The sequence below is a fragment of the Diabrotica virgifera genome, chromosome 10 (genome assembly GCF_917563875.1).
Source record: "Diabrotica virgifera virgifera chromosome 10, PGI_DIABVI_V3a".
Taxonomy (NCBI): Eukaryota; Metazoa; Arthropoda; class Insecta; order Coleoptera; family Chrysomelidae; genus Diabrotica; species Diabrotica virgifera.
The window spans coordinates 47248776-47320864 of record NC_065452.1 but is presented as its reverse complement, the minus strand read 5'-3'; the positions used below and the strand labels follow the sequence as shown (position 1 = coordinate 47320864).

Genomic DNA, 72089 nt, shown 5'->3' with positions numbered 1-72089 from the left:
TAAAATCAAGGAGCCACTAATTATTAATTTTTGACGAAAATGAAGTTGAAAATGTGTTTTAGTATTGTATCGTCGCCCCCGCTAAAGAAATTATTTCGATTCGATTTTTTTGCACAAACTTACTCAAAAAGAGGTTCTTATAACATATCCACAGGGTGCCGGGCGGTGCCGTGGTCGAAAAATTGTTTAAACTATTTTTTTAAAACAAATTCACAAAAATATTTTTTTATTCCGAATATTTTTTTTAGATAATTTGAGTCATTCTGAGCAAAAAAGGTCTCTTGTCATTTTTCTCTAAAATTTACTGTTGTCGAGTTATATGCGATTAAAAATTTTAAAAATTCGAAAATTTATTAAGTCGATTAAAAATTATTATTATGAAATTCAAAAAGTGACCAAATCAAGTTTTTAACCCCTTATTCAAGGTCCTGAAGAGATTTTTGTCAGTATTTTATTACAAAGCTGTTATTTTTAATTATTAACGATTAGCGCTATAGTCCAGGATGTATCGTGGCCTCCGTTAGTGAAATTATTCCGATTCGATTTTTTTGCACAAACTTACTCAAAAAGTGGTCCTTATAACATATCCACAGGGTGCCGGGCGGTGCCGGGCGGTGCCGTGGTCGTAAAATTAATTAAACAATTTTTTTAAACAAATTCACAAAAATAATTATTTCACTTCGAGCAAACTTTGTCTAGATAGTTTGGGACATTTTGAGCAAAAAAAGTCTCTTGTGATTTTTCTCTAAAACTGATTGTTGTCGAGTTATACGCGATTGAAAATTTGAAATATGCGAAAATGGCCATATAACTCGACAACAATCAATTTTAGAGAAAAATCACAAGAGACCTTTTTTGCTCAGAATAACCCAAATTATCTAAAAAATCGTTTGCAATGAAAAAATTATTTTTGTGAATTTGTTTAAAAAGAATTGTTTAAAGAATTTTTAAAAAAATTGTGGTCCAAAAAATTTTTGGACCACGGCACCGCCCAGCACCCTGTGGATGTATTATAAGGACCTATTTTTGAGTAAGCTTGTGCAAAAAAATCGAATCGAAATAATTTTGCTAGCGGGGGCGACGATACAGTTGGACTATAGCGCTAATTGTTAATAATTAAAAATAGCAGCTTTGTAATAAAATAATGACAAAAATCTCATCAGGACCTTGAAGAAGGGGTTTAAAACTTGATTTGGTCACTTTTTGAATGTCATAATAATAATTTTTAATCGAGTTTTTAAGCCTTGAAAATGGCCATTTTCGCATTTTTCAATTTTTAATCGCGTATAACTCGACAACAATCAATTCTAGAGAAAAATGACAGGACGCCTTTTTGGCTCAGAATGATCCAAATTATCTAAAAAAATATTGTTAGAAGTAAAAAAATTATTTTTGTGAATTTGTTTAAAAAAATTGTTTAAACAATTTTTCGACCACGGCACCGCCCAGCACCCTGTGGATATGTTATAAGGGACTCTTTTTGAGTAAGTTTGTGCAAAAAAATCGAATCGAAATAATTTTGCTAGCGGGAGCGACGATAAGCCCGAAATATTTATATTATATCAAAGATAATAAGAATATTATAATGTTACAGTTCGAGTTGATAGTTGATTCTCAGTTAGAGTTGACTTTTCCTAGTTCGAGTCAACTCCAACTGAAACGAGCAGGAAAAGTTGATTTGAAAAATTTAAATCAACTTTTACTAGTTGAAGTTGACTCTTCCTAACTCTTGTTAGTAAAAGTAGATTATACAATTTATACGAGTATAATCTCACGTGCATTTTTGATGAGTGTGCGTCTCTTTGTTTTGACCGTTTCAACTACTTATTAGTCCAGACTGTAACGTCGCCCCCGTTAGGTAAATTATTCTGATTCGATTTTTTTGCACAAACTTACTCAAACAAGTACATCCTTATAACAAATACACAGTGTCAGGTCGAAAAATTGTTTAACCAATTTTTGTTAACCAAATTCACAAAAATAGTTCTTATCTACTCTACCTCATATTATTATGTATAAGTTTTTATTGTGTGAAAATTGTAAATACAGATAGCAGTACATGAAGGGTTTAAAGTGTGCCTGAAGTAATAATGTATTTTAAATGGGATTTACTTTTTCGCTCTGTTTTTTAGCACACTTTCATATAATCAAATATCCTTAACTTTCGCCTTGTCATGGTAATGATATGCGAGCAATAAATTACAAAAAAAGTTTTGACAGTTTTGTGGTTTGACAGAAGATTGAATTTTTAAATGTCAAAGTTCTAAAAAACTGTAAAATAGGAATGTATTCCAGTGACGAAGAGTTGCAGTTTTTTTATTTGTTTTTTGGTAGATAAAATATTGTATGAAACTGTGCGTGAAGTACTTTTTGCGCACTTAGGCGATGTATAGCACTCGGCCCGCTCGTGCTCTAAACATCGCGTGCGTGCGCAAAAAGCATACTTAACGAACTGTTTTATAAATAACTAAGTATTTCACTCCGGACAAATTTTTTTAGATTTTTTTGGTCATGCGGAGCAAAAAAGGTCTCTTGTGATTTTTCTCTAAAATTGGTAGTTTTCGAGTTATACGCGATCTAAAATTTGAAAAATGCGAAATGACCATTTTTAAGGCTTAATAACTAGATTAAAAACTATTATTATGAAAGTCAGAAAGTCACCTAATCTAAGTTTAAAGGCCCCCTCTACAAGATCCTGAAGAATTTTTTTTCATTATTTGATTACTATTTTATTACTTTTTTTAAGCTGTTATTTTTAATTATCAACAATGAGCGCTAAAAGCGTATTGAGGCGGCCGTCAATGTGAGTGCGAGTAAGATCCTCCATTCCGACCGTCCAATGGTGCATCTCAGTCGCACTCACATTGACAGAGCCGCGCGCAGCCGCCTCAATACGCTCCTAGCGCTCATTGTTAATAATTAAAAATAACAGCTTAGTAATACAATAATTTTTAACTGAGTTATTATTAAGCCTTGAAAATAGTCATTTTCGTATTTTTCAAATTTTAAATCGCGTATAACTCAAGAACAATAAATTTTACAGAAAAATCACAAAAGACCTCTTTTACTCCGAGTGACCCAAATTAATGATGTAAAAAAAATGTCCGAAATGAATTTTTTTTGTGAAATTGTTTAAAGAAAATTGTTTAAACAACTTTTCGATTATGGTACCACCTGACACCCTGTGGATTCGTTATAAGGACCTATTTTTGAGTAAGTTTTTTTTTTGAGTAAAACCAGAACTGTAACATATACATACTTCCACAAATAAATATTTAAAAAAATCTTCTAAACCTTCTAGGTATTGCATTTTTTTGCCATAGGTACATACAACCGTTGCTTGATTGATAAATACCTATATGTATATCATAAAGTTATCATAAAGTTATTATTCAACGGTACAACATTATGATTCACTAAGAATTTATTGTAGCATTTTGAATGTTTGGCCTCTGCATTGTTTGTTTTTTTAGTAGATTACTTTACAAAGTATGTAATAAAATCATGAGTGACGCATTATTGTTCATTTTTACTATTACTTGTTATTTTTAGTTTTAATTTGTTACGTATGAATAGAGTATAGATCGAGTACAGATACCTATACAGGGTGTTTGGTAAAGAATGGGCCATGGGCCATAGCTTAACCTCAGGTTCCTGAGGTTAAAATATGCCGATTTAAGCTAACTTACCTTAGTATAAAGTTTATAATAACCGAGATACAGGGTGTCAAAGTTAAACTTTTTTTTTATTTATTATTGAATATTTCCTGACAGGTATGAGATAACAACATGAAATTTGGTATGTGTGGGTTTTTTGGGTCGAGAAAACTAAATTCTCTACCAAAAATTATGTATTGCCCAGAGGACGCCACATACGCCTTTCAGCACTCATTTATTACGTTCAATTTTTTTTTTATCCTTTACTCTGTATAATTTTGACATTAAAATTTGTATTCTCCTATTAGTTTTACTTAAAAAAGGTATACTTCTTTCATCTCCCTAAACTCAACCGTTTTCGAGATAAACGCATTTTAAATCTGCGAAACACCGTCATTTTTAGCATAATATCATTGTAGTTACACCCGAAAAATAACTTAAAACCATAAAATTATCCAAAAATGTATCGCAAATTTGTTCAAATGGAATTTGTGATGCAATGACATAAATTTGAGAACTGGCACAATTATTATGGTTTTAAGTTATTTTTAGGGTGTAACTACAATGATATTATGCTAAAAATGATGGTATATCGCAGATTTAAAATGCGTTTATCTCCAAAAAGGGTTGAGTTTGGGGAGATGAAAGAAGTATACCTTTTTTAAGTAAAACTAATAGGAGAATAAGATTTTAATGTCAAAATTATACAGAGTGAGGAATAAAAAAAATTGAACGTAATAAATCAGTGCTGAAAGGCGTATGTGGCGCCCTCTGGCCAATACATAATTTTTGGTAGGGAATTTAGTTTTCTCGACCCTAAAAACCCCCACATACCAAATTTCATGTTGTTATCTCATACCTGTCAGGAAATATTTAATAATAAATAAAAAAAAAGTTTAACGTATCTCGATTATTATAAACTTTGTACTAAGGTAAGTTAGCTTAAATCGGCCTATTTTAACCTCAGGAACCTGAGGTTAAGCTATGGCCCATTCTTTACCAAACACCCCGTATAGAAATACATTATTATAAGAAACAGTACCACTCTAACAAAAAACTTTATTTTTTTGTGATAAATTTTAAACATTTCATGAAATTTTTTGTTTTTTCTCGGTTGATTTCTGTCGATATTTTTTATCAGCCTCTTGACGTCTATACTGTAAATCAGATTTTTTGTTTTCTTGTACATATAAAGGATATCCAGGGCCTATTTTACCACTAGGCCCTTGAGGCCCCTGCCTCGGGCCCGCATTCTAATGGGGCCCGAAAAGATCATCAAAAGAAAATTTTTATGGCAAAAACAAAAGAGAAATTTTTTATTGCAAAAACAAAATAAATTTTCAAAATTAGGTATTTCATTTTACGAATAGGAAATAATATACATGAAATGAACAATAAGAGTTGTATTCACAAACCATAAACCGTTCCGTTCTACGAACGCCGTTCTTATCATAAAACTGCAAGGGTTTACTTTGTCGGCAATATCGGCATCAATAAAATAAGCAAATTTGTTAAACACCAGTCCGAAGGATTAACACGACTAACAAGAGGTTAGATTAATAATAGGTTTTGTCACGTTTTGTCATAATATTGATTCAAAATGTACTTTTAAATTTTGAATAGTTAGATTTTGATGCCGTTTTCTGCAATTGCTTGCTGGTGTTATTTTTCAGTCCTGTGATTTTTAAGTTTGTTCAATTAATCTATCCATTAATCATTTAGATTTTCATTTAGATTTAGATAATCATTTAAACTTTTTTCCTTTACTCAGTAATCGTTTGGTTAGTATCATGAGTTACAAACATTTAAGTGGAAGTGAAAAACGAAAAAAACAAAAATTAAGGGAACAAGAACGGCATGCACAAAAAGATGCGATATTATCATATTTTACATCCCACAACAGTGCGCAAAAAGGAAGTTCGTCATTCCATCTTGTTGCTGATCAACTTATGGTGACTAATGAAAGTGATAGTAAAAATAAATTATGTGATGAAGGGCGAGTTGCAATCAAAGAAAATGATAACTCCACTGTTGATTTTCAAGCGACTTCACCTGGCACAAGTACATCTCCATCATCTGCTATAGAAAAGAACAATGTAAGTATCTCTTTTCCTAGCGATATAGGCGATTGGCCAAGACATTTGAATCTCGAATTTTAAGAATATTTTATAAATAATCAACCGAATCAAAATATTGATAAAATTGGTGAGTGTGTTACACAATTAGATAATAATAAAACTAGACATTTGCAAAGTGCGATTTTTTATAAAACGAAAGCTAATGGGGAAAAAATTCTTCGCGAGTTGTTAGTATACAGTCCTAAGTGTAGCCGTGTTTATTGTTACGTTTGTAAACTGTTTTCTACGAAAATTGTTCTTCTAACTTCCGATGGGTATAACGACTGGAAAAATATCAGTAGGACAGTTATTCAACATGAGCGATCTGCTGAGCATATTTCCTCAATTGGTACGTTAGTCAAGAGAAGTAGTATAACAGGACAAATTATAACATTAATGGAAAGAAATTATTTAGAAGAAAAGGAACATTGGAGAAATGTTCTTCAGCGAATAGTAGCAACCATTAAATTTTTGTCCAAGAACGGTCTATCCTTTTATGGTTCAACAACTAAATTATTTACAAAAGGAAATGGAAATTTTTTAAGTTGCTTGGAGTATTTAAGCGAATTTGACCCATTTTTAGCTAGTCACTTACAAAAATATAATGATGTTGGCAGTGGAAACGTCAACTACCTCTCATCATCTATATGTAACGAATTTATTGCTCTGCTGGGGAAACAAGTTCAAAATGTAATAATAGAAGAAGTAAAAGTGGCAAAATACTTTTCTCTTATTATAGACTCTACACCCGATATTTCACATATAGATCAATTAACTTTAATAATCAGATATGTGCAACCGACTGGAAAACCAGTAGAGAAATTATTATGTTTTCTACCAATTTTTTCCCATACAGGAGAAAATTTGTCAAGTGTGGTCTTAGAACAATTAAAAAAACTTGATATTAATATTAACTGGTGTCGGGGACAAAGCTACGACAATGCTTCTAGCATGTCAGGAAAATATAATGGCGTACAGGCGAAGATTAAAGAAAAATCGAAAAGCGCCCATTATGTACCTTGCGCCAGTCATTCTTTAAATTTAGTAGGTAATAGTGCAGCAGAAACTTGTTTAGAAGCTGCGAAGTATTTTGATGACGTACAGTGTATTTATAATTTTTTTTCTGCATCTACCTATAGATGGTACGTTCTTCAAACGTGCTTAACAAATTCTCAGAAATCATTATCCGTTAAAAAAATTAGTGACACTAGATGGTCTGCGAGAAGTGATGCTATTAAAGCTATATCGCGTAACTTTGATGAAATTAAAATCGCGTTGAACCAATTAAGCGAAGATCCAAACCAAAAAAGGATGACGTCAGTTGAAGCGAATGATTTATTGGGGAAAATGAACACGTTAGAGTTTATTCTTATGACAACTATTTGGAACAAAATTTTGGACCGAATAAATGCAACCAGTAAATCATTACAGGAAATTACTAATAACGTTACCGTAGTGTGTGAACTTTATAATAGTTTAATTAAATATATAGAAAATTTAAGAGAAAAATTTTCAGAAATTGAAAATGAAGCTAAAAAAGTATCGCCGATAAACGCTTCATATAAAGATGAGCTTTCCCGAGGACGAAAAAGAAAACAATTTTTTGATGAAAATTCAAGTGTTTCCGAAACGATTTTTTTAAAAGGACATGAAAATTTTAAAATAAATAGTTTTTTACCTATATGTGATACTTTAATCGCGCAACTATCTATACGTAAAGACGCTTATAATTCTGTAAACGATATTTTTAACATATTGTTCACAGACAATAGTGAAACAGTAGACTTAAAAACTATTACTGAATATTATGAAAACGATATTGATGTTGATGATCTAGTGGAAGAAGTGGCACATTTTAAAGAACTTTGCAGCTCGTCTAATATATTAAAAAATCCGCAAAGTATGATGACCTTTTTGATAGAAAATAACATCATATCGACGTTTACAAATGTAGAAACGTTGCTTAAAATTTATTTAACTATACCCATTAGCAACGCTTCAGGTGAAAGATCTTTCTCGGTACTGAAAAGAGTAAAGACGTATTTAAGAAATTCCCTAAATCAACAGAATCTGTCGTCTTTGGCTATTTTAAATATAGAAAATGATATATTACAAACAATCGACACAAATGTAATAATTGATAAATTTAGTGAAATGAAAATAAGAAGAAAAAAATTTTAATTTACTTTTTTGTTTAAAAATTTATTTTGTTTTTCATAATAAGTATTTATACATAGTACTTATTTTTTGTTCTTTTCTGTAGAGACAGTATTTGCTTGATATTTGAGTTGTAGGTAATTTCTGTATATATTTTAGTTCTTCTTGTTCTTTTTATATAGACAGGACTTTTTTTTTCAATGTGCCTCCAGTAAGTTGTCATTCCATTGTTTTCGTGGTCTTCCTACTGATCTTCTTCCTATTGGGGAACCGTCTCTCGCTGTCCTTACTACTCTATTTGTTGTCATTCAGTTTATGTGGTCATTCCATTCTACTCTTCTGTTTCTTATCCAGTTACTAACGTTCTCCAGCTTGCACCTCCGTCGTATATATGTACTTCTAGCTCTGTCTCATAATGTCTTACCATAGATTTTTCGAAGGGTTTTCATCTCCGCTGTTTAGAGCTTTATGTGTCAGGTCATATTTCTGCCGCATATGTCGTTATGGTCTGATGACTGTTTTGTAAATTCTGCCTTTCATTTCTTTTCCGATATTTTTATTTCTCTATATTGTTACTCAGGTAACCCGCGGCTCCGTTGGACTCAAAAGACTCAAAGAATCCCCTGTCTTATCCCATTGCCAGCTTCAATTGGGTCAGTTAGTTCATCTTCTACATTTACTTCTACTTCTACTTTGTTGTTCTTTCGTTTTAACACTGCCTGGGGTAATTGCGGGGTGGATAGAGTAGCTCTGCGGTTACCACAGCCGGTCCCAAGCCCGGATAAAATGTGGAGGGTTGATTGGCAAGGTTAGCAACCTACCAATCGTAAAAACGAATACTGCTCCAAGAAAAAAATGTGAAGCCTATAGTTTAGTTATGTAAGTTTATTAAATTTCTTTTATTGTTATCTATAATGTATCAATAATGTACTATGTATATATGTAGTACATTATTGGTACCTTATATTATATACCTATTAATTTTTTACTGTTTAAATATAAATTTTATTTATTGTTAAAAAAAATTTAATTTTTTGTGCAACTATATTTCTAATAATTAATACATTTAAAAAAAGTTAAAAAAAATTAAAAAAGGTTATTATTATTATTATTATTTTTATCCAGATTTAGCCATACGGCTCACACTCTCTCTAAGGGGAAAATTTACTCATCCCAGATACCTACGGTATCAAAAGGATTGAGCTCTGGTGGGACTCTTTCCGCGTTATCGAGCCCTAGGTGACTTGGTATGCAGGTGTATCTCCCAAAAAATTTCGTACACATCTGGCCGTTGCGAGTAGTTTATTATTATTATTATTATTTTTAATTAATTATTATTATTATTAATTAATTAATTATTATTATTAATTAATTAATTACTATTATTAATTAATTTATTAAATATTATTATTAATTAATTAATTATATTTAATTAATTATTTTTATTATTACTATTGAATTTTTTTAGGGGCCCGAAAATTGTGTAGTGCCTCGGGCCTGATTTGAAGTAAAATAGGCTCTGAGGATATCTTATGTCGTATTTGAAAAATCACCTGAGAATTTTTCTTCTAGTAATTCTTCTTACTTTTTTACTGTTAGGTACGAGTGATTTCATTTCAAACCACTCAATTTTGGATCCAACATTTTTGGATCTCCGATTTGTCTGAAACTTAGTGTAGGTATAGATTCTGCGGGATGTAAAAATACGGTCGAGCTGAAGCATTTAAGCCCGAACAGTCTTCTTTTTTTTTTTTCTCAAAATAACATTTGTAGCGATTTTACAGTGATTTTGTAATTATTTAAACGAATTTGTGTATTATATCATAAAGTATCAATAAAAGAAATATTTTTTTAATAGAAGGGGACTCAAAAATGTCATTATAACAAGTTGTTTTGATTTAAAAACAAGGTTTTATCAAATTTTAGTATAGAAAACGTTAAAATACATTTTTTTACTATTTTCTCCATTCCCAAAATACATCATTTTCGATTTGGCCGAAAATGTGTTCACATATAGCCACAACATAGGACTTTAACTGGTCAAAAGGATTTTTATAGTTTTATAATACAAAAACAATGTTACTTGCAATAATATCAGAGTCAAAAACATAGGCGTAGACTCAGTAGACTGTAAGTATACTTAACTTGAAAAATGTCTGATATTATTGCATTTAACTTTTTTGTATTGTAAAACTATAAAAATCCTTTTTACCACTTAAAGTCCTGTGTTTGGCTATATGTGGGCAAATTTTCAGGCAACTCAAAGATGACATATTTTGGTAATGGAAGAAAATGTAAAAAACGGTATTTTAAAATTTCTATACTAAAATTTGATCAAAAACTTGTTTTGAATCAAAATACCTTGTTGTAATGCCTTATAATGACATTTTTGAGTCCCTTCTATTAAATAAATATTTTTATCATTGATACTTTATGATATAACACACAGGTTTGTTTAAATAAATACCAAATCACTGTAAACTCGCTAAAAATGATATTTTGAGAGAGAGAAAAAGAAGAAGAGAGTTTGGGTTTAAATGCTTCAGCTTGAGCTTATTTTTACGTTCCGCAGAAAGTATAAACCAAGTTTCAGACAAATCGGAGTTCTAAAAGTTTTTGTCTGAGTGATTTGACATGGAATGTACGGTACACAAAACACACAAAAGGAACTAGAATCGTGGAATAAAGGAATAAAGAATATGGAAACAGTATAAGTGGAAGAACATATTATACAGAGAGGATCTAAATTATGGAATAAATTCATTTTCTCTAAAATGGACGACTTTGGAGAAAAATCATGAAACAGGTCGATTTTTATTTTTAAATTACAATTGTTTGGCATATATTTCATACTAGTGACGTCATCATCTGAGCGTGATGACGAAATCAATGATTTTTTTTTAAATGGGAATAGGGGTCATGTGGCACCTCATTTAAAAGGGTGTTCAATTCTCTATTCAGTAATATAAATGATAATATCATTATTTATACAGGGTGGCCAAAAAAATAATTTTTGAATTAAATTAATTGACGCACAAAGAAGAATGTATGTAATTTATTTAACTCAAAATACGTTGTGCGGCTGTCAGTAAAAAGAAAAAATGTTTATTTCACAAATAAACATTTATTTTCGCTTAAATTAAATCACAAACAGCCTCCTACCTACTTCTTGGCAGTTTGAACATTTAATTTAAGCGAAAAGCAATGTTTATTTGCCAAATCAACATTTTTTTCTATTTTCTGACGGCGATAGAATTTATTTTGAGTTAAATAAATTGCATACATTCTTCTTTTTTCGTCAATTAATTTAATTCAAAAATTATTATTTTGACCACCCTGTATAAATAATGATATCGATACATTTTTGGCAAAGTCACGTAAGTGACATTTTTGGCGAAAATCATGTTTTTCCATTAAACTAACGCTATTATTGTTCAGAAGGCACTGCCAAAGTGTAGTAAGCCTATACATATATGTATTATGTTTAAAGTAATTCTAAGCTTACTACACTTTGGCAGTACCTTCTAAACAATAATAGTGTTAGTTTAATGGAAAACATGATTTTCGCCAAAAATATCACTTACGTTACTTTGCCAAAAATGTATCGATATTAGTTAAAATAAAAATGTATACCATTTTTATTCAGTTGAAATGCGAAGGCAAAACAATCTTACTTTTCAGTTAGAATACGGAGCGCAGTCCAGTCCTCTGAATCGCGATTTTCGGCTCTTATTGGAGCCTCATCGGAAAGAACGTAGGCACTGTTCTCCATACCCTAATTGACTAGCGTCGAGAGTTTTTCCCACCCATTGCAACCGAAGTGAAGGTATTAGGTGACTAGCGTCATCTGACAATTGAAAGATGAAGTTAGTTTTCAATCCTAATAGCAAAATTAATAATATTGAAAATATTAAAAATATTACTAAAAGATTTTTAAATTGAAGACTTATTGGTACATTTCCCTGGTTACACCTCCAAGGCTTCTACAATTTGCAAGCCAAATGGATGCTGCAGTGAAGACAAAGGGAATGAATTCTACACTATGCAATTCACATCCCCCGTCTGCAGCTCGGTAAAGTTCCAACGGAAAATGCACCTGGTTACTCTACGGAGTAATACGACTATAAAATAAAAATTTATACCATTTTTATTCAGTTGCAATGCGAAGGCAAAACAATCTTACTTTTCAATTAGAATACGGAGCGCAGTCCAGTCCTCTGAATCGCGATTTTCGGCTCTTATTGGAGCCTCATCGGAAAGAACGTAGGCATTACTCCGTAGAGTAACCAGGTGCATTTTCCGTTGGAACTTTACCGAGCTGCAGACGGGGGATGTGAATTGCATAGTGTAGAATTCCTTCCCTTTGTCTTCACTGCAGCATCCATTTGGCTTGCAAATTGTAAAAGCCTTGGATGTGTCACCAGGGAAATGTACCAATGAGTTTTCAATTTAAAAATCTTTTAGTAATATTTTTAATATTTTCAATATTATTAATTTTGCTATTAGGATTGGAAACTAACTTCATCTTTCAATTGCCAGATGACGCTAGTCACCTAATACCTTCACTTCGGTTGCAATAGGTGGGAAAAACTCTCGACGCTAGTCAATTAGGGTATGGAGAACAGTGCCTACGTTCTTTCCGATGGGGCTCCAATAAGAGCCGAAAATCGCGATTCAGAGGACTGGACTGCGCTCCGTATTCTAATTGAAAAGTAAGAGTGTTTTGCCTTCGCATTGCAACTGAATAAAAATGGTATACATTTTTCAACGAAAACTTTTCGTTTATAAATTTGCAAAAGTCTGTGTGTTATTGCGTCGCCGCTCCTGCAATACTTAGAGCAGATGTATCGATGGATTCTTATGTAGTTTTGTCTTCTGAATCCAAATCTGAAAACGGCATTTCGATATCTCAAACCGTCTTCGAGATAATCGACCTCAAAATCTAAAATGTGACGTCACAATCCGGTTATCTCCTATCAGGCACTAAACGTCAGCTGAAATCTTTGATTAGGAAGTAGGCTACTTTTTTTTAATCTGAATTTGTTAAGCAAAGCAAATGTTATTATTTATATTTGAGTTTGACACTTCGTTAATGTCAAACTAAATTTTAAATTATTTAGCTATTAATAAAATATAAATGACATTTTATAGTGAATTTAATTATTATAATAATATGTGTAATAAATGTATAAAAATACAATTTGAGTATATTATTATTTTGAAAGCAATAATACATATTATACTATATTAATAATGAATCAGTACAAACGATTATATTTAAATTTGGTAAATTCTCCACTTGGCCAGCGACCAGCGCACACAACTCAAAACACAAGTACGCAAATACGGTTGCGTGAAGCGTGGCGCAAAGCCGTGTAATTTACGAGACTCGCTAGGTCTGTAGAGCCAAGTAAAGTTCATCAGTAAAAAGTATCTTTATCATGTATGTATTATTTATTTTACAATATTGGAAAATTGTTATTTAAAATGTAGTTTGGAATAAAAAAGTATGTTCTGATATATGAAATTACATCCTTCTAATAAAAAAAATATTTGACGAATTTTCTCAAATTATGGATACCATCATTTTCATTTATAAAGTCGACTTTACATTACATGATTTATCATGTGATTTGTCATATGATTTGGTCATGGAGTGAAATTTACATGTTTACACTGTGGTATTTGTCATATGATCTTGTCGTAAGCATTGTTATACGGCTCGTTTTGTCATAAGTATTGTCGTGTGGCTCGTCATGGGAAAAATCATATGACAAATCATATGATAAATCATGTAGTGTAAAGTCGACTTAACTCTTGTATTTTTAATTTGACGAAGAAAAGTTATTCTTCATAAAAATCTCTTCTTGGTCTAAGATTTATGATGCAACCATTATGAATTAAATTTTATTAATTTTATACGAGGTATGTAAAAAAATATGAATTTCGAGTAAAGTATCTTTATAGTTCACAACATTTAAATTAGAATGATGTACTTGCACATTAAAACATAATTTTTAATTCTAAACAGTTTTTCGTAATAGCAATTTTCTATATTATGAATTTAAATAGGTATATAAACAAAGTTTTCGTTATGATAATGCTCGAAATTTCAGCTTGTTTTATTTTATAGTCGTATTACTCCGTAGAGTAACCAGGTGCATTTTCCGTTGGAACTTTACCGAGCTGCAGACGGGGGATGTGAATTGCATTGTGTAGAATTCCTTCCCTTTGTCTTCACTGTAGCATCCATTTGGCTTGCAAATTGTAGAAGCCTTGGAGGTGTCACCAGGGAAATGTACCAATAAGTTTTCAATTTAAAAATCTTTTAGTAATATTTTTAATATTTTCAATATTATTAATTTTGCTATTAGGATTGAAAACTAACTTCATCTTTTAATGATATCAGTGTTTATATTACTGTATAGAGAATTGAACACACTTTCAAAGAGGTGCCACACGGCCCCTATTCCCATTTAAAAAATCATTGATTATGTCACCACGCTCAGATGGATGACGTCACTAGTATGAAATATATGCCAAAAAATTTTAATTTGTAAATAAAAATCGACATGTTTCGGGATTTTTCTCTAAAGTCGTTCATTTTAGAGAAAATGAATTTATTCCATAATTTAGATCCTCTCTGTATAAGACTAAATAAAGAACAATTGAAATTTCAAATATCTTGTATTATCAAAATTATTATAGCACATAAAGTGGTACATTTTTAAATATATTAAGTACTTACCTCGCTCATTGGGTTACCTCTACCTCTGCGCTCCATTTTAGAAAAAATACCAGTACCAGTACTACAGGTACTTGGATAAGTACTTATAATTTGAATTACCTAAAAATGAATACAATATTTACTTTATGTAGTTTAAGAATGTTCACCAGAGGCCTACGTTCAGCAGCGGACTTTTGAGGTTGGATGATTTAAGAGGAATTTAAGAATGTAGATAAAGCAGAAGGTAAACACAAACAATTCTTTTGGGATAGCGAAGAAGAGGAAGAAATAAAGCGTAAAAGACAACTATACCGACAATATTTAAGTTCCAAATTATAACAACACAAAATAGAATATAAAGAAAAACAAGAAGATGTACGAAGAAAAATTTCTAAGCAGAACCAGTGTTGGAAAAGAAAATGGCATACTTATCTAGGAGAAACCAGATGCACAGAAAGCTGGAAATTGAGAAACAATTTGAGAAAATAAAAGAATAAAGACGGTACCTAATACATAACATAAAGCATGAAGACTGGAAAGAGTACCTATTTCAAAGAACTTTTAGTAGATAGTAGAGTTAGGCGAAGGAATAAAACACTGAAATCGGCCTTACCTCCGAAAAAAAAGGACAAGACGGATCTTAATAATTCTTTTTGCATTCGATTCGTGAATGCGCCAGGAAACTTTGTGACCCCGAGCCATAATATAATATTGAAAAACTGCATACAAAAAATGCATTCTTAAAGTGCATCTCAAACAGACAATAAAAAAATTCAGAACTCGTCAATTATCGGCGGAAATGAGTACAATTGTGTTACTCGGGGGTTTTTGGGGTGGCTGAAAACGATTATAACGTCAAAGGTGATCTCCGGAGTACCTGGTACCAGGGCACCTACTGTTTACCTCCTCTTGTGGAGTTTTCGGCAAATTCATTAAAAATTAGTCAAAAATCATTACTCGGGGGGTTTTTGGGGCGGCTAACGACGAATATGATATCGGAAGTCATTGCCGGAGTACCTAGTGCCCAGGGTACCTACTATTTACCTCGTCTTGTGGAGTTTTCGGCAAACAGTTTATTAAAAAATTAGTCAAAAATAATTACTCGGGTGTTTTTGGGGTCGCTAACGACGAATATGGCATCGGAAGTGATATACGGAGTACCTGGTACGGTACCCAAGGTACCTACTGTTTACCTCGTTTTATGGAGTTTTCGACAAATTCATTAAAAAATTAGTCAAAAATCATTAAATCACGAGATAAACAGTAGGTACCCTGGGCACCAGGTACTCTGGAGATCAGTTCCGATGTCATATTTGTCGTTAGAGGCCCAAAAAAACCCTGAGTAATGAATTTTGACTAATTTCTTAATGACTTTGCCGAAAACTCCAGTAAACGAGGTAAACAGTAGGTACCCTGGGTACCAGGTACTCCGCAGATCACTTCCGATGTCATATTCGTCGTCAGCGACCCAAAAACCACCGAGTAACAGTTTTTGGCTACTTTTTTAAATGAATTTGCCGAAAACTCCATAAGAACTAAGTACCTACCCTGGGCACCAGGTATTCCGGAGATCGCTTCCGATGTCATATTGGTCGTTAGCGACCCCAAAAACCTCCAGGGAAATTATTTTTGACTAATTATTTAATAATTTTTTGCCGAAAACTCCACAAGACGAGGTAAACAGTAGGTACCCTGGGCATCAGGTCCTCCGGAGATCACTTTTGACGTCATATTCGTTTTTAGCAACCCCAAAAACCCCCGACTAACAAAATTGAACTCATTTCCGCCGATAATTGACGAGTTCTGAATTATTTTTATTGTCTGTTTGAGATGCACTTTAACAATGCATTTTTTGTATACAGTTTTTCAATATTATATCATGGCTCGGGGTCACAAAGTTTCCTGGCGCATTCACGAATCGAATGGAAAAAGATTTATTACGATCCGTCTTGTTTTTTTTTTTCGGAGGTTCAGTGCTTTATCGCTTCGACTAAGTCTAATTTCAAGAATATGGAAACCAAAAGCAATATGGCCGGATACGCCGGTATAATTAGAATTTTTTATAAGATTTTATATAATATACTTAATGTTATATGAATTTAAACATACGCTAAATTCTAAAACTGATTTGGAATACCTACCTACTAAATCTAAATGAAAGTAAAATACATAGATATTAATAAAGGGAATTCGAAAAAAATAGAAAAATATAAAACTTATTGATAACTGTTGGTAAAGATATCAAAATAAGAACATTTTCGTAATAAAACTCATGTCTGTGTTAAATTAAGTCGATATAAAAAACTAAATATTAACCCAAACATTCATTTAGTCGTTTAAAACAGCCACGAAGAGAGATCAAATCATTTTTCACTTAAAAAATAAATCTTATATTGAAATTACAATAATTACTCTGCCTAATAATACAACTACTTTACTTACCAGATTAGTTCTCAAAAATCAAAATGTGAAAAGTAATCTTTGACTACTAAATTCAGATATTAATTGTAAAATACCTATTTCAAACACACGTTTTACAAATACCTATAAATGAATTTTCTACTACATACTACACTACTTTCTGCTTTCTGTATTTCTAAAATTCAAATCTGACAGTTCTCGATAATTTAATTTCTTTACAGGCTGACCAACTGTGAAATTTCGTAGAAACCGACTATCATTTCGCTTACGTAGCGTCATGTCTCTGTGGTGTGGCGTATAGAGCGTTTTCTTGCTATGCAGGCGACCCGGGTTCAAATCCTACTAAGGTACAAGTTTTTTTTATTTTAATTAATCACTTATAATAAGTTAGCGAATAATAATTATTATTGTATACACCAAATAATAACAAAAAAACTAAAATAAAATAAATAAATAAAAAATTATCTTTTCACAGTAAATAATTAATATTTAAAAAATACGTGAATTATTGTTTTCTCACAATTTTGAAAAATTGTGAAAACGTGAAAATATCTCATTGGAGTACTATTTTTTCTTCTTTAAAAAATTTCAGACCATTACCCGTACGCGCGCCAATGGTTAATATAAAATTCTTAATTGTATGTAAAACATGCGCAATAGCTACGTCTGAAAATCCACCAAATTTAATTTGCATACCTCAACCGGTTTTAGAGCAATAAATAAATCGTCAGTTTGTAAGAAAAATTTCAACACCACGTATCTCGGAAACGAAGCATTTGTGGACATATATACATTTATTTGTGGACATGATATCCGATATTATGTTTATCGAACAAACTGTCATTATGTTTCATGTATTAAAGTTTGTCATACTTATTTACTAACACCCTTTATACAGGGTGTTTGGTAAAGAATGGGCCATAGCTTAACCTAAACTTTTATTTTATTTGTTGTTGAATATTTCCTGACAGGCATGGGATAATAAGTGAAAGAGACTTAGAACAAAAACTGGAACAGTGGAGACAAACTCTGGAGGAAAAAGGTTTAAAATTTAGTAGGACAAAAACAGAGTATTTGGAATGTTCATTTAAAGATGGAGCTACTACAAATAAAATGGTATCTTTGCATGGTAAACTGATTGTAAAAAGCAATAGTTTTAAGTATCTAGGATCGGTATTACAGAGTAATGGAGAAATAGATGGAGATGCATGCAGTAGAATTAGGGCTGGATGGATGAAGTGGAAAGAAGCGAGTGGTGTGTTGTGTGACAGAAAAATTCCAATGAAGCTGAAGGGAAAATTTTATAAAACAGCCATAAGACCGGCTATGATGTACGGAACTGAATGTTGGGCAGTGAAAAAGAAAGAGGAACAACGAATGCATGTGGCGGAAATGAGAATGCTTAGATGGATGAGTGGAGTGACAAAGAAGGATAAAATTAGAAATGAGTATATTAGGGGAAGTCTAGGTGTGGCACCAATTGATGCCAAAATGAGAGAGCATAGGTTAAGATGGTTTGGTCATGTTCAACGTCGAGACGTTAATCACCCAATACAAAGAATAGCTGAAGTGCAGATTCCTGGAAAGAGTAGGAGAGGAAGACCAAAGAAGACCTGGGGGGAGACGATAAGGCAGGACATGTTGGTAAAGGGGATTAACATTGATATGACCCAAGATAGAATTGTGTGGTGAAATGCAATTAGGGAAGCCGACCCCGCATAGGGATAAGGCAAAGAGAATGATGAGGCATGGGATAACAATACGAAATTTGGTAAGCAGGGACTTTTTGGGATGGCAAATCTAAATTCGTCATCAAAAATGATGTATTACCCAGAGGGCGCCACATACGTCTTTCAGCGCTCATTTAATACATTCAATTTTTTATCCCCCACTCTACATACTTTTTGAATCAAAACTTTTATTCTCTTAATATTTTTACTTAAAAAAGGTATACTACATTCATATCGCTAAACTCAACTGTTTTCGAGATAAACGCATTTTAAATCTGCGATATACAACATAATTTTTTGCATAATTTCATTGTATGTACAGTAGAGCGTCGATAATCCGAACGTTCGCTAATCCGAACGCAAAAATTATAAAATTAAAAAATATGATCTCGGACCAAATTTTTTGGATTTAATATGACAATATGGGCAAAATATGACCGCGGATTTTTGTTTTGTTTATGCAGAAATACATACAGTATATTTGTTTATTATGCAGGTGTTTTATTCCTTGCAACTAAAACGTATGTGCATATGTACAGCCGGTTCCTAAAAAAACTGATACGACTCTTAGTAAGATTTGATCATGTTGAGCAGTGTATTTGATTGATCTGACATTATATTGATTATGACAGACAAATAATAAAATAAACAAACAACAAACAACTGATCCATGAAAAAACTAATAAGTATTTTAGAAAAATTTAAACGCAGGATGAAAGATTACATTATTACCGAGGGCGGAAAGCCCCTTAGAATAAACAAGCAGTTTCTATTGAATGAAATATTTGAAATTAAATATCACACTTTTTTTTATTTTCAGCCCTGTAACTTATTAAAATAAATATTATAGAAGTTTTCAGGGACTTTCAGCCATCGGTAATAATGTAGTCTTTCATTCTGAGTTTAAATTTTTCAAAAATATTTATTAGTTTTCTCAAAATTCGAAAAAAAATGAATACAATTAAAATACATTGAGAATTTTGACATGCGTCACAATTTTGCATTACCAATGTAAAATTCTAAACTGTTGAATTCCAGCTTCCCTAATTATTTGACATCAAAAGACATTAGAAACTATTTGTAAATGATTGAAATCTGTATTGAAAACAACTGTTAAAATTGGTCTACGTAATTAAACATATTCCAAAATTTTGTAAAAATGTAATACATTTCAGTTTTCAGCCCAAACTTAGGCCACACACAATGCAATAATGTTCACATTTTTGAACTGTCAATATTTTTATTTTATCATCTATTGTTTAAAAACAATACAGTTGATAAGATACCCTCAGATGCGGAGAAAGTATTAATAATAAAGATTAATAATAAAGTCTAATAACCGTGGAACAGAATAAGCTATCTGACAAATTTTAAGATTTGGCAGTGACATTGACAGTATGTAAATATTAAGTATTTATCCTTCAAAATACACTGCTCAATTTTCTACAAAATACGCGTCAAGAGTCGTATCAGTTTTTTTTGGAACCAGGTGTACATATGTACTATGTTTATGAGCTTTGTATGTATTTTGAACATATGTTCGATAATTCGAACAATTTGATAATCCGAACTACCCCTGTACCAATTAGTTCGGATTATCGACGCTCTACTGTAGTTACATCCAAAAAATAAATTTGAAACTATAATAATTGTGCCAGTTCTCATATTTATGTCACTGCATCGCATATTCCATTTGAAGAAATTTGCGATACATTTTTAGAAATTTTTATGGTTTTAAGTTATTTTTCGGGTGTAACTACAATGATATTAGTCAAAAAATTATGTTGCCTCGCAGATTTAAAATGCGGTTATCTCGAAAACGGTTGAGTTTAGCGAGATGAATGTAGTATACCTTTTTACGTAAATATATTAAAAAAATAAAAGTTTTGATCCAAAAAGTACGTAGAGTGGGCAATAAAAAAAATTAAACCTATTAAATGAGTGCTGAAAGCGTATGGGGCGCCCTCTGGGTAATACATCATTTTTGGTGGCGAATTTAGATTTCTTGTCCCAAAAAACCCCCGCTTACCAAATTTCGTGTTATTATCCCATGCATGTTAGGAAATATTCAAGAATAAATCAAATAACAGTTTAACTTTGACACCCTGTAGTTCGGTTATTATCAACTTTCATACTCAGTTAAGTTAGCTTAAATCGACCTATTTTAACCTCAGGAATCTAAGGTTAAGCTATGGCCCATTCTTTACTAAACACCCTGTATACTCATGTTTTTATAATGAAACTAAATATAGGATCCGAATTTTATAATATATAATATTATTATTATTATTTTATAATATTATTATTGATTGGGTTCGGTGTGGTTTCAACCCTTTGAGGTTGATTTGTTAATTTTTTTCAAAACATATAATGCGACACATGTTTTTTGATAAAACTAAGTATAGATTCCGAATTTTATATTATTGGTTGGGCTCGGGGTGGTTTCAACCCTTTGGGGTTGATTTTTTCTGTTTTTTTTTTTAATGTTTTTATACTAAAACTAAATCGTGTAGATTCCTAAGTTTTAATTATTGGGGTGGTTTGGCGGTATTGACTAGGTTTGGGTTCATTTCAACCCTATAAATATTTATTTATTCAATTTTTGTTTTTAATAAAATGTGATACATATTTTTATGGTAAAACTAAGTGTAGGCTCCAAATTTTCTATGATTGTCTCGATTTGCGAGTTTTTCAAAAAATACAGTTTTCAACCCCCTACTAGGTTGAAACCACCCCGAAGGCAGACAATCAGCAAATTTGGAATCGCTATTTAGTTTTAGTAAGTATACTAAAAAACTTAGTAAAGGAAAAAGTGAAAAGAAGTAGAGGAAGACCGAGAGAGACATGGAACGAAGTGATGGCGAGTATTCTTGACAAAAAATGAATATCCTGGAACAAAGCTAAGGCTATGGCACAGGGCAGGAAGCAATGGAAGAATCAATATCAATAAAAGAATTAATATTAAAATTAAACTCACCAGGCTTCCGGATTGAACCGCATCGTTGGTTTCCAGGCCGAGTTTTCGACGTCTTGTCTGACGTCATCTTCAGGGCTTCCGGTGTCTCAGTTGCCTGAGGCTCCAGACACTACACTTACTACTCACTACTCACTACTCACTACTTCACTACTCACTACTTCACTACTCACTGCAGTATGGCAGTCTACACGTCAGTCTTATCTCAGCTTCTCTTAGTTCTGGCAAATCCAGAATGTCTTGTGGTGAAGGCCTGTCAGCAGGTTCCGGTAACCTCATCCATTCGATTGTGTTGGTCAATGCGTCACACATTTCTAGAACTAAAAAGGAACTAAACAAATTTAATATCTGATGATTGTACTCTAGCTTTTAGATCATTCAGAACTTTTTATAAAAAATAACTTTTTTTCATAAAATTAACAAAAAAAGTTTCCCCTAGTGTCTATTTAGTTCTGCACCATATGGAAAACTTTTTTATTTTTTGTTTTTTGGAAAAAGTTATTCCTTATAAAATAGTATGTGATTGATTTAAAACCTAGAATGCAATCATCAGATATTAAATTTTTTATGCCTATATGCGGTTTGTCAAATAATAATTTTATGTTCATATTTTTTGGACACACCTCGTATATGGCTTAAAAAATTGAATATTTGATGATTGTGCTTTATGTTTTAGATCATGCAGAAATTTTTATAAAAAATAACTTTTTTTCATAAAACTAAAAATAAAAAAGTTTCCCATATGGTGCAGACTTAATTAGACACAATTATTATTTAGGTGTATAAAATTAGTCCAGAGAAATAAGGATTTTTCTCAGTGACACTCAAAGATCAAGGTAGCTGACTACTTTTTTAGTTATTGTCGACCTATATAAAGAAAACCTACCTGTTACCTGCTTAGAGTTCGCGTCCGTTTTTTAATTATTAACAATTTAATGCAAAAAACGCGATTTTTTCGATATATTGCACCTCATTCAAAAGCTAAATAGTTCACATAAAATTACAAAATCTGATTTTCTAGAACATTCAAAAAGCTTCAAAATGCCGATTTTTGAATGTTAAAATGTCTATTTGTTGCTTCGCAAATTGGAAAATAAGTGAAAATTTTGAAAACTCTGCATTTTCAAGTTTTTTACACGTTCTAAAAATTAAATTTTGTAATTTTGTGTCAACTATTTAGCTTTTTAATGAGTGCAAAAAATCGAAAAAAATTGCGTTTTTTGCACTAAATTGTTAATAATTAATAAACGGACCAAAACTTTAGGTAGGATACAGGTAGGTTTTCATCCTATAGGTCAGGGGTCACCAATTAGCGGACCACGGTCCGCATCCGGACCGTAACTGTAGGCTAGTTTTGTGCGGACCGCGATTAAATTTAGAATATAGTGTTTTGCAATTTTGAAAATGTTTGGCCACGAAATTGTGTACTATGTTTGGCTCAACTTATTTGTGCGAAGCAGCTTTTTCAATAATGAACTTTATTAAAAATCTCAGCTAACAGATGAATATCTCAACTCCCTACTGAGAATCAGTTGCACTAAACTCATTCCAAACTTCAGACAGGTTGTACATTTCTTTAAACAAATTAAAAATTACCTTTTTGCTCCAAAAATTGCATTTTAGGTTTTTGGGTAATTATAAACTAAAAAGGTCTGTTGTTATTTTTCTCAAATATTGATAGTTTTCGAGTTATAAGGGATCTAAAATCAGAAAAATGCGAAAATACGCATACGCATTTTCGAGGATTGAAAACTCAAAGGGGTCATATACGTTTCTCGAGCTTAAAAAGTAGTCTAAATGTAATGATAAATTGTACGAAAACTATTGGGCTAATTGATTTCATTTTTTTTTTATTTTAAAGGTGGACTCTTAAGGAGCATAAAACATATGTTAAAAGTTAAAAAATAATTAAAAACATGGCGGCTGCGTCCAGTGGCGTAGAACGTGTTTTTTTTTTCAGGCCAAACGGTGGGCGTGATTCAGCTCATAATATTTATCTGAAACAAAAATTGTTTATTTGTTATCATTTTTTAGAGTAATAGTTCTCGTGTAACGAGAGGAATTTAAGAAAAAAAAAAGATTACGGAAATGGTCGAAATTTAAAAAAAAGTCGTAATTTTCACCAAAAAATAGTGTCTTTTTTTTATTGCTATTCGAAAATGGTTAAATTTAATCAAAAAAGCTCTCGTTACACGATAGTGAATCTAATTTAGAATATGTATGCCAAAAATGAAGTTAATCGGACGAACGGTTAAGCAGTTATCATGCCCACCGTTTGACCTGAAAAAAAAACACGTTCTACGCCACTGGACGCAGCCGCCATGTTTTTAATTATTTTTTAACTTTTAACATATGTTTTATGTCCACCTTTAAAATTAAAAAAAAATGAAATCAATTAGCCCAGTAGTTTTCGTACAATTTATCATTACATTTAGACTACTTTTTAAGCTCGAGAAACGTATATGACCCCTTGTATAAATTATTAGTGTTCCGGTTGACAAGTGCCTAAATCCTAAATTAAAGCTTCTACATTCAACTTCAAGATTCTAACGAGTAATCGGGGCTTATTTCAATATAGACCGACACGCACCCTATTAGTGTGACGCGCCGCCGCGGCGGCTTAAGAGTCGAGTGGACGCGCATAATTAACAATTAAAAACAATGATCTAAATTGAAATAGGCTCCGATTACTCATCAGAATCTTGAAACTAAATGTTTAAACTTCAATTTAGGTAGGTATAATAATAATAATATCGTACGGCATTTTTGCCGGGGAGATCCTTTCGGACAGTTCCGGCGCCATTTACATCTTTAACCCTGTTTCAGGTAACTAGTGCCGATATACACTAGCCCAGGGGGACCGACGGCTTAACGTGCTCTCCGAGGCACGGTGAGACGGCTCGTGTCATTATTGGAAATGAAAATGGTTACTCCACGGTCACTCAAGCCGCACGCGTCATTTAGGTAGGTACTTGATGACCATAAAAATAATAATAGTTTTTAAGCTTCGAAAAAGCTTATTTTCGCATTTTTCAGATTTTAAATCGCTTAAAACTCGAAATCTATCTACGTTTGAGAAAAATTACGTTTAAGATGACCCCAAAAATGCTAAAAACATATTTTTGTTGGCAAAAAAGGTGATGTTTTGAATTTGTTAAAAAAAATGTTAAACAATTTCTGTCCAAAAATTTCGCCCGGCATCCTTCCGATTTGTTTAAAAGAGATATTTTTTAACAAGAATCCGCAAATAAACCGAATCAGAAGTACCAGACACAGGTAGCATCTATCCGGACCCCGCAAGTGTCATAGGTTTGCGAAATGGACCCTCAGGGAACATAATTGGTGACCCCTGCTATGGGTCTACAATAACTAAAAAAGTAGTCAGCTACCTGGATATTTCAGTGTCCCGAAAATGGTCTATTTATTGCTTATTTTCCTGGAGTATATAAAAATATATCCAACTAGATGGCCATTTTTGCTTATTTGCTAAGTGTAGTAATCAATACTTACGGGGATTAGCAGTTGTTGCGTTGAGCACTATTTTTGCCATAACATCACCAAGGCAAAGAATGTCGTATCTGTGAAGACGAAGCCGACGACGACGTCTTGTTCTCTGAGTCTAAAAAAATCTAATATTGAACTTTTTTTAAAATATGGTTGGTACAGTATAGATCCTGATGCACGTCATCTGCATCATAGCAAGTGACATGATATCAACACGACATATGTAAAATACAAAGAGATGTCAGACAGGGTTGTATACTGTCCCCGCTGTTATTCAATTTATATTCAGATAGAATATTAAAAGAAGCGCTGCATAATTTGGAATGGGGTGTGAAAGTTAATGGATTCTGATAAATACAATAAGATATGCAGATGATACAGTTATTTTAATTGATGAGATGAATGGACTACAATGCCTTTTAAATGCCATTGATACAGTGGGAAGAAAGTTTGGCCTAAACAAAAACTGTTCAAAAATAAATTATATGGTGTTTAGCAGTTTGGCACATCAAGATTCACGGTTTGTTGATGGTCATATAATTAAAGAGTGCACAGTTTTAAATATCTTGGTTGCCATATTACTGAACAACTATATCCAGATAAAGAGATAAAATGTAGAAGCGAGATAGCCTGCACAACATTTTTAAAAATGAGGTAATTCTTCTGTAATGATAACTTGCAACTTCAACTTCGAAAGCGCATGATTAAATGTTACATTTGGTCAGTTCTCATATACGGTGTCGAAGCATGGACATTAAAAAAATCCACCATTAATCGTTTGGAGGCCTTTGAAATGTGGCTGCACAGACGAACACTAAACGTACCATGGACGGCAATGCTGACAAATGTGGCAGTACTTAAAAGAGCAAATGCTGCTCGCGATGATAACGTCAAATATAAAAAGATTGCCCATTTTGGACACGTAGTAAGGGGAGATCGATACAATATTCTTCAACTTATTATGATGGGTAAAATCGAAGGACGCAGAGGAGTTGGTAGAAAACAGGCCTCTTGGTTAAAGAATATCAGGGAGTGGACAGGCATAAAGAAAGCAGACCAACTATTTAGAATCGCTCGAGACAGAGACAGTAGTTTCGCCATGTTAATCGCCAACATTAAGGGGACTTGATAGGACACGTTAAGAAGAAATACAGTAAGTTATGTTTTTATAAGTTATGTCAGCTCAGTGGGACTAGCGGCTGACCGCACTTTACTTCGCCGTGATGAATGCGAGTTCAAGCCCCAGCCAGGTCAACGGAAAAACAAAAAAGGCTAATGCATCAGTATAAAATTCTAATATGAATCTGACGCTTAGACTGGAATATGCGGGCGTCTAATCGGCCTATGAGGGAGCAGTACGACAGGAGATAAGGGCTTGCGGCTCGGTGACACTACCCCATAAATCCCTACCGGAAGGGTGTTGACGCCTAAATACCGCCATATATACAGAGTGTTTCATTGGGAAATGGAAATACTTTAATGGTGAATAGAGGTCACCGAGGCGGTTCTAGATATACATACTACGTTTTTGCTCAAATCAAAGGTCACCAAATATGGTTTGTAGCGATTTTCAGCGAAACGGTAAGTTTTATCATAAAATTAGTTTTAACAAAAAATGTAGATTAGATAATTATCTATAAAAAATATATTAATACTTTTTTCCTAAGAACCACCGTTTTTGAGATACAACGATTCAAAGAGTTGAAAGAGTTCTAATCGTCTTAATATGTATTAGTACACCACGTATACAGGGTGAGGCAAATAAAGGGCCTATTAGAAATATCTCGAGAACTAAAGGCAACAGAATCATGAAAATTGGAATAAAGGGGTTTTGAAGGACGATCTATTAAATGAAAATATTTTTATCTCTTTGCAACTTCCGGTTATACCGGAAGTTGCTTACAACTTCGTTTTTTTAAATGGGACACCCTGTATATTTTTACATTTTTGGATTCTCTTCGATGTCTTCTTTCTTAAAATATGAGGTTTTGTAATATTATACAGGATATTTTAAAAGATAATTACGTTTTTTTATTAATTTCGTAGCAAAATTAACACCCTGTAGAATTGTAGTAGTTTGACATCTAAAACTCTACTTACGTTTAAAGGATTTTTAATATACTCTACTATTGTTAAGAATCATTAGTATTGCAAAAGTTTTAATTTTAGTATACAGGGTTGGTCGAAACTCGGAATGAGTATTTTCTGAGTTTTCTTAAATGGAACACCCGGTATTTTAGTATTGTAATGAAATGATATTTTATGGTACTTTTTTATTTCTTAAGCATTCCCTATACCTAACTGCTTTAATTTGTGCTTAATTGTTAATCGCACCAACAATCTTAACTACGTAGGTATTTTGATAGCTAAACTATTATTGGTAATTTTAAGGACCAGTCTGGATTAATATGTATTTATTTCTGAAAAATGATTTGGGATTGAGTGTTTTCACGGCTAACCTAATAAAATTTTACGTATTTTTTGGTACAATTAATGTTTAGTTTGAATCACCAATAACTCACAAATTAAAGCAGTTAGGTATAGGGAACGCTTAAGAAATAAAAAAGTACTATAAAATATCATTTCAATACAATACAAAAATACAGGGTGTTCCATTTAAGAAAACTCAGAAAATACTCATTCCGAGTTTCGACCAACCCTGTATACTAAAATTAAAAATTTAGCTATACTAATGATTCTTAACAATAGTAGAGTATATTAAAAATCATGTGAACTTAAGTAGAGTTTTAGATGTCAAACTACCAAAAATTCTACAGGGTGTGAATATTGCTAGAAAATTAATAAAAAACGTAATTATCTTTTAAAATACTCTGTATAATATTACAAAACCTCATATTTTAAGAAAGAAGACATCGAAGAGAATCCAAAAATGTAAAAATATATAGGGTGTCCCATTTAAAAAAACGAAGTTATATGCAACTTCCGGTATAACCGGAAGTTGCAAAGAGATGAAAATATTTTCATTTAATAGATCATCCTTCAAAACTCCTTTATTCCAATTTTCATGATTCTGTTGCCTTTAGTTCTCGAGATATTTCTAATAGGCCAGTTATCTGCCTCACCCTATATACACCACTGAAGCTGTAATACAAGTAAACATAATATTCTATCGGCCAACTTACCTTATAAAACACATAATCATATAAGATATTATACATGTGATAATGTTTCTATTATACAGCTTGCGGTCTACCGAGGGATGCAATGTATAAGCTGTATTATTACAGTGCCAACAAAAAAATCTTTTTAAAGTGAATGTAACGCGAAAATAATAAGAATTATTATTTCAGTTTTACGGCTAATTCCCAACAAAAATAGTAAATTGATATGACAAAGTATTAACTTATAATAATTCTTCTTACTTATGCATCTTATTCAATTTTTAAAGGTGGGTTTTGTCGTAATTAACACGTTCTATCGGTACATACGTCGGCTAATCTAATCATTCTACCTATTCTTTTCTCAGAAGGCTTTGAACATAATAATGAAAGCCAACTTTCTAGGCAATATGTTTATTGCTTAGTACTAATAAACATTTCAATATATAATAAACTTTATGTAAATTTAGTTTGTTTACTATTTGCAAATTACACCGCAATCTTCCTGGGGGGCGAAATCCTTCAGGTAGATGACACCCTCGAGGTATTAATTAGTCTTGAGTACTACTTCGGAGTGGAAATACGTGTTAAACCAATATTTTTAACCTATTTCATGTTATTTTCATTGTTATAACAAAAATGTCAGAATATTGTTTTATTTGTGATAAAATTTTAAGTGAAGGCGAAATTGTTGCCGTTGAACGTGGTATAAAAACATTAATCAATGCAAGTACTGAAAGAGCTGTAGAATTTTTAGAATTTCTTAAAGAACAAAAATCTGTGACCATACATGTGGTGTGAAGTTTAAAAAAAAAACTTAATTCAATATGCATGTTTCTTTAAAAATACTCGAAATAAAAAACAAGTGCAGTTATCTTGTCTTCCTCCAACCTCAGCGGCTGCTCATCATTATTTTCGGGTATATTACCAAGTTCAAGTGTGGCTTGGTTATCAGCTAGATCCAAAAGACTGGGGATGGAAATTAGTCGATAGTTTATTAGAACCAATTCAAACTTTACTCCCACCTACGCCGGAAAAACTCCTGAACACAATTTTTGCAGCTGTAAAAAGGGATGTAGCGCTAAATGTGGTTGAAAAAAAGTTGGACTGTTTTGTTTGGTAGTATGCACGAATTGTCAAAACCGGTCGTGCTCCAATGTTGAATCACCAATAATTGAGGATTCATTTGATTCTATCGAGGAGCCATGCGATGTGTCATTATTGGAGCAATTTACTTGCACCCAGGATGAAGAAGAAGAACAAGAAGAAACAGAAGAACTAGGAGGTGAAGAAGAAGAAGAACAAGGAGAAGACTAAGAAGTACCTATTAGAAAATTATTAACCAGTTGGAGAAATTTCCCTTTTTTTTAATTTATACCGCTTTTTATAACTTTAATCATTTTTAACCCTTGCCAATATCAATTAATTATTCAATAACTTCCAATTAAATAGAATCATAACAGATCCGTGGAATAGGCATACTGGGAAACCACGTTAAAAAACGCGCTAAGTATTACACTACCTCAAAGGTAGTGTGGAAACGTGTGCGCATATTATGACGATTATAATTTTTTGTATCTCAAAAACGGTGGCTCTTAGAAAAAAAAGTATAAAGACATTTTTTATAGATAGTTATCTAGTCTACAATTTTTGTTAGAACTAATTTTATGATAAAACTTACCGTTTCGCTGAAAATCGCTAAAAACTATATTTGGTGCCCTTTAACCCCGCATAAATTCTTTAGCTCGGGTCGGATTTATGAGGACTTTTTAGATTTCATTTATGATGGTATTTTGAACAATCCTGCCAATCTTCAGCTTGATGGTAATTTTTGTAACCTCGGATGTGTAAGTTGACCGGAGTAACAGATGTCTATATGATTTGTCGAGGTAGATAATTCACAGAATTTTACAGATGTTAGTTCCTTTGAAAATAAAAATGTAACACATTAGATTTTAATAATAGATAAATACACGCTATTCTTATCAGGCCTAGAAAAAAAATAGCTTAGATTGACCGGATAATATGTAGAAATGATAATATTTCTAGACTATGATCATCAACTTTAATTTTACATGTAGGTATGGCCACAGTTTGATGCAAACAGATTACTCGAGATTACTGAATATGTGGAGCAGCAATGACAGAACAACAGTGGCGTAGCTGACGGGCCCGCGAGGGGCCCCTTAAAGCCTTCAAGCTTAATACTTCTACTTTCTATAAATTAGGGACCAAAACATATTTTCCTAATAAGCATCAAAATAGGGATGTTGTTCTGAAGCTATTTTCTTGTGGCATTTTTACAATTTTAAATATTTATAATGGGAAATAAGCCACAATATTATTAAAAAATGATTTTTATTAACGTTTCGACGCCCAAATCGGGTGCCGTTGTCAAAATACAAAATACTATTAACATAAACAAAAATGTTGTTGCTTAGTAAAAAAATTCTTCTAATAATTTATTTAATTTGACTCATTTATATCGGCAATTCAGATACATATGATACATTTTAAAGTAGAAGACTTTAAAATGATATTGCCAAAATTAACGAAGGATCCAACGAAAACACTGGGAAACAAAATCTATAGAACTTTATTCAAATTTAAAAATGATCTAACATACTATCAAAGAAAATTAATGACACCTCATTACAGTAAGTCACCACATTTTTATGGAGTGCCGAAAATTCATAAAGCGAACATACCACTTAGACCCATTTGTAGTACCATCAGTTCTCCTTGTAGTGAACTATCAAAATTTTTATTAAACATTATAAAACCATTTGCTAATAATGATGACACATTTATAAAAAATACAAAACATTTTATAAACAAATTATCAACTATTGAGTTTAATCCAAATAATATTTTAGTAAGTTTTGACATAAACAGTTTATTTACAAATGTGCCATTAGATAAAACTTTAAACATAATCAAAACGAAATTAGAGAATGATGATACATTGACAACTAGGACAAAACTAAATGTATCAGCTATAATGGAGTTATTGACATTATGTACTAATAATACCTATTTTCAACTAAATAATGAATTTTATAAACAAAATTTTGGTCTAGCAATGGGCTCCTCTTTATCTCCATTATTGGCTAATATATTTATGGAGGATTTTGAAACTAATATCATTTCTAAGTAAAATTTAAAACCCACTGTATGGTGGAGATATGTAGATGATGTGTTTTCAATATGGCCTCATAGATCAGAATTGTTGGATACATTCCTGAATATTATAAACGATCAAGAAGAGACAATAAAATTTACAATGGAAAAGGAATATAATAACACCCTGCCTTTCTTCGATGTTTTAGTCTCAAAGAAGGATACTGGATATGAGTTTCAAGTGTATAGAAAACCAACACATACCAACAGATATCTCAATTACAAATCAAATCACAACATCAACGGTAAAAAGGGAATCATAAAATCCTTATATGATAGAGCCAAAATTACTTGTTCTAACGAAAATTCAATTTTTGAAGAAAAACAATTCTTAACATCTGTTTTATTAAAAAATGATTATCCTTTATCGTTTATAAATAAGGAATTGTCAAGATTGGATCGAATGGAATAGAACAACATAGAACGGGATCCTACAACATTCACAAGAAGTAATACGAGGAAAATATCAATACCATACATAAAAGGACTATCCGAGAAACTTAAAACAATAGGAAATAAATTCAACATTTCAACAACATTCAAAACAACCAACACATTGAGATCTATTCTATCTAAAACTGAACCTAACAATGAACAAGAAAGGACAAAGAATTGAATTTATAAAATACCTTGTGAATGCGAACAGTTTTATATAGGTGAAACATCAAGACCATTAAACGTTAGAATAAGTGAACATCAATCTCATATTAAAAATAGAGAATTTGATAGATCTCAAATATGTCAACACGCATGGGATAATGAACATAGAGTTCAGTGGAGAGATTCAAGTATAGTCCTGAAAGAAACGGATAGTAAAAAGAAAAAAATCAAAGAAGCGGCTCTAATTATGCTAAACGAAACCAATTGTGTCGCAAATTCCTCGGTGGAATGCAGTAGGATGTGGATACCCATACTGAAAGAGGAAGTCGATAGAAAGAAAATACCACAATTAGTAAGTCAATAGTCGAGTTAGTACATATTTTATATTTTAGTATTACTTATATATCCATGTATTATTGATATTATTTATAATTTAAACAAAATTATAGTAAAGTCAGAGTTTGGTATTAATTTTGAGAGTAAATTAAATGTAAGACCAAATATTTACGATGTCGGGATAGTATCACGAGGTTTTTCCTGGTTTTCCCTCGTGATTTACTATGAGATCTCTAACGCGAGAATTATAATGTCACCGTTGCATGTGGTTGTCTTTTTAAAGACAGATCACATGCTATGATTTTTTTTGTGACGGATATTCTTGAGTTGGGGTTGATTTCATGTAATCGAATGAACTATCTTTCAGTAAAGTCGTCCCAGGAACGCAACTCATAAATATTGGCAATATCATTTTAAAGTCTTCTACTTTAAAATGTATCATATGTATCTGAATTGCCGATATAAATGAGTCAAATTAAATAAATTATTAGAAGAATTTTTTTACTAAGCAACAACATTTTTGTTTATGTTAATAGTATTTTGTATTTTGACAACGGCACCCGATTTGGGCGTCGAAACGTTAATAAAAATCATTTTTTAATAATATTGTGGCTTATTTCCCATTATAAATATTTAAAATCAAAATAGGGAATTTGGAAGGAAGTAATGAAGCGGGTAATTCACGTAACTCTTACTCTTTCCGGGTTCAATTTAGCGTTTCGTGGAAATGTTGGTGGTTTAGATGAAAGTAAATCCCAAAAAGGTAATTCTTCGTTGGTGGTTCTTTTACTAGCTAAATATATCCTGTTTTAGCTACATTAATCGATAAAAACAATAACTTAAAAATAATTTACTTGAGCCTCCAATTACAAAACGAAGTTATAAATTTGCTACCTCAAGAAACTGAAAACAAATTGATTAATTTAATTAAAAAAAGTTATTTTTATTCAATAATTCTTGATACCACTCAAGATATTTCAAAATACGATCAGCTTAGTTTTATTTTCCGGAATGTAAAAATAACTTGCGATGACAATTGACAATAATTTACCTTACAAAGCAGAAGTTGTTGAAAGTTTTTTGGGATTTACTCGCATATTAGACCAAAGTGCAGAAGGTCTTGTAAATTAAATTTTAAAATTTATCCAAGCAAAGCATCTTTCCGTAGGTACACAACTGCAGAGGAGAGGGGTATGATAGTGCAAGCGTTATGAGTGGTGTATATCCAGGCTTACAAAGGCGCTTAACTGACATTGAAAAAAGAGCTTCATATGTTCATTGTGCATCCCATAATCTGAACCTAGTGTTGAATTATGCCGTTGCTGGTGTACAGTAGTTGGTTTTTTTAGGATATAATTAAAGGAATATGTTTTTTAGTGCAAGTATTAAAAGATGGGATGTACTATGTACTCTTATGACTTTGGATTCATCGCGTTTGCCAACACTAATGCCTGGTTGCACCAACAGATCTTAAGCTTAAGACGTGCTTTAAGCTCCGCTTACGAAACATATCTACGCGTTAAACCATTGTGTCTTAGATCAATTTTCAGCTTGCCACAATGGATTGCCACGTGGATTGTGGATTGCTTAGATAAGAATCGAAAAATATTATGTAACTTAAGTGAGACAATCAGAGCTGGGCTAAGCTGGAGCTTAAGATTTGTTGGTGCAACCAGGCATTAAAAGGTTATGTGAAACCCGGTGGCCATCCAGACATGATGCTGTTATGGCTTTGAGTCGAACTTTCCGACAAATAATGAAATCTTTAACGAACATTTCATTGCTATCTAAAAAAACGATGAAAAATTAGAAGCTAATTCATTATTATTAGAGAGAGGCTCTGTTCGCTTTTAACGTTGTCGCGCAAAGACGACTAGATATGAACCAAGATCTCTATGTCTGCTTTATAGATTATCAAAAGACTTTTGATACAGTACGACATCAGAAACTCATAAACCTTTTAAAAGAGAAGAATGTGGACAGTCGAGATATACGGGTCATTGTCAATCTGTACTGGAATCAAAAAGCAACGGTTAAAATCGAAAATGTCGAGACAGTGGCCATAGAGATCAAGAGAGGTGTTAGACAGGGTTGCGTGTTGTCTCCATTGTTATTCAATCTGTACAGCGAAGCTATTTTTAAGGAAGCAATTTCAGAGGAAGAACAGGGTATATCAATAAACGAAAAAATCTTGAACAACATAAGACTCGCAGACGACACCGCTATTTTTGCAGACAGTCTAGATGCAGTGCAACTATTAGTAAATAGATTATATCAAGTCAGTATGGACTATGGACTACAAATGAACGTTAAGAAAACCAAGTTCATGATTATTTCTAAGCAACATACAGGAGGAAGGTTGGATATCGAGGGAAAACAAGTAGAAAGAGTGAATAACTACAAATATCTGGGAACCTGGGTAAATGAAAACAATGACCAGGGTAGAGAAATCAGGACACGCATTGAAATTGCAAGACAAGCAATTAGAAAAATGAAAAAGATGTTTATTAATCGAGACCTTCGCAGCTGAGGATAAGAGCCTTAAGATGCTACGTGTTCTCGACTTTGTTGTATAGAGTGGAAAGCTGGACACTAAAAGTAGAAAATATAAATAAGTTGGAAGCCTTTGAGATGTGGTGCTATAGAAGGATTTTAAAAATACCATGGATCCAACGAGTTACAAATGCAGAAGTGTTAAGAAGGCTGCAAAAGGATTGCGAGGTGATAAAGAACATCAAAACAAGGAAGCTGGAATATTTAGGCCACATTACCAGAGGTACGAAATATGAGATATTAAGGCTCATAATGCAAGGTAAAATAAAGGGTAAAAGGCAGAAGAAGAATTTCCTGGCTGAGCAACTTAAGAGAGTGGTATAGTTGCAGCTCAGTTGATCTTTTCAGAGCAGCCGCCAATAAGGTACGGATAGCTGTGATGATAGCCAACCTCCGATAGGAGTAGGAACTACAAGAAGAAGAAGCATTATTATTAGAGCATGTTTATGAACAATTTTGAATATGTTTTGTCGTTAACATTACCTTCTATCTAAAATACTTACTTTATTATATTCTAACATCAAAACTTTTGCAATCTGAAACGGCAGAGTTAACAAACGCGCTTCAACTTTTGGAAAAAACTATTGATAATCTTCGAGAAAAGAGAAATTCGTTTTTCGAAACTTTAGCAAAAGCAGCAGAACTAGTAGAATGGTGGGATATTATATCGGAATTTAACAATAAACGGATAAAACGTATAAAAAAATTTACGATGTTCAGCTGCGACGAAAAATAACTTGTAGCAAAAAAGTTTTGAAGTTAATTTTTTCTTACTTACTAATATATTTTAAACTTACTAATAGGTTTGTCGGATTAAGAGACATGTATAATAGGTTTTCATGCCTATTCCCAAAAAAATCTATTAACACTAACTGATGAAGACTTATTAAAGAAAGGCCAAATATTGTCATTTACACATATTGTAGTAATTATACTGTTATTAGTTGTCGTTATTTTATAAAACGGGGCCCACAAAAATTGTCGCGGGGGGCCCCGCAATGTTCAGCTACGCCACTGAGAACAATTACATATTTTAATTTAATTTCTATCCATTAAATAGATCGATGAAGGTCGTTGTCATATCGGATCTTATATTTATACCAAATAATGAGAAATGCGATTCGTGATATGATTACCGGTACTCAAATACAATAGTAATCATAGTAATCAAAATATCCTACTAATACTAATACAAAATATGTACTGAGAAATGCGATTCTCGATATGATTACCGGTCCTCAAATACAAAAGTAACAAAAGTAATCAAAGTAACGAATACTGTAAATGATTACTTTATACAAAAGTAACGATTTGTAACGATTACTCGAAAGTAACTATAATCAACATCACTACCCATGTTTTGTGTTTTGAGATGCTGGCGCTATCGTAATTAAGTTTCGAGGGAGAGAAATTCTTCATTAAAGCAAAAAAATTTAACTGATCTATTCAAAAAATGTCAAGTTTTAAAAGTTTATTACAGTTAAGTACTTAAAATAATATTTTATTGTCATTTTTAGATATTATAAAATAGTGGTTCTTAGAGTAATTGTGTATGTATTTTTCCCAAATCTCTTGCCAAATTCTGTTTCGGGTTACCGAAGTTCGGATTAGCGGGACTCTACTGTACCTCCATTTTACTGAGTCTATTATTCGAAACTTCCCATTACAAACAAAAACCAAAAAATCATTTTTGCACTTACCTTTAGTGTTAGGTCCGACATGAGGTCGAAATCCCCTAGTTTAAAACAAGTGCCCTGTAACAGTATATTGCCAGAGCTTATATCTCTATGAAGAACTTGTTTTGAGTTCAAATGAACTATAGCCTGGCACATGTCATATAAACAATCCCAGAAAAATCTTTCGGGCAACTTGCAACCACTCAACACGAATGATCCGAGGGACATTTGGCATAACTCTAGTAGCAGATAAACCTCATCCCACTCTTTGAGATCATCCCACTGTTCCCACGCCATGATATATTGGACAACATTGGGATGATCTCCAATTCGTTCGTAATAGCTTATCTCAGAATATTTTTCTTCGTCAGTTAATTCATTATTCTCGTTCCTCAATTTCTTAACTGCATATCTTTTGTTAGTGTATCTATGCTCTACTTTAGATACCACACCAAATGCCCCTTCACCTAGAGGTTCAATTGACGTGAAAATTTGGTTCATATAGGACTCGCTCCGAAGTGGATCATAGTACGAATCCAGCCGGACTAAAATAAATACAATATTCAATAAATTAATTTGTATGTATGTATTATTAGATTGAGAACTTTATTTCTTAGCAGATGTCGCTACGATATTCGGGACATTTCGTTCGTTGCAATCCGGGACAGCACGCGTCGAGGTATCCTAGTTCAGTCAGAGAGAAGAGAATTTTTGTTTTTAAGGTACGATTCCGAACAAGACCGCAAACCGCAGACCGCATCGACAGACCTACTGGTTCATATGGTTTCTTATGAGCTTGATGTCGAGTAGAGGCAGTGTCGCCGCTGCACGCAGAACGTCGCCACCGCAGACCGCAGGACTGCACCAGAACCAGTAGTGTCGCCGACCGCAGAGCGACAACACGTATTCTTGCTGTTTCCAAATTGACTGAAAAGTGAAAAGAATTGAATTTCTTGTGAAAATGAGTATTTCAAATGAATAAGAAGAGCAATTAATTAATTGTATAGCAAAATATTCAGTTAAATAATTGATTGATTCGACTGTTACTTGATGGAAGTTCATTTTATCTAACAATAAAACACTGAAAACGTATGTTTTTTATACTTCCGAAACATCTGTAGTCACATAGTTATAATAAATTTTGTGGAGGTATAGAAAACAAACATTTTCAGTGCTTTATTGTTAAATATTCAGTTATTTACGACGCAAGCTTCCTTCAAATTGTCTATTTTTAAATAGAGACCTAGTTGACTTCCTTTTTCTTTTATAATGCAAAAGTAAAAGATCGTCGTCATCTTCTTCTTCCATCAAAAGATATAACATTAATTCATCGTTGTTCATTGCGTCTGACATCCTACTTATGCGACTTTTAATATTATACTATTATAAATTCCCAGGTCCGTGCGCAGGGGGGGGTTTTGGGGGTTCTAACCCCCCCCCCCCCCATCGAGAATTTTTCCACATAATTTTCCACTAGCAATAGTCCTTATTCTACGAAAGTCAAACCGACTTGATAATAAATATCTTGTTGTCAATTTTTGTTTCGACATTCTCAACTTTCTCGATCTTGTGCACGTTTTTTTTTTAATTTTCCCGCCTTTTTTACCTCCTATTATCAGTGTCATTGTGAATTCAACCATCGATAGTATCGATTATGGAGACCTGTAAGAAGGAGTGGAAACGCAAAGCATCGTTTGTGGGCTAACTGATGTTTAAATTTAGTTAATAAAAATATAATATGTAAATTAACTACAGACCGACAGTCTGACTTTTATAAAATTAATGTTAATTTTTGTGAAATATTTTGTCTCAAAAAATGCATTGTTTCGACAGAAAAACTTTCAAGATCCTCCGATTATCACTACCATTTTCAGGTTAAAATGTTAAAATAAAAACCAATAATAGGTAGATAATACACAAATTTTATTTACACCGAACGAAATAACATACAAACGAATATAATCCATGAACGTTATAAATAACATAAAGACAAATCATTATAAAAAAAGTCTATTAACTTCGTTAAGTTCCCTGTTGAATTTTTTAACGGAAGGATAACTCGATATAAATCCCGGTACGAAGAAAGTTCTTTTAGTGTAAGCTTTCTTGGCACTCATATTTAAATAATATTAACCACCAAAACCAGTAATTTTATATTAACTACGAATAATTAATAATTTTCAAAATTTTCACATTCACTCCAATGCAAAACTAGCATCTATCTCTACGCCAACTCCGCCTAGTGACAAACCAAGCAAACAGGCAAAATAGTGTACACAAATTTCAAGGTCGTCCTATCTCGATTCCTCTCCTCTGTGTAGGTCTCCATAGTATCGATACAACTGACTCGAACTGACTAGTCAGCTGTTCGAGCTGTGCGGACATTTGTTGACTGTTTGTTGACATTGATTGATTTTCGATCCTCATATTTTTTACCATGGACATTCGTCGCTTTTTGTGTAAAAAACCGCGGATTGAACACAAAAATGTAAGTATCGAATGCTGTTGATTTCAGTAGAATATCAATCATAGCAAGGATTTGCAGGTTATTGTGCTACAGTTTATAGTATTGATGATACCTTTTGTTTATTGATAGGACGTGGGTGAATGTAATCAAGATAAACTTCCAACGGTTCAAACTCAGGCCGGATATGCAGAAAAAAAAGCATGCAAGCAAGAAACGGAAGCAGGACAGGTATATTTTAATTTATATAATAGGTCATTTCATATCAGAAAATCTATTTGAATTTCTAGGGCGGGCACGATTCACAACTGCAATTAGAACATTGTGAAGGTTTCGTTGATTTTTATTCGGAGCATTATCATTGATACGTTTTTTATTTCAATATGATATTGACTTTTCAGTTATATTTTTAGAAAATTGCTGATAACGAAAAAACAATTTATTTTTATGTCACACTCATTAATTGTTAAAAAACTAACTGGGGTACAAAAAACTGAAAATAATGCATATTTGTTGCTAGTATAAGCACATATTTTCTCGGACAGGGATATGATGGCGCGAGAGCGGTTAGCGGAGAATTCCATGGAGCCCAAGCTGTTGTCAGAGAGCGTTATCCACTCGCGCTCTACTCCCATTGTGCGGCTCACAGCTTTAATTTGGCAGTCAGCTCTGCATGCAATATAACAGCAATCAGAAATTGTTTGGGCACCCTCGAAAGCATTCATACTTTCTTCATCTATCCGAAACGCCAAAATGCTCTTCAAGATGCGATCAATGAAGATGAGACGCTACGTGAAAGTCGGTTGAAGAAATTGAAAAAATTTTGCAAAACCAGATGGGTAGAGCAACACGAGTCTGTCGCAACTTATCTGCACTTACAACCAGCAGTAATTCGCGCTCTTGATGTGATTTCGACCACCTGGAAGGATCCGACGACTTCATCTGGAGCTTTCCAACTTCTTTCAGCAATAAAAACTGCAAATTTCCAGGTAAAATTCAAGACTCACACTAGCACGTTACCAGCTCTCTATTATAAGATGTTTGTATATTCTTCATTCTTTGAATTTAATTTCCAGATCTCCATGCATATTTTGAGCTCAGTACATTCTTTGACTTTGTCTCTCAGTCGAGTACTTCAGTCCGAAAACCAGGATCTTGGCGAGGCTATCGAACTGGCTGATGCTGCGAAACAAGTCCTGCTTGAAAGAAGAGAAAACGCCGAAAAGGACTTCAGAGGAATTTTCAAAACCGTGAGCGAAATCAGCGCAAAATACGACATCGAACTGCGGAAACCAAGGCTCGCGTCAAAACAGACTCAACGCTCCAACGTACAAACTGATTCAGTTCAAGATTATTTTCGCATAACGATTTACATCCCATACATTGATTTGTTTCTGACCCATATACAAGATCGATTTTTGAATCACCGCAAAATTTTATCAAACTTTGCTTGCCTCTTCCCCAACAAAATGAAGAATTTCAATGAAGAATCCTGCGCTCAACTGTTTGAACCATACTCTTCAATTTTGCGGGATGATTCCCGTGACATCTGGGTAGACGAAGTCAAACTTTGGCGTCAACGCATCGCCGGAAAGAACGTTAAAAATTCGCTTGAAGCACTCGATGTGTGCAATGGAGATGCGTTTCCAAATGTACATCAAATGCTTCGCATTTTGGCAGTTCTGTCTGTAACGACAGCAACGAATGAACGCTCCTTTTCAACATTGCGTCGCCTCAAGACTTACCTCAGGTCAACAATGTCTGAAGATCGGCTGAACGGATTAGCTTCGCTCAATATACATCGCGATGTCGAGGTCGATCCGCAAAGAGTTTTGGAGAAGTTTTTTTCTATACCTCGCAGAGTTAATTTATTATATAATAACTGAATATCAAGTCAAGACCAAGACACAATAAAATGTCTTCATTTATAAGAAAAGTTTCTTATTATTTTTTATTAACTTCATAACCTAACATGATACACATATGTCAAACCCCCCCCCCCCCCCCCATAAACGAATTCTGCGCACGGGCCTGTAAATTCCCATCGTGCAATGCTGTTGTCGCTATTATATAGATGCAGTGCAGTTCTGCTCGGAATTGGTCTGACCGCAGACCAGATGCATTGCAGGCGGGCGCCCCTTTTTGGGGGGCGCCAAAATGACCTTTTTTCTGTCTGTGCTATACAAAATACTAATTTAAAAGACACCGAAGGGCGCCTATGCTTCTTTTGCAGGCGGGCGCCTTATACCCTAGCGCCGGTACTGACTGTCGTTGTCGTCTGCGGTTTGCGGTCTGCAGTCTGCAGCCTCTTTCGGAATCGTACCTTTATAACCTGTGTTTTACTGAGTCTGTCGTCCTGAAAGAGCTACCCGTCACGTCACCCTTTTGATTTCGTTTTGCGGCGAATTCTTTTGTATTAGTTTCACTCCTAACTGAGTATCGAGACCAAGTTTTCGTTGGAATTTTGCCACATTGAATAGACAGGAAGCGGGGTGCAAATTGTAGACCTCCCGTGTCTTCTTTATTCAGCATTCGTTTTGGTTTGCAAGTAATAGAAACCACGAAGACGTTACCAGAAACTTGGTCTAATTAGAGGTTTTATTTTCTCCAAAAATAAAACTTCCAATATTTTTGTTCTCCTATTATATTTTGTTGTGTGTACTTTTCCAATTTTGTTTGAATACGCTTCGCTAATATTTTGTATTATAGTGATATTATTTTAAACCCTATACATGAAAAATGAAAACTACGTTGCAACTAAAAACATGAAATTACAAACTTTTAAGACTGCTAACGGACTACGACAAGGAGGTGTAATGAGTCCACTACTTTTCATAGTTTTTATGGATGACATCATTAAAATATGCAATGAAAGAACTCACAAACTATATTATATTGGAGTAAGAAATCTGCAGCATGTAGAAATATCTGAATGCGCCTTTGCCGATGATGAACTTGGCAATAGCAGAAGAAAAGCAAAATTTGAAAATAAATTTCGAAAATTAAGAAATAGAGCAAGTTAGCCAATTCCAATATTTGGGAGTAATAATAAATAAAAATGGAGGACAAGAAATCGAAATAAAAGAACGAATAAATAAAGCAACGAAATTATACTTCGCTATAAACAATACATTTATTAATAAAAAAGAAGTGTCTAGGAAAACCAAAATAAGTGTGTATAAATCAATGTACAGACCAGTACTCACCTATGGATGTGAATCCTGGGTGTTAACAAAAATAGTAGGAGGCAAAATCAGCAAATAAGAAATGATTTAAAAGTAAAACCAGTTTTATAATTGAGGGGATTAGATGCTAAGGGGTACAAGTGACAAAATATTGTAAACTGGGTTAAGTGCACAAAAAATACTAGATAATATTAAAAATTTAGTGGCAAAGAGATCAGGTGAATTAAACTACTGGTGGCGACATATTGCAGGTTCTAGTTTGACTACTTACGAAATATTTAAAAAGAGTTTGTGGTAAACATTTATAACCACACCTGTATACCTTTGCCTGTAAAGTATTGGATACTAAAAAGTGACAAAGTATTAAGTGGCAAAGAGAAACAAGTGCAAAATTTGAAAAAAATGTATAAAATTAATTCAAAATAAGTCCAAAATAAGTGATTAATTCGCTGTAGAATTTTCTATGTAAATTTAACTTTGACTTCTTTTTTCTCAACTAAACTATTTTATCACTTGTACCCCTTATCATCTAATCCCCTCAATTTATAGAAGAGAGACAGCTCAGTTGGTGGGGGCATCTCCAAAGTATGGATGGCAAGCTACCAACAAGAACATTATGGGAAGCAAGAAGCGACTCACGAAGAAGAAGAGGAAGACCAAAAGAAACATGGGATGATGCGATAGCAAAAATAATAAAGAATCGTGATAAACACTGGAAAGAAGCCAAGATGTTAGCTAGGAACAAAAAGGAATGGAGCAGATTTGTACATAAGAATTAAAGTGTTGTTTGTTATACCTACACCTTACGGTAGGAGGGATTATGATTATATATATACATATATATTGTTCGGAAAGGTTTCCGCGGTTAATACAATGAAACTTAAAGCTAAAATCAATATCAATAAAAGAATCGATATTAAAAATAAACTTACCAGACTTCCGGGTTGAACCGCGTCGTTGGTTTCTAGGCCGAGCTTTCGACGTCCTCTCTGACGTCAGCTTCAGGGCTTCCGGGGCCTCAGTCTCCTGAGGCTCCAGACACTACACTCAGTACTTCACTACACACTGCACTACTGTTGTTGTTGACGCTGAGGCGGTTATTTATACCATGGACTGGCGTGACTGACGTCTCTGTCAATGACGTGGCGGAGTGGGAATTAGCGCGAAGACTATTCGGAGCAGGATTTGGATTGGCGCGAAGATTTTTGACGGCGGGAATTGGAGCAGACGATGTTTTCTTTAGGAGGGTCTCCAAGTCGAAGGTAAACGGATGCCGTCATCTCTTTTATTGAGACAATTTGGCCGTTTTTCGATTTCCATAGCTTCTCGGATAATCCTTTTGTTTATAGAAGCAGATGGGGGCTATGGTTCTGGAGTGTTCAAAGTCAATTTTGTGACCTGTATGAAGATGGTGTTGGCCTAGGGCTGAAACTGAATCGGAATTGCGAACAGATATGGAATGTTCATAAATCTTATTTTGGATTCTACGATTGGTTTGTCCTATGTAAGATCGGGGGCAGTCTGCCCCCGAAAGGAATTTCATAAACTCCGTGTTGTTCGTTTGGAATGTTGTCTTTGACGGATCGGGCAAGAGATGAAAGTTTTTGTTGGGGGGTAAATATGGTTTTTATTCCTCGTGGTTTACGAATTCTGTCGATTTTGTCAGTAACACCTTTGATATAGGGAAGAAAAGCTTTCGTATGATCAGAATCAGACTCTTTGGGTTTGGATTGAGCGGGAGATTGAAGTTTATGAATGCTCCTATCGATGTGATTTTCGTGGTAACCGTTTTGGATGAGGGCTTGTTTTAAAGAAGAAAGTTCAGTAGTAGTCCAGGGCGCATCTGTTTTGAGATGGACGTTGAGAGGTGACTCAAATTTTTTTCCAGAAATTACCTGAAAATAAATCAAATAATAATATTTGAGTTATCCTCCCTCTCAAAAAGGTCCGGAACATTGTTTAAATAATCAAAATGTCAAAAATTGAAGGAAAAATTCGATTTTTTTCTTCGTTTTTTGATTATAACTTTAAAAGTATTCATTTTGGAGAAAAGTTGTACTGACATAAAAGTTGCGTAATGAAATTTACTACAATATAGAATTGGTTGAAAATTTAAAAAATAGTTACCCTAGTTGCAAAATAGCAATAATTGCGAAAAACCCATACAAAAACAAGTATTCGCATTTTACGTTTTTCAACCATTTGTGCTACACTTAGGACCTTCATATTTCATTCAGAAAAACTTTATGATACATTAAAACAATACTGTAAATTTCATTAAGATCGGTTCAATAGATTTTGCAAAATAAATTTTGCAATCCAGCTTTCGCAAAAAAAATTCATGTTTTCAAAATGTTACAGGACTGAAAATAAAGTAGATAGCAAGTTTAAATTTTTTTTACTTATAGAAATGTACTGTACCTTTCATTTGCAATTTTCAAAATTAAAATCGATTAATTACCACGGCGTCAGAAAATTTTTGAAATAAACAATAATTTTTGGTGCTACGCGCAGGACAGCGGCGTTCGATTCACACAAGTTGATTTCCAACAAAAATTTCTTCCAATCTTTATCTAATATATCATTTTCTTACTCTATATTTTGTTGTATTTTAAATTTTAATTCCACAAAAATCAAACTAATTTTATAATTGTTTGTGAAATATTGTTTAAACAATTGCATATGTTTAAAAATAATAAACTTTTATTATTTAAGTTAAAATATATGAACAAAGAAAGTTTTTGCTAATAAAAGTGTTATTTCAAAGGAAAGAGTATGTGTTTTTTTGCAATAAACAAATTTATTTATATATATCGAAATGTAATAAAAATTAAAATGTATCAATCATTATCAAAGGTCATTGGAATGCCTAATCAGAGCAAACTATCCGCTGTCCTGCGCGTAGCACTAATAATTAATGTTTATTTAAAAAAATTTCTGACGCCGTGGTGTTAATCGATTTTAATTTTACAAAATTGCAAATGAAAGGTTACACTTCTATACGCAAAAAAAAATTTCAACTTGCTATCTGCTTTATTTTCAGTCCTGTAACATTTTTAAAAAATGAATTTTTTTTACGAAAGCTGGATTGCAAAATTTATTTTACAAAATCTATTAAACCGATCTTAATGAAATTTACAGTATTATTTTACATTATTATAAAGTTTTTTAGGGTCAAATATGAAGGTCCTAAGTGTAGCACAAATGGTTGAAAAACGTAAAATGCGAATACTTGTTTTTGTATGTTTTTTTCACAATTATTGCTATTTTGCTACAAGGGTGACTATTTCTTAAATTTTTAGTCAATTCTATATTATAGTAAATTTAATTACGCAACTTTTATGTCAGTACAACTTTTCTCGGAAATGAATACTTTTAAAGTTATAATCAAAAAACCAAGAAAAAATTCGAATTTTTCCTTAATTTTTTGACATTTTGATTATTTAAACAATGTTCCGGACCTTTTTGAGAGGGAGGATAACTCAAATATTATTATTTGATTTATTTTCAAGCAATTTCTGCAAAAAAATTTGAGTCACCTCTCAACGTCCAAATGTACTAATATTTTTACAGATGCGCCCTGGTCTATAGATCTACTTGCATCATCGGAAAGGCGTATTGATCTGGAGACAAGAGTATTAATGACTGAATTAATTTGAGAAGGTGGATGATGAGAGTTGCCATGCAAGTAGCGGTTGGTATGGGTGGGTTTTCGATAAACAGAGTGATGAAAACCTTGGGATTGGTTCTTCTTAATAAGAACGTCGAGAAACGGTAAGGATGATTCAGTCTCCATCTCCATCGTGAACTGGATACTGGGATGTATACCATTCAGATGGGTCTGAAAAGACACTAAAGCATCCCTGCCGTGTGGCCAAATGACGAATATATCGTCAACATATCGTAGCCAACATGTGGGTTTGAGCGCAGATGTGGATAGTGCTCGGGTCTCGAAATCTTCCATAAAGATATTAGCAATTACTGGAGAAAGTGGTGAGCCCATTGGGGCACCATTTATTTGTCTGTAGAATTGATTTTGGAAGATGAAATAAGTGTTGGACATGCAATGTTTAATGAGAGATAGGTGGCCTTGCTGGATACTGTGTTTAGTTTCCAGAATATTTAGGGTTTCATCTATAGGAATGTTAGTAAAAAGTGAAACGATGTCGAAACTTACTAGAATGTCTGAGGGTGAGATAAGATATTGTTTGAGAAGTTCTATGAAATGAAAAGAATTTTTGACGAAAGATGACGCATTTTCGGCGAGAGGTTGAAGAGTTTTGGCAAGATATTTTGCTAAAGGTTGTGTGGGACAGTTGTATGCACTGACAATGGGGCGCAGAGGAAGGTCAAGTTTATGAATTTTGGGTAGGCCATATATTCGAGGTGTTCTAGAAGACTTTTCACGAGGAATTAAAGTTTGTTTTACGGCAGCAGGAAGAGAGATTTTATTGATGATGGTTTTTGTTGACGGGGTGTTAATGAGATTTGAGAGCTTATCGATGTACGAAGAAGTGTTTAAAATGACAGTGGCGTTTCCCTTATTGGCAGGAAATAATTGCTAATATCTTTATGGAAGATTTCGAGACCCGAGCACTATCCACATCTACGCTCAAACCCACGTGTTGGCTACGATATGTTGACGATACATTCGTCATTTGGCCCCACGGCAGGGATGCTTTAGTGTCTTTTCAGACCCATCTGAATGGTATACATCCCAGTATCCAGTTTACGATGGAGATGGAGACTGAATCATCCTTACCGTTTCTCGACGTTATTAACTCATAGTATAAATAAGTGTACTCATAAATAAGTTTTATACCTCACCGTAATTGTGTTTATATTTTAGATATATGTATTGTTTGTAAGTGTAAAATGTATGTTTGTATGTAGCATATTATCGGAATGTCATGTTTGTTCCATACTAGAGGTCCAGTCATTGGACTGACCTCTCTAACGTCAATATTTTTTACTTCAAACCCCAGAGACGCTTATTATTAGAATTTTTATAACTAACAGGTTGCTGAATAAACATTTAAAAAAAAACTTTACTCTTGAGTGAAATTCCTATTTTTTGACATACCTCGTATAAAATTAATAAAATGTGATATTTGATGGTTGAATCTTCGGTCTTAGGACATACAGAGCTTTTTATAAAAAATACATTTTTTTCGTAAAAGTAATAATAAGAGTTATCGTATGTGTAATAAACAAAACGAAGTTAAGTAGATATCAATAAATTTGAGAAAAATTTGGAAAATATTTTTTCCAATTAGAAGCATGTAATTGTATATTTGATCTTAGTTTTTATTTCCAAACAACTTTTCATAATAAGAATTTTCGATATTGAGAGAAATAAGGGTACTTTACTCTTGAACGGAGTTCATATTTTTTGGCATACCTCGTATAATATTGACAAAATTTGATATCTGATGATTGAATCTTAGGTTTTAGAGCATGCAGAACTTTTTATAAAGAACAACTTTTTTTTCGTAAAATGAATAACAAAAAAGTTTCCCATATGTTTCCAACTTAAGTAGACACGCTGTATGTGTCTACTGGTGAAGGGCGAAAAAGCTCTGAAACCAGTATAGACTCTTCCTGCACTCTCTGATTGAACTAGAATATAATGCTGCTCGATTTTCGGGTTGCAATGAAATTGAAAATATTTATACATTTTTAATACCTAATTAATTGTATTTTTAACCCCTTAATGCACAGTTTTTTGAAAAAGACGGGCCAAAAAAGTCAATTTATTTTTAATGTAAAAAGCGATCCTAATGCGCAGGTTAGCCCAACTAGTACTTGCATTTATCCGAATACTGAAATACGAAACTGTCACTGAACGAATACAATTTTTGTTAGAATAATCGGAAGGACGATGCGATGAACGATTATTTTTTTGTTGGACGTATTTTGTTTACTTCGTAATATAGTTATGTATTGAAAATGAGCGAATCAGAATACGCTGATGCGCTCTGTTGTTCAGAAAATAATAGCCATACAACGATTCTGCGGTAACTACATGAAAACAGAAGACTTATGTTATGTTTTTAATACATTTAAAATAATCAATAAAAGTCATTTTTAGCATTGCAAAAACATTTTACTAATGTAGAATGGGCTTATAAATAATTTGAATAACTTATTTGTTTGAATAATTTGAATAACTTATGTTAATATTGACTGTACGTTAATCCCACTGTGATATTTGAAAAACTGAATTTTTAAACGAATTTTCAAAAATAAATTCGCCTAGATTAATTAGGGTCAAAGTTAGCCACTTTTTTTATTTAATTCGTAGCTACTTTTGTTTCTATAAAATTCTCATGTTAAGTGTTAGTTTAAAATTAAAAAAGGACGATCAAACTCCATCAACAAGTTCCGGAAATATTAAAAGCAACATAATGTTTGAAAAAGCAATTTCATTTGCTGCAAGAAACTCAAAAACCGATATAAACAAAATAAAATACAGTTTAACCTAAAAATACCTATAAATAGTGCATATTTGAATTATGTATAATAAAAACTTACCAGGTATATTTACATAACACGGCCGTGCTGCTTGACCAAGTAAGCGTGGATTCACTGGATTCCAAAGTTCATCATCCTAAAAGCCAATAACAGAAATCTATTATTTGTATTCTTTATTATTTGTTAGCAAGATACTCTTGATACAAGTTATCAAGAGGTACTCTTCATCATCATCATTCTCTTTGCCTTATCCTTATGCGGGGTCGGCTTCACTAATTGCATTTATCCACACAATTCTATCTTGGGTCATATCAATATTAATTCCCTTTACCAACATGTTCTGCCTAAGCGTCTCCCCCAGGTCTTCTTTGGTCTTACTCTCCTACTCCTTCCAGGAATCTACACTTCAGCAATTCTTCGTATTGGGTGATTAGCGCCTCAATGTTGAACATGGCCAAACCATCTCAACCTATGCTTTCTCATTTTGGCATCAATTGATGTCACACCTAGACTTCCCTTATATACTCATTTTTAATTTTATCCTTTTTTGTCAGTCCACTCATCCATGTAAGCATTCTTATTTCCGCCACATGCATTCGTTGTTCCTCTTTCTTTTTCACTGCTTAACATTCAGTTCCGTACATCATTGTCGGTCTTATGGCTGTTTTATAGAATTTTCCCATAAGAAATGGGGATTTTCCTGGCATGTCTGTCAGGAAATATTCAAAAATAAATAAAATAAAAGTTTAACTTTAACAACCTGTAGGTATTTCGGTTATTATCAACTTTCGTACAAAGGTAAGTTAGCTTAAATCGACCTATTTTAACCTCAGGAATATAAGATTAAACTAAGGCCGATTCGTTACCAAACACCCTGTATAGTATACCGAATTTTTTTACAATTAGGTAGGTACACAAAATACACAAAAGGAACGAGAATCTTTGAATACATGAATAAAGAATATGCCAATAGCGTAAGTGAAAATAACATGTAAGAATAAATAAATAAAAAACTGAAATTTCAAAAATCTTGTATCAAAATTATAATAGCACATAAAATGATACATTTTTAAATATACAGTATGCAACAAAATAAACAGTACTGAATTTCCCCCTAACAATGTCCAAAATTAAAGAAAAAAATTATTCGAACATAAAAATATATTGGCTGACATGAAACCGAAACCACACAAAGACAAATTCAACCCAATAAACACGCTAGTTAGGAAAATTAAGGGAACTTAATATCTATTAGAGAAACTATTAAGGGAACTAATGCTGTTTTTCTTTTTTATGTCTTTTGGTTGGTTTTTCATCGGAAGTTCTACCTAAGGCAAATTTACCCTCCCAAGGCAAATTTCTAGATCCGCCACTGCCTCCCAAATGGCAGACGGTGGATCTATCGGACTCCTTCAGCATTCCCCAAATGTACGCATCTGGTGGCGTGAGTTCTGGTGAGTGGCAACTGCCAAAATGATCGCGCAGTATTCGAAGATTCACTGGCAGTGTGACAGGCTGTCCCGTCCTGCTGAAACCATTGCTGATTTTAAGCATGGACCGTTTTCGTGGCCTTTTCCGTATGACTGAAAGTAGTACTCCACCATAAAAATTTTTTCTGCAAAACTGAGAACCATCCCTAGCACCTAACATTGTCACGACATTCACATGCGTTATAACGACGTTCGGAAACCACTCAGTACTTTTCGGCGTCTGAGAAGTACAAATTTGAGGCATACGAATTTCAGTACTGTTTATTTTGCCGCATACCGTATTAGGTACTTACGTCGTCGTCGGGAAATCTGGCGGCCATTTTAAAATTATATTTTCACAGATCTAACACAGATATTTCACAGTACTACAGGTACTTGATTACTTATGAATTTGGATTATCTAAAATGAATAGAATTTTTACTTTATCTAGTTTAAGAATGAAGATGAATGTAGAAATTAGGGTTCTAGGTCAATTGCTCGAATGCAATTGCTCTAAATACAAATTGCTCGAATAAAAAAGAGAATTATATATCTAAAATATTTATTCACAATAATGCCAAATCATAATAATATATACCCAATAAAGAAACATTGGTACTGGGTAAGCATGTTAATGGGTATTTAATGATTTTAATCTTTCCCTAATACGTGGAAATTATTATAATCCCTTATTATCCTAATGAGAGAAAATCAAAACCGTTATTTTCCTTATTATTTTAAAAGTTCAAAGATATTTTAGATATGTAATAAATACTTTTTCAACATAAATTAATATTCGATTATATACGTGGAATATCACATAATTTGTCCTATTTCAAGAATCTTTCTTATGTCTATATTTTGTATTATTGTGAATAAATATTTTAGATATTGTAACAAAAACGAGCGTTCGGGTATTTATTTACGACTTTATTATTTATTTATACAAGTTTACTTTACAAACTTTAGCTTAAGACTAAAAACTATTTACAAATATGCCCGTATTTATACCCAGTTGTTATTCTGGAACAATCGACGCCCATCTCTAGCTATCAGCGTGTTCCGCCTACGAGTCGTACGTTCGAGAAGTTCCTCCTCCTTTCCGCCGAGGCCTAGATCATTCGATGACGTCATTCTCGAGGTGTTTACTGTTATACGGCGGTCGGCCAAGATTTCTCTTTTGTTACACTGCTCCCCTCTTAAGATCTGAGCGTCCCGATCAGCAACTCTAGATGAAGGCCCAGGATGGCGGAATCTACACGACTCTCCAGCTCTGCATACACCCTTCAAGAAGAAATAGCAGTCTACTGTCTTTGAAGGGTATGACATCTTCGGGTTCATGCAACACACAGTAATTCGTACGCCAGTTTCTCTGAAGATCACTTCAAGCATGCTTCTCACAATCTTCCAATCCAGATTTTCTACTGCATGGCCTATTTTTGGTATAGCCAAATCTTTGATGTCATAATTACACACGGTTTTCTTCAAATTAGTTAGAGCACGCCATATGTTCTCGTAGCTTGGCGTGTCCGTGTAAGACTTCCTGGTCACCATATACAGCAAAGATCGAGGACCATCTTCCAATCGCAGTACTCTTCCAATTTTAGGGTGCTGATGTCTTAACTCGTCCAGGCGGCCGAACTTTCTATTGAATACGAACGAGATTCCTTTAGTCATCTCGAGGTCTTGGGCAACACAGTGGGCTAGAGAGACGTTTTCTGGAACACCAAACAGATCTTGCTGAACTTCTGTGGTCACGCCGAATCTAGCACTCTTTCTCGCTGCGTAATTTGACATAAATTGATTAAAACTTGGCTGTGCGGCGTCTTTCATCTCCTGTTGGAGGACTCGGGCTTCTTCTGTTTCATTTGAGCCAGCATATGGTGCAAGACGATTTATGTGAATAACTTTTGGTTTACCGTTTGGCAACTTCTTAATTCTGTATATTACGTCATTTATTTTCTTCTTAACTTCATACGGACCTTCCCATTGTCTTTGCAGTTTAGGACACAAGCCGCGACGACGTTGTGGATTATAAAGCCAGACAAGATCACCTACTTCGAAGCTTTCATTCTTGCATCGAGAATCATATTGATCTTTCATTCTGTCACTGGCTATCTGGATGTGTTGTCGGGCAAATTCATGAATGTTGTTCATTCGTAACTTCAGGCGGTCGACGTATTCTTCGCCTGCAACATGTTCCTCGGAAGGTCTGCAGTCAAACTCTAGGTCGCAGGGCAAACGAACTTCACGACCCAACATCAGGCAGGTTGGTGTTTGACCTGTAGTTTCATTTACGGCCGAGCGGTAGGCCATCAGGAATAAATGAATGTGTTGGTCCCAATCTCGCTGATTTTCAGATACAACTTTGGACAAGTGTTTACCCATCGTTCGGTTCATCCTCTCAACCATCCCATCTGATTGAGGATGCAGGGGTGTTGTTCTGGTCTTATTGACACCAATCAATTTACAAACGTTTTGGAAAAGAGCTGACTCAAAGTTTCGCCCTTGGTCGGAGTGGATCTCCAAGGGAACACCAAATCGGCTGAAGAATTCTTTAACAAGTACCTCTGCAACGGTAGCAGCTTCTTGATTTGGTAATGCATAGGCCTCGGTCCATTTCGTAAAATAATCCATGGCTACCAGGATGTATTTATTTCCAGCATCAGTTTCTGGAAATGGACCTGCAATGTCGATTACTACTCTTTCCATAGGACTGCCAACATTATACTGTCTCATGGGTGCTCTCTTTTTACCAACTGGACCATTACCGGATGCACACAGTTCACATTTCTGGCACCATCTTCTTACATCATCTTTACAGTTCACCCAATAGAACCGTTCTCGAACCTTTTGCAGAGTCTTCGTAATACCAAAGTGTCCACCTGATGTACCGTCATGCAACTGACGCAATACTTCTGACACTTTACTTTTAGGTTCAATCAACTCAAGCTTCGATTCTGTACCATCATCGTTCTCAAAGGTTCTGTACAGAAGATCATCTTTTAGTACCAGGCAATTCCATTGGCTCCAGTAGGCCTTGACTTCTGGACTATATGCACTAATGTTCTGCCAACTAGGTCTCTCACCTTGCCGCATCCAATCCAATACTCTTTTTATACATGGATCATCCTCCTGGGCGTCTTGTAACTGTTGGGGCTGCCACTGCTCATTAATTACGGTGGTTCGTCTCACGGGGCAAAATCGTTCCTCTAATTTGGCACAGTGATTACAATTTGCACTGCATGGTCGTCTCGAAAGGGCATCAGCATTTGAATGAACTCTTCCGGCCCTGTGTTCTATATCGTAATCATATTCTTGTAATCGTTCTAACCATCTTGCCATCTGGCCCTCTGGATTACGGAATTGTATGAGCCATTTTAGAGCAGCGTGATCGGTGCGAAGAAGGAACTTTCTGCCATACAAGTATTTATGGAAATGTTCGCAAGCCTTCACTACACCCAGCAGTTCTCTTCTGGTAACGCAATAGTTTCTTTCTGGTTTCGACAGGACTTTGCTGAAATAAGCGATGACTTTTTCCTGTCCATCCTGGATTTGGGAGAGAACAGCTCCTATAGCACTGTTGCTAGCATCGGTATCCAAAACAAATTTTCCTGCCTGTCCCGGGTAGCTTAATATCGGTGCACTGATCAGAGCCATTTGTAGTTGTTCGAAAGATTTTTGGCACTCTTCACTCCATGTATATTCTTTGCCCTCCTCCGTCAACTTTGTTAGGGGCTTGGAGATATTGGCAAATCCTTTGACAAATCGTCGGTAATATGTACATAAACCAAGGAAACTTCTAATTTCATGTTTATCTTTTGGTACTGGCCAATCTTTAATTGCTTCAATCTTTTCAGGATCAGCTGTTACACCATTACTCGATACAATATGTCCTAGGTACTTAACTTCTCGTCGAAACATGTGACATTTCTTCGGACTTAACTTCAAGTTCGCTGCCCTCAATCGTTGAAAGACTTCTATTAGATTCTTGGCATGTTCATCAAAGGACCTTCTAACCACGATTACATCATCTAAGTAAACCAGGCATGTTTTCCATGTTAGACCTCTTAAAACTGCCTCCATTAATCTTTCAAATGTGGCAGGGGCATTACATAAACCAAACGGCATAGCCGTAAACTGCCAAAGCCCTGATCCTATCGAAAATGCGGTTTTCTCCTGATCGGCTGGCTCCATGTCTACTTGCCAATATCCACTTTTTAAATCGAGTGTGGAAAACCAACCATATTAATTGCAAACCAAAACGAATGCTGAATAAAGAAGAGACGGGAGGTCTACAATTTGCACCTCACTTCCTGTCTATTCAATGTGGAAAAATTCCAACGAAAACTTGGTCTCGATACTCAGTTAGGAGTAAAACTAATACAAAAGAATTCGCCGCAAAACGAAATCAAAAGGGTGACGGGTAGCTCTTTCAGGACGACAGACTCAGTAAAACATAGGTTAAAAACAAAGTCAATATATTTATGGTATTTATATACAGTTTAAAATAAATAGAATAAAATATAATTCTGATTCTATCTTGCCCCGTGGCGGAGAAGTCCCCCTTGATGGATGTCTGCAAATGTAAAATAAAATTAATATTATTAAAAAAAATATCCTTACACCTCACTACAGTGTAAGGCACAAACAATCAAAATAATCATACGGACATTGATTCTGATCGGAAGCCGCTCACTCCTACCGCTACCGTTTATTTACGAGCGGCGAATCTCCTCACTACCGAGTCTCGCTACTCAGGTCGGCCGCTGGCTGGCCTGGGAGCCCAGAGCTGGTCGCTGCAAGACTCAAGACTAATTCTTCTCCGCTCGATGGCCTCCTTAAGTACGCTCTCTGCCTCGACTTTTTCGGAGAAGTGGAAATGAGTGGGGTCTCGTTGAAGCGGCAACGGTTATATCTGTCGATGTGGTGCTCGAGGCATATCATTACAAGAGACGTATTATATTTCAGCCGATGATCTTTAATGAGAGTGAAACTAGTAAGGAGTGTATACCGCTCTCTGAACAAGCTGAAATATAATATGTCTCTTGATTTCATTTTACGGCGAATTTTTTATAGGAGAGTATCAATGTGGTTTTCGAAAAAGCAGATCAGGCCAGGCATAGATATTATTTTTACATTGATGCAAACCGCGCGAGAGCATGTGCTCTGAGTATGATGTTCCTATTCATGTTATCTTTATCGATTTCAAACAAGCATATGACAATAATTACTGAATTTATTAAAGGATTTAAAAATACCGATGTAATTAATTAACTTACTTAAAATGACAATTTACACTGTAAATTCAATCGTGCATTTCCACCCATTTTTTTCTATTGTAGACTTTTTCCTGACGTCATCCAGAACACAATGCAGAAAGCTGCAAGTTGGTAATTGACATACATATCGCACCTCCGCTCAAACAGTGTCAAAAGTCAAAAAAGCAAGATATCGAGACAATGACGTTTAAAATTTTTGCTAGAACTTTTCCGGGTGTAATTAAAAAACTATTAAAATTAGTATAATAACTATTTTAGTCAGTTACAAAGATTTTTGAAGCTCTACAAGATAGTGTAATAATTCTGCTAAAAATATTAAAAAAAATATTTTTTTGGAGTTGTGGCACTATACAGATAAAATAACGAAAAATGTACGAAATATATTATTCATCAAAAGTGGCTCTTGCAGTACAGAATATAATAATATTATTATTATTATCTGGTTAACAGACTTATACTTTTTAATGATGTACTTAACTTTAAATACAAGTAACAATATTGAACACAGAATGGCAAAAAGAAAGATAAATAAGTGATAAATGTGTCACTTTTCTTGAGCACATCCGCAGGTTGTTTTGAATAAAGTAATCACGTACACAGTATGGTACAAATGTTTGGAACAAATTCGATATTTCGTAAAATGACGACTTTAAGGAAAAATCCCGAAAGAGGTCGATTTTTATTTATAAATTACGATATTTTGGCATATATTTCATACGAGTGACGTCATCCATATGAACGTGATGACGTAATCGATAATTTTTTAATTAGACTTGGGGTCGTGTGATATAGCTCATTTGAAAGGGTATTCAATTCTGTATTCAGTAATATAAATATTAACATAGTTTATAGACAGTGTCCAGAAAAATTTTCAAATTAAATCAATTCACAAAAAAAGAATGTGTGTAATTTATTTAATTCAAAATACATTTTACTATTGTCAGAAAACAAAAAAATGTGTATTTGACAAATAAGCTTTGTTTTTAGCTTAAATTCAATGTTCAAGCCAGCTCCCGCTAACCACCTGCATCTTGAAAGGTTGAATATTTAATTTAAACGAAAAGCAATGCTTATTGGTTAAATAAACATTTTTTTCTGTTTTCTGACAGCAGTAAAATGTATTGTGAATTAAATAAATTACATACATTCTTCCTTTTTATTTAATTAATTTAATTTAAAAATTATTTTTTGGACACTAGGTATAAACAATTATGTCAATATTCATATTACTGAATACAGAATTGAATACCCTTTCAAATGAGCTATCACACAACCCCTAGTCTCATTTAAAAAAATCATCGATTACGTCATCAGGTTCATATGGACGACGTCACTCGTATGAAATATATGCCAAAATATCGTAATTTATAAATAAAATTCGACATGTTTCGGGATTTTTCCTTAAAGTCGCCGGTTTACGAAATATCGAATTTACTCCAGACATTTGCACCATACTGTATACTCTAACTCGACAAACGACTAGTTAGCGAATATAATAAAATATGTCTAGTGGCTGTACTTCTAGTATTCTAGCGTACTCGGCTAAATGATTCTAAAAAGAAACAGACCTACCGCCTAAAAAATATTTCGTGTTGTTATCATGTGACCTCACGGGCTACGACGCGAATGACGTGAAACGGTATGTATATTGGCAAAGATCTTATACACATAGATTTGGCCAACTCCGAAAAATAGCGTAACGCGGAGCATTTCGGGTCGGTGGTCTATCTATCTCTCTCTACTGGCGCTTAGCTTTCTCTCTCTAGCTAGCATATGATGGCTGCCGCCTCTGTGTAACTGTCTTTCTATTACTCCCACCTCTTGGTAGATACGCTCACACTCGCACGACAGACAAAGATAGCTAGACCACCGTACTTGATATCGACGTTACACCCCTTAGACAAAGAAAGAGACTTACACCCCGATGCATTGTTTAGCATATCCCTAGCCAGATCTATTCTTGACATATATCTGTATATTGGACGAACTGGGACGGACAGTTACTGCTGGAATTCGCAAAATTAAATTCGCGCTCAAAATTTCAAAGATGGACGACAACTCTAGGAAAACAATTCATTTTGTCATTTGAATTCACAGTTCTAAAACGTTAAATTAAAATCATTTACAGGAGTGTTTTACCAAAGTCACCACTAAGTTTTGCAACTAAGACATCTTATAAGTTAAAGAAGACTCAAAATTATGTTTAATCTGTATGCATTCATTAAAATTTGATGCTAACTACTGATTTGTTTTTACCCGTTTTTCAGAAAAAAATCTGGCCCCCAATAATCACACAGCGTTCTAAAAATTATTAATCTATCTTAGGATTTCTAATTTTGTTTTTAATTTAATCAATAGGTGCACTACAGTTTATTTTACACCAACAGATAACAATTTTTAATTAAATAAAAACTGGAAACTTGGGAACTAAGTAGGTGAATTTATTTTATAATAATTGTGTTCTGGAAATTACGAAATGAATACTGAGGAACACTGCAATAGTTTTTTTAAGTCGAAATTATTGTTAATTACAACATAAACTGACCGCAAATATGTACACAAATTAATGGCAAAGTCAATGTTCTCCTTGAGTTGATGCTTTTCAAATTCGCCACCAGGCGTCGCCCACTTTGCGGTTCCTCGCCAATACGCTGTTGCCTAATTTCCGTAAGTTCCGTTCCGTCCAGTGATGTGGTTCCGTCAGAACAGAAGTCATCTAATCTGTCATTGTGTCAACGTCAACAAACAAGCTTTCACCAAAAATTCGGCCCTTAAAATTATATTTTTTGTTAACCTTCTTTTTAATTTTTATTCATGAAGTTAAGTACATATCTTGGTCTTAATAGTCTTGGAATATTTAAGTTCTTGGCTTGGGTGGTACGTGGTACTGAAAATTCAAGATGTGTTGTAGAAGGAGAACAAGTTTTAAACTGTGGTCATCTTATTTTGGCTGTAAAAATGGAGAAAAGTTCTGAGCATACGATCAAAATATATGGTTTATGCCTTCAGTCAAGTCCAATCCCCACGAAATTAAAGGAACCCTATATTTAACAAATGACGTGAGCATTAGCCAAATGTTTTATTCATGTAAAGCAGAAAATAGTGGAAAATGTAAACATGACTCTGATCTTGTTAAATGTATAAGGTAAGTAAATTTTCAAAAATAAGTGTAAAGATGCAAGGTATAATTTTTGATTTTACATTACTATTGTTTTAGGAAAGATGTGAAATTAATGGAACATTGAGTACATGAAGAGAAAAAAATGTTAACAGATCCATAAAAGGAAACGATTTGTGAATCGATCTAAACGTGTATAAGAACAAAGTATACCTATCATTAAAATAATACCTGCCTGAAGTGACTTAGTGTACAAATCAGTAATAATCATAATTTTATTTTCAGTGCCAGTGAGAAAGTAGTAACAATGTGCCTTAAATGTTTAAGTGTTGTGGAAGATTTCGTATGAATAAAATAAATCTGTAAAAAGTGGATCTAAACTGAGAATTAATCTGAGATTAACCTAATCTGTATAATAATCATTGAAATTCATATATTGGTATACAAATAATAAATCTTTATTTCATATTATTTACATTTACCTACATTCATTAGCCTGGAATTTCATTGCATCTACATCAATGACCTCAGTCACAAACCTATCCTAGTCAACGGTGATACTGTCTTTAGCAGATGTGGTAATATCTGATTTGATGACATATATGCATAATTGATTGCCTCTTATATCCATACTGTCCTCCTAAGCCAAAATGCTTTTAACTTATTTTGCTGTAACTCATTTTGCCATATTTGCGTAGAAGGTTGTGTAATAGGGTATTTATACCAATACGCAACAAATTTACTAAGCAAAACAGACGTATCTAGCATGAAACCGCTTCAACAACACAAGATATGTCTGTTTCACTTAGTAAATTTGATGCGTATCTGTATAAACACCCTTCACAAATATGGCAAAATATTGAGTTACGTCATTTTGGCCTAGGAGGGCAGCATAGGTGTCGAGGTTTCTTCCTTTATATGCTACTCTGCAAATTTACTCCACTTCTTTCTATCTGCTGCTAAAACTTTTGCTTCTTGCCACAATGTTCCTCTTTTCTTAAGTATTTCGTTTACACTAGTGTTCCAGTTTTTCCGTAGTCTGCCCCTCATGCTTTTACCCACTGCTTTGGTCTCCCATGCCATTTTCACTTGTCTGTCACCACTCATTCTTGTCATTTGTCCAGTCCATTTTAACTTCTTTTCTTCAAATTTTTCGTTGAGCAATTTTACCTGTAGTTCATGTCATATCTTCTTTTGTTTAATCTTCTTGCTCTCACCACTTTTCTTGTCATTTCTGTAGCTTGTAATCTTTTTCTTTGTCTGTCATTCAGTACCCAGTTTTCTGCTCCATATATTGTAATTGGCATATACAGCGTGTCCAATTAAGTCAGCATCATATGGGAAACTTTTTTATTTTTAGTTTTATGAAAAAAAGTTATTCTTTATAAAAAGTTGTGCATTGTCTAAAACTTAAAATACAACCATCAGTTATCAATTTTTTAAAGCTGTATACGAGGTATGTCAAAAAATATGAATTTTACTCAAGAGTAAAGTAGCTTTATTTTTCACAATATTGAAAATTGTTATAATGAAAAGTTGTTTGGAATTAAGAACTATATTTTAATATGCAATTTCATCCTTCTAATTGAAAAAAAAAATTATTTGTTTTTTAATTATGGATAACCAACATTATTTTCAGTTATTTCAATTATTATTATTAATTTTACGAAAAAAGTTATTCTGTATAAAATGTTCTGCATGGTCTAAAACCTAAAATACAACCATGTTATATCAAATGTAAATTTTATACGAGGTATATAAAAAAATATGAATTCGCTTAAGAGTATTTAAATAAAATGCCGTTATTTTTTACAATATTTAAAATTGTGATTATGTAAAGTTGTATAGAACTAAAAATCATGTTCCAATATGTAATTACATCCTTCTTATTAAAATATTATGAACTATAAAGGTACTTTATTCTGAATCGAAATTCATCTTATTTGACATACCTCGTATAAAATTGATCAAATTTGATATTAGACGGTTGTATTCAAGGCTTTTGACTATGCAGAACTTTTTACAAGGTATACATTTTTTTCGTAAAATTAATAATAAAAGAGTTGTCATAATTTAAATAACTGAAAATAATGTTGGTTATCCATAAAAAAAATTCAATTTTTTTTTTCAATTAAAGGATGAAATTGCATATTAAAATATAGTTCTTAATTCCAAACAAATTTTCATTTCAACAATTTTCAATATTGTGAAAAATAAAGCTACTTTACTCTTGAGTAAAATTCATGTTTTTTGACATACCTTGTATACGGCTTAAAAAAATTGATAACTGAGGGTTGTATTTTAAGTTTTAGACCATGCACAACTTTTTATAAAGAATAACTTTTTTTCATAAAACTAAGAATAAAAAAGTTTCCCATATGATGCCGACTTAATTGGACACGCTGTATATGGTTTTATAGACTGTCATTTTGGTTTTACTAGATATTTCTTTTTTGTTTAGGAAATTTTTATACAGTGAATAATAAATTATATGGTTTGATACATTACTGCCAAGTAAATTTTGTGAAAAGTAACTTTTCACAAAGTACACAGACTTTCATGACTGTTTTGCAAACAGTGATTGCTCGCAAATATTCATTAAACTTTCTTCTCAAAATGTGTTATTTGAAGGGCTTAATGTAAAACAATGACAAACCTCAAAAAGGTAAAAGTGAGATATTTGACTTTGTATGTTAAAAATATTATTAAAAAATCAAGTAACACCTTTTATTGTTTTAGTTTAGATATTTCGATGCATTATGCCCTATGAGGCTATAGTTAACAACAATATTAATAAAATTACTTGAAACGCGAGAAAAAACAGCCTTTATTTAAAAAAAAATGAGGCTTGTTACATTATTCCATTAATAATAAATACCCAATAATGTGACAAGCCACATTTAGGAAAAAATGACATATCGCTGTATTTTCATTACTTGAGTCACTTCTAGATTGTACATAGTCAGGGTTATGGTAATGTCAGAGAATGTCAAGTCAACTTTACTATTTTTTTTACTAGAATCGTCAGAACTCAATAATTATCCGAATCTCTTCCGCCTATGTTCGCCATTTTGATTTGGCTTGTCATTATATCGAGTAGATACTAGAGACAAACTAGGCCTATGCAATAGTATGACCACAGATTTATCGAGCCATCTATTAACGAACGGCTGAGATAATTTGTTAGTGGCTTATTCATTTAGCCCATTCATCAAATGAAGCCATTCATTTGATTTTTTTGTGCATCTTAAAGCTATTGTACTTTGTTTCATATTCTTCTATATCCTTGCAGTTTTCCAGAACCCACTTCTCTAATTTTTCTCTTAATCTGTCGGTACACTTCTTTGTATTTTGTCTTGCTAGTTTTATATCTTTGACTTTCCTCCACTAGGTACAAAATTTCGTTTCTCACCCATTCTTTTTTCTTAATTATGTCTTCAGAGCTAAGGAGCCTTCACCAGCTGTCATAAGGGCCTTTTCTATGTCCATCCATTTGTCCTCTACATTGCATGTGTTCCTATTTTTTGCAGCGGAGTTTCTAAGATTGTTGTTTACCTGTTCGTTTTTGTTCGATTGTTTGTTTAACTGCATTTTCTGTAATTTCTTGAATCTCATGTTTACTACAGTCACCACCAGAAGTACAACAGGCCGGACACCTTCTAAATTACTATTTGGAATGAACCAAGTAGGTAATGTCAAAGGTCGATCAGATTAGCCAAGCGGACTGAGGCGCACGATTGACAAATCTAGTGGATATGCAGTCGAGAAGATCGAGGTTCGTGCCCCAGCCGGTGAATAGAAAAATAAAAAGGCTGACGTCGTAGTCTAAAATTCTAAAAAGAATCTACGACTTGGTCTGGAATAAGCTGGTGTCTGATCGGCCTATGGAGGAGCGGTACGGCAAGAGATAAGGGCTTGCGGCTCGGTGACACTCCTCCATAGATCCCTACCGGAAGGGCGTTGACGCCTAAAAACGGTGTATATAGGTAATGTCAAAGATCATTTTTCTGTTCGTCATTAACACATTCACGGACATGACTGCATATGAAGTCATTTACTCCATAAGAAGACATATGTATAGATGTGAAGTATGTCCGTGAATGTGTTAACAAAAATAAATCTGATATTAATGAACTACGACACAATGCACTTGACAAATTAGAGAAATTCCAAGAAACCAATAGCTCTACTACGATTCAAGACATAAACAAGCTTCAATTTATGATATTGGTGATATGTTATGACACCTAATATTGATGTTACATCTGGTGTAAATAAGAAACTATTACCTAAATTTAAGAGATCTTACGTTATTAAGAAAATATTACCAAATGACATATCTAATTTCTGATGTTGAGCAGTTTCCGGTGACTCAGAAACCATTCAAAGATTTATTTGATGCTGATCATCTCAGATTATGGGTGAAATCATCACACTAAACTAAGTCTTCCACTACGATTTAATAGTTCAATGTGGGTTTTATCCATTTACATTGTCTTTAAGTATTTTAACCTATTATATTAGGATTCTTATTTTATTCACATTTTTGTTCACACTAAATGACTTACTTTATGTTAAGCAACTACAACTTATATTTGTGCAAAACAATATCTATTACCCATTATGTCTGCAATTAAGAACTTATACTTATGATGAATTACTCATGAAAGGTGATAACTTATGTTTATTAGAAATAATGTATGACAAATGTTTAAGAAATGTTATGAGTTTTATCATGTTTATTACATTCAAATAGTTGTATTTTTTATTATGGAAGAGCGAGGGCGCTCTTATTGTTACCGCCTTTTTTGAATTTGAATTTGACGCTCTGTCAAAGTGTAATGACAGCTGACAGAAGATAGACATGAACTAGGAATAAAGTTATGTGAAGGAAAGACTTGTGTATTTTACCTGCTTTAAACCCGCTTTACATCAACAATAAATTGACCAGTGATATGGGAGAGAGGGGATACGACATAAGGAATGATTTTGTATTTACTAAATGGGACCAATCGATTTGACACTTTTGTGCCACATCCAATATGGCGACGGCCAGGTTTTTATACGTTATATATGGAATATGTTATTAATTAGTTATTAAAATTATTATTTATTTATATAATATAATTTTATAATTATATATTTTATATAGAGCAGAATATACTACCAGAGTTGTTCCGCCATATTGGATGGAGCGTTTTTGCGAGTGAAACCGAGCCCATCTACTTCACCGTATGCCGCATCCCCTCCCTCCCACATCACTGAAATTGACCAACTTCTTCAAGGTCAAATTTGACTTATACAAAACACAATTCTACATCCAATTTTGCCGTGAATAAAAAGAAAATAAAGAAATTTGACAAAATAAAACATATCCAATTGTTCTATTTCATCAAATCCCTTCATTTTCTTTTGATTCACATTAAAGTTACAGAACACTTTAGGTGATCTGTGGGTAAAATTGGATGTCAAATTGTGTTTTGTACCACAAACCATACAGTTTGTACACGTCAAATTTGGCCTTGAATAACTTTGTCAATTTATTGTTGATGTAAAGCGGGTATTACATCAACAATAAATTGAACAAGAAATTGATAAATTTATTCAAGGCCAAATTTGGCGTGTACAAAATGTATGGTTTGTGGTACAAAACACAATTTGACATCCAATTTTACCCACAGATCACCTAAAGTGTTCTGTAACTCTAATGTGAATCAAAAGAAAATGAAGGAATTTGATGAAATAGAACAATTGGATATGTTTAATTTTGTCAAATTTCTTTATTTTCTTTTTATTTACGGCAAAATTGGATGTAGAATTGTGTTTTGTATAAGTCAAATTTGACCTTGAAGAAGTTGGTCAGTTTCTTGTTCAATATTGTTGATGTAAAGCGGATATTATTTCTTAAAAAATTGAAGACATCCTTCTACAATACAAACATTTTCCGAACATCAGTAAGTTGGAGGGTCCGAGAAGTTAGCCACATTAGATTTTCACAGAACATTGGATTTAAGTTTAACAGTGTTGCCATGTGATTATAATATAATATACACGCTTCAAAACAGAGAAAACTTTCAAAACTACCTTTTTTACATTATTTTATGGATTTTGCTATTTTTTAATTTATGTAAAGCACGAACGAATAAATATTTGTTGTTTGTTTTGATATTAATTACAGTTAAATATTAGAAATTTTTTGTGGCAATTGCCCTGATAGATTTGGCAATAGAGTCAGAACGTTTAAATTTGCGTTTGACAGATTGCACAGATGTTCCGCAGATATAAATTTTATGACTTTGTTTTTATTATTTGGAATGAATGTACGTGAATACTGATATGCTTTTAGTTATTTAAAAAAAATACTGAAAACTGTTCACTTCGTCAGTACGTTATTTTTGTGTGCCTTTTTAACTATTTAACTATTAAAATGCCTACAACTATATTGTACCACGTGAAAGTTTTTTACTGTTTAACCGTTGATTGATAAATACGGAAAGATACGAAACCCTATGCATTATTTTGTTGTCTTTAAAACCTGCCCGTATAGTGGCGCGCCTAGCTTAAATTTGTTGGAACTAGCCTTAGAGGGAAGTGTAAAATTCTCCCTACTCAAGGAACTAGCCAAGAACACGCGGTTATTTCACGTGGCCCGTATTCAAAATTTTAACGCAGCAGTCACTATCATATTAATCTGTATTAATTTTTTTTTGTTTTTGTTTCGGCAAAAATGTTGAAAATATAAATTGACTATAGAGTTTTTTTCACTACTCTTGACCTCACAAGTAAATACTTTTCGAGTTATTTGCGAGTGAATATATTCATTTCTCAAAAAATAGTACGTTTTTAGACGGATTTTCGCAAATAACTAAAAAAGGAAGTATTTCACCAAAAAAACATTTATAGCAAAAATACAGCTTATCAAAAAGTGAAAAAAATGTTTTAAATAAATATGACATATTATGAAGTCGTAGACCCAGTAAAAGCAGAGTTATAGCTAATGAAAAGTAGGTTCTTATTATTTGTCAAATTCAAAATTGAATATTTCTATATGAAATAACCAAAAAATTAAGAACTTTTCGGGGAAAACTCATCATAACTTTTTTAAAAAGTTTAAAATAAGCTTGCGCACAAAATAAGCTTTTGCGCACAAAATAAAGTTGATCCTTTTTTTTTGTAAAAAATATCTAAAAATCACCTCCTAATTAGCATCTCAAATGAAATTAATCAGTAGCGCTTCATAAGTTACTTTACGTATGTATGCTTATTATAGAGGATCTGTAAGTTTCATCGGTTCATAGTGCTTATTTTTGAAAGGCTGTAGTTAAAAGGGCTTCAATGAGTCACTAATCACGAGTATATGCAAATTCGTAACAGCCATATCTTAACCAATTTTTGTATTACAGAAAAACAAAATATTCAGAAAACCAAAACCTTTAAACTTTGGGATATTTCGTATCGTAAGTTATTTAAAAAAAAGGCATTTTTTTCAAAATAAAAAAAATACTGTAAAACTAAATTTACGATGAAATTTACAGATCATGTGTATTATAAACAATACATAAGTAAAGTCACTTGTGAAGCGGTAACAATAATTTGATTTTATTCGTCTTGAGGGGCCAAACGAAAAACACAAACTACTTTTTTTCTTTTTAAATCGTGTGCTGTTGTGATTTATAGCAAATTTATAGCATCTCTTTCGAAATAAAAATTTTATGCAAGTTCCCTTTTAGAGGGTGATTTTCACGCTTTTTTAAAACTATTTTTACAAAAAAGGACCAACTTTATTTTCAGCGTAACGTGCTTACTTTATGCTAGAAACATTTTTAAAAACAAAGCTTTTTAAACACTTTAAAAAAGTTGCGATGAGTTAGCAAATTTATAGCATCTCTTTCGAAATAAAAATGTTATGCAAGTTCCCTTTTAGAGGGTGATTTTCACGCTTTTTTAAAACTATCTTTTACAAAAAAGGACCAACTTTATTTTCAGGGTAACGTGCTTACTTTAATGCTAGAAACTTTTTTAAAAACAAAAACAAAGCTTTTTTAAAGAAATGTGCTTTATTTTTTTGTTATTTCACGTTGAAATATTCGATTTGGAATTTGACGAATAAGAACTTACTTTTTTAGCTACAACTCTGCTTCTACTGAGTATAAAGATTTTATACAGACATTTTTTTTTAAATTTTTTATAAAGTATATTTTTATTGAATACCTTTTTCGATAAAATACTTACTAGTTGTGTTATTTGCGTAAAACCGTCTAAAAACGTGTATTTTTTTGTTAAAAAACGAACATATTCACTCTCAAATAACTCGAAAAGTATTAGCTTAGTCAAAAAACTGAATGGAATAAAACTTGCTACAATTAATCAGTTTATCCACTTGATAGATACTAGATAGTATTAGACTTATTGATATTATAGCTACCTAGCCTTATACAAAGTGGATTTAGAAAGTCCACATCTACATTAGACAACCTAGTGGATATTGAATCTGTAATTCATGGGTAATTTGGATGTGATAAAGTATGTTTGGCTTATGGCTATCTTTTATTATATTGTATAACGCGTGCCATTTGGGGATTAGATATAAGAATTCTATTAAGTTGGTCAATTCCAGGAAACATAAAATTTATTAGTAATTTCCTATATAGACGAAACTTATTCGAATAGATAACGTCCTTTTAGACTCAAAAATCCAATTAAACGACATTCCTCAACGGTCTACTCGTTGCACTTTTCCTTATTGCAATCAATGACATCGCTAAATCACTTAACCCACTAGTCATTTAGAAATTAGAGAATTGGTCAAACACTACTGGCCTAGAATTTTCTCCTACTAAAACGAAAACAATAATCTTCAGTAAAACTCCAAAGAAGCACATTATACTACCAAAAATCTACCTAAAGAATTTCTTCTTCTACTTTTTCTTTTATATAGGCAGTACTGCCTGTTTTTCTTCAACGGTGCCTTTCATTCTGTCCCTAAATTGTCATTCCATCTTTTCCTTGGGCATCCTATACTTCTTCGGCCTAACGGTGACTTGTCCCTGGCTATTTTTATTATCCTTGATTCAGACATCCTGCTTATGTGTTGATTCCACTCTTCTTTTCTATTCTTTACCCAGGTATTTATATTGTCTACCCCACATATGCATCTGATTTCCTCACTTCTTACCCTGTCCCGTAGTCCTTTTCCAGCAATCCTTCTTAAAATCTTCATTTTGTTGGTATCCAGACATCTTTGTATTTTGCTTGCATCTGGTCTTGTTTCGGCAGTGTAAGTCATAACTGGTCTAATAACTTCAGTCAAATGACTTATATATTCGGTCCTTTGATTCCACTCTAAGGTATTTGTTTTTCCAAATTGTGTCATTTAGGCATCCGGCCGTTCTACTGGCTTTAATTATTAGTCTTTAACCTCTTCTTCGATATTTTCTTGTCGGCTGATAGATTAATTCCCAGGTATTTACTTTTATTGTCTAAGTCCAACTGGCATCTTATTGGTTCTTTGGATATTACTAAGCTTTTTGTTTTTGGGCTGATATTTTCATATTCATTTCTTTTGCGCTAATGTTGAATTCGTGCAGTAATCTTTGTAGGTCGTCTTCGCACTCTGCTACTAACACGGTGTCATCAGCGTAACAGAGTATTTTTATCTCTTTATCGCCCATTTTTTACCCTCTTTTTTCTTCACTTGTTTTATCATTGCATCCAGCGTTATGTTTAACAGTAGAGGGCTTAGTGAATATCCTTGCTTGATTCCTGTGTTTGCTTCTATATGGGTTCTGTTATTATTCCATTGACTTCATTTCTATTTTATTTCGTACATAAAGGTTTTCTATCAGTTTTATAATATCCAGTGGTAAATTTTTGTCATATAGTAGGTGTATCACGTCTTTTAATTGTATTCTATCAAACGCTTTCTCTAGGTATATAAAACAGAAAAACCCTCGCTTCTTATACTCTAATGATTTCTCCGCTATTTGTTTTATCACAAAAACTGCATCGTTATGATCTTCCCCTTCTAAATCCTTGTTGTTCAACCGATATATTTATGCACGCCATTATTTTCTTCATCAGTATTTTTGTTGGGAGTTTCAGTATAGTGCTCCGTAAATTAATCCCTCTATAATTACTGGGGTCTGCCCTATCACTTTTCTTAAATAACGCTATCATCTAAGTGGTACTCCATTCTTCTGGAATTCTTCCTGTATTTATTATTTTACTTATCAGGATATTCAGTTCTTTGTGAACTCTCTCTCCTCCGTATTTTAAAAGTTCATTAGCTATTCCATCTTTCCCTGGTGCTTTTCGATTTTTCATCTGTTTTAAGGAGTTCGTTATCTTCCTCTTTAATTTCTGTTTGCTCATCCGATTCTAATCCTGGTTTTCCAGTTCTTCATGATTAGCTGTTTGATACAGGTTTTCTAGGTAAGTTGTCCATGTATTTGTATCAATATGTTTTACTTCTACTATCAATTCCTTCATCTCTGCTGTTTGACCTCTTATCATTTTCCACATTTCCTTTTGCATCCCGTATAAGTCGTGCTCCATCTCTTTTGAAAATGCTTACCAATGTTCTGTTTTCTTCCTTCTTACTATTGAGTTTAACTCATTTCAAACTCTTTTATATTCTTCACATATGTTTGTCTCGTTCTTTTGAATTTGTATTCTAGCTAGATTTTCTTTTTTTTTGGCATTTTATTTTTATTTCTTCACAGATCCATGGGGTGTTCTCCTTTTCTTTCGTATATGTTTACTTATCTTACGATCTCCAAATGCGTCCGTTGCTGCCATTTTGATATTATCTCTAATCTTCCTCCAAATTTCTTGTATGTCTTCATCTGGTGTTATGTAGTTTTCGTTCAGTACTTTTTGCAGTCTTCTCTGGTATAAATCTCGTGTTGACAAGTCTTGTAGCTGTTTTACCTTTATTCTTGTCTCACATTCAATAGGGTCTTTTTTCCTGTTTTTTTGTAGATGTATTCTGATTTTTCCAAGTACTAGGTTGTGATCACTTCCGATATTAGCTGCACTTAAACATCTTATGTCTAGTACTTGAGAATGATGGATGTTTCTGTTTGTCAATATATAATCAATCTTTGTGTCTGAAGAACGTATTGTTTATTCGAAATTCGTTCTGAGAGCAAAAGTTAATAAGTAGTTCCTAAAGAGTTTACAATAAATTATTCATAATTGATTAACTTCTTGGGAATAAAACTGGATAATCGTCTATCTTGGTAAGACAATATACACTCACTCCGCTCAATTTAATGAAAAATATCTCTCATAAACAATGGGATGTCGACGTCCAAACTCTTATGACTGTTTACTGAAATTTGGGTTTCAACCTGAGATACAGTCGGAAAAATGAAAGAATACCCATGAACGAACATATAAAACACGCTGTATTTTCCTGTCATCATGCCGCAAAGAAAATTGCCCAGCGCAAGTACATGTAATAATAATTATTACATGTACCTGTGCTGGCCAATTTTTTGTGTGACACGGTGACAGGAAAATACAGCGTGTTTTTTATGTTCGTTCATGGGTATTCTTTCATTTTTTCTACTGTACAATACGCCAAAGTGTTACGTTTGGCTTGTTCTCTTGTATGTAATGAAAGCATGGATAATAAAGGCCAGCTCCACTAACAAACTTGAAGTCTTTGAAATGAGGTGCCTGCACCGAATGCTTAAAATATCATGGACGTATTTAGGGACATATTGCGAGGAGAACGATATACTTGTCGGCAACTGGAACTCGAAGGAAATATAGAGGGTAAGAGAGGTCTAGAAAAAGATGTCATGGCTGGTTAATATTCGCCAAATGATATTAATGAAATTACTCTTAATAGAATAATGTAATCGTGACTATCTAATATCTCACCTGACAATACAATGCACGGTGGACGTCTACGCAGAAATACACGGCACCTTTAAGAAGTAAAGTTAATAATAAATAATTCAATAATTATACTTAGTCACTATTTTCCCCCTAACTCGGAAAATATCAACGGCACGAAAAAACTTGGAAGAAATTGTTGGAAATCGCGATTGCAACCATTCATGAGTCCTTACAATTTTTCTCTCGAAGAGTTTAAAGTGGCCGAGCGGGTTACTAAGTCAATTTCATTTAAGTAAATACGTTTGCAATATCTCCAAACAAAATATACAATTATCAGAAGAGACTGTAATTAACGAAAATAACTACCTATTTTTTTTATCGAGATTATGAGGCAAATAAGAAATGTACAATATCTAAAATCACCGAGTAAGTATTTTTCTCGTTAAATAAATTTTTTATTAAATAAATTATATTATTATACGTATATATTATATAAAATTATTAAATAAACTTTAGAATATTTAATGATTTGTTTCAAGAATTCAAATTAGAAGACAAATTACAACTACAAAATTATTCTTGCTAATTTAAAAACGAGTTTAGAAAGTAATACATAGGTACACTCCAATAATTATTTTAAAGATTGCCATTGTTATCGTTGAATGAGAACTCAAATTTAAATGCATCAAAAGAATTAAATAATTTTTATTTTAATCCGATCGACCCGACCGACCCCAAATTCCGATAACCAAAGCTACCTGAATACGTCTCATCGTTGTCTCAGGTAAATTCAATCTCGCACCTAGAAAGCTGCTAACGCCATCTATTTCTAAAACCACTGGTGTCGTACATAAACGCTCATTTAGTTTCGTATCTTCCAGTATATTTATCAGTCAACGGTTTAACTTTATTATTTATACAAATCGTATTTTCATATAGATAACCCATTTCCACAATATTTTGTTGAAATGGGAATTAAAAAATTGTTTCATCTTCATGGAAACTATATTCTAAAAATGGCAACATTGGTGGCTATAGACAACAACTGTCACAGATATGTACAACTGATTATTGAAATAATCACATACAAGATAAAGAAGCAAATTATAATAAAATCGATATGTTTTAAATTTCTCAAAATTGTTTTTACGTTGACGTTCGACGTTGACCTTGACGTTCGACGTTCTGTCCTAAAGTGCATTTATAAACTTTTCGTTGACGCTGTCAGGGTCCTGTTGGACAGGGAAAAGTGGGCAGCGTGAATGTGTAAATAGCTCACTCGCGCTGCCGCTGCCCATGCTAGTGCTATTGCACGGCGCTCCCTCAAAAGTCGGTTTTCGAGATGGAAGTCAAAGGACTGGCAGGGCGAGCGCGAGTGTGTATTCACATTCAACTACTCCCTCTCTCTCTCTCTCTCTCTCTCTCTCTCTCTCTCTCTCTCACACTTGCCGCCGGCAAAGCGGCAAGTGAGTAAGGGAGCAAGACGATGCTGTCCGCTG

At 33.3% G+C, this 72089-nt stretch overlaps 2 protein-coding genes and 2 long non-coding RNA genes across 4 annotated transcripts; 3 read left to right on the top strand and 1 right to left on the bottom strand.

Annotated features, from left to right (window-relative positions):
• The first annotated feature begins 13676 nt into the window (after positions 1 to 13676).
• LOC126878492 (uncharacterized) lies at positions 13677 to 17425 on the top strand. The gene is made up of 2 exons (XR_007695678.1): positions 13677 to 13855; positions 17300 to 17425. It is a non-coding gene; the product is annotated as an uncharacterized LOC126878492 (long non-coding RNA).
• A 4522-nt stretch (positions 17426 to 21947) lies between these two features.
• Positions 21948 to 38375, bottom strand: LOC126893019 (membrane-associated tyrosine- and threonine-specific cdc2-inhibitory kinase-like). The gene is made up of 4 exons (XM_050662958.1): positions 38357 to 38375; positions 36775 to 37295; positions 25293 to 25401; positions 21948 to 22102 (listed from the first exon to the last, which is right to left on the bottom strand). Exons 1-4 carry the CDS (start codon positions 38373 to 38375, stop codon positions 21948 to 21950), a joined length of 804 nt encoding a protein of 267 aa, XP_050518915.1.
• Positions 38376 to 39401: 1026 nt separating this feature from the next.
• On the top strand, positions 39402 to 41204 carry LOC126893018 (52 kDa repressor of the inhibitor of the protein kinase-like). Its single transcript, XM_050662957.1, has 3 exons — positions 39402 to 39445; positions 39735 to 40203; positions 40291 to 41204. The coding sequence occupies exons 1-3, from the start codon at positions 39402 to 39404 to the stop codon at positions 41098 to 41100; spliced, it is 1323 nt and encodes a 440-aa protein (XP_050518914.1). The 3' UTR covers positions 41101 to 41204.
• Positions 41205 to 58185: 16981 nt separating this feature from the next.
• Positions 58186 to 63638, top strand: LOC126878490 (uncharacterized). Its single transcript, XR_007695676.1, has 2 exons — positions 58186 to 58770; positions 58843 to 63638. It is a non-coding gene; the product is annotated as an uncharacterized LOC126878490 (long non-coding RNA).
• The last annotated feature ends 8451 nt before the right edge of the window (positions 63639 to 72089 follow it).

Bases quoted from the DNA above. Each gene is read 5' to 3' on its own strand.
- LOC126893019 (XM_050662958.1), bottom strand. The intron at 25,402-36,774 runs GTAAGTGCAAAA...AGATTTTTTTAG, and splicing joins TGTCGGACCTAACACTAAAG to ACTCAGAGAACAAGACGTCG. The intron at 22,103-25,292 runs GTAAGTATTGAT...GTTCCTTTTTAG, and splicing joins CGCAACAACTGCTAATCCCC to TTCTAGAAATGTGTGACGCA.
- LOC126893018 (XM_050662957.1), top strand. From the start codon at position 39,402: ATGCAGAAAAAAAAGCATGCAAGCAAGAAACGGAAGCAGGACAG. The intron at 39,446-39,734 runs GTATATTTTAAT...ATTTGTTGCTAG, and splicing joins AAGAAACGGAAGCAGGACAG to TATAAGCACATATTTTCTCG. The intron at 40,204-40,290 runs GTAAAATTCAAG...TTTAATTTCCAG, and splicing joins TAAAAACTGCAAATTTCCAG to ATCTCCATGCATATTTTGAG.